General features: G+C 36.4%; 2 protein-coding genes across 2 annotated transcripts; both read left to right on the forward strand.

Moving 5' to 3' along the window:
• Positions 1-779: 779 nt before the first annotated feature.
• On the forward strand, positions 780-31,019 carry LOC121727893 (apyrase-like). Its single transcript, XM_042115937.1, has 11 exons — positions 780-932; positions 7,069-7,291; positions 9,172-9,369; positions 10,601-10,731; positions 24,373-24,523; positions 25,434-25,560; positions 26,690-26,847; positions 27,335-27,416; positions 28,925-29,083; positions 29,494-29,639; positions 30,893-31,019. Exons 1-11 carry the CDS (start codon positions 811-813, stop codon positions 31,016-31,018), a joined length of 1,623 nt encoding a protein of 540 aa, XP_041971871.1. The 5' UTR covers positions 780-810; the 3' UTR covers position 31,019.
• Positions 31,020-39,576: 8,557 nt separating this feature from the next.
• On the forward strand, positions 39,577-57,291 carry LOC121727894 (potassium channel subfamily K member 18-like). Its single transcript, XM_042115938.1, has 3 exons — positions 39,577-39,863; positions 54,909-55,560; positions 55,862-57,291. Exons 2-3 carry the CDS (start codon positions 54,972-54,974, stop codon positions 56,653-56,655), a joined length of 1,383 nt encoding a protein of 460 aa, XP_041971872.1. The 5' UTR covers positions 39,577-39,863; positions 54,909-54,971; the 3' UTR covers positions 56,656-57,291.
• The last annotated feature ends 14,798 nt before the right edge of the window (positions 57,292-72,089 follow it).

Raw genomic sequence — 72,089 nt, forward strand, 5'->3', positions numbered from 1 at the left:
ATTGGCGCAACGGAGTTGCGGGCGTGATCTAGTAAATTATAAAATAGAGCCTGTTTTTAATTGGGTTAAAAATTAAAATCAAAGGCCTAAATACTACGAATAATAAAAACTAAGGAAAAGTAACTCCGTCAAAAAACATGCTCCACAATTATACTTGTCAAAAAAGTGTACCTTAGGTACACATTTCAATACATTTGCAATATTTAGGTGACCTTGAGCGGTACTAGGCTGACGTTACATGACGTTACATGACATAATGACAGAGGAACCAAATTTAAAACGGTAATAGTATGGGAGTTACGATTCCTTAGTTTTTATTATTCGTAGCCTACATAGGAGATATCCTATGATAAATGATGCCTAAACTTATGACAAAATGTTTCTCCTTCTAGCAGATACTAGCTTTTTATTGCTTTACAAACTATCTTGTACAATAGAGGCAGGTATGCATTATGCTTTGTGCGACTTGTGCGAGTAACCGGTCCAGGCAAACTTACTACTAATTACTCTAGCGTACTTTCATTGTTATCCTTGACAAATTATCCTTATTTCGCATGCTTAAGCAGTTTCAACTGTGAATCAACGGGATAGAGTATAAAATCAGTTGCGCTACTAATCGTCAATGGTATAATGATTGTACAATGACTTTAGTCAGTGTCAAACGAGTAACAGTCTTGAGACGACGACACTCACTATTATTTATTTATTTATATTGTTAATAATAGTTACGTGTTTAATGTATTATGTAATTGTTAGAGAACAATAATATTCATTATTTAATAGTGCTGCAATCGTCAATACACCGTCAACATGTGTAATTTAAATATGAAGTGGATATTGTGCTTTGTGAATTTAGTTTTTGTGCACGCTGGTGTTATAAATAATGATTTGTTCAAGCTAGACATTATACATTATAATGATTTTCATGCTAGGTGAGTTTATTAATATTTTAAGGTTTTTATCATTAAAAAAAATGTTTATTGTGATAAGTATTCCCGTAACAAGATAACGTGACTTTTCACAGATTTGTCTGTAAGGATTTGAATCATAATAATTTTATTTTAGAATGAAATTATTATGATCTAATTTTTTTTATGAAATAAAGGGGCAAACGAGCAAACGGGTCACCTGATGGAAAGCAACTTCCGTCGCCCATGGACACTCGCAGCATCAGAAGAGCTGCAGGTGCGTTGCCGGCCTTTTAAGAGGGAATAGGGTAATAGGGGAGGGTAGGTAAGGGAATAGGGGAGGGTAGGGAAGAAATAGGAGAGGGTAGGGAAGGGAAAAGGGTAGGGGATTGGGCCTCCGGTAAACTCACTCGGCGAAACACAGAGCAAGCGCTGTTTCACGCCGGTTTTCTGTGAGCCCGTGGTATTTCTCCGGTCGAGCCGGCCAATTCGTGCCGAAGCATGGTTCTCCCACGTCAGAAGTTATCTAATTATTAAAAAAATATTTATGTTTTTCAATTACTGTAAGTTGTTACATGGTTGTAACGTTACGACTTACGTGATACGAATGTTTGTTTTTGTTATAAAATTTAATGATTCTGTACGATATAAAGTAGATTTATAGAAATCTTAATTTAACTGCAAATAAATGTTGTAATAGATATTTAAGTATATTAAATTCTGTACATCAAGAAGTATAATTTTTCTGAACATTAATAATATACAAAAACTATCCTATTATATCCTAAGTTTCATATTATAACCAAATTTCGTCAAAATCGGTTCAGCGGTTTAAGCGTAAAGAGGTAACAGACAGACAGACATACTTTCGCGTAAGTAATATTAGCATGGATATTATCTTAAACATTATTGCACGGTTTATGATTATAACAATGTATACGAATTAACACGCTCTGGGTCATCGCGCCCGATAAAACATGTCACTCGTAAAATCGGGTCAGCTGTTTAGGGTTAATTGTATATTAGACGAGCTTTTGCCCGCGGCTTCGCTCGCGTTAGCAAGTATAATTATATACAAAATTTCATCCCCTATTTTGACCCCTTGGGGGTAGAATTGATCAAAATCCTTTCTTAGCGGATGCCTACGTCATAACATCTACCTGCATGCCAAATTTCAGCCCGATCCGTCCAGTGGTTTTGGCTGTGCGTTGATAGATCACCATGTCAGTCAGTCACCTTTGAGTTTTATATACATATACAGATTATACTCATTTTTAGGGTTCCGTGCCCAAAGGGTAAAAAAGGGTGTGTATTACTAAGGGGTAATAACTAAACTCCACGTCGTATTTAAATGTGTATGTTTGATTTTTAATTTGATCTAGATGCTACTAAAGCGATTTTGAGTGTAACAGTAGTTTCAGCTTTAGTTTCAGTTTTCAGTTAGCAGCAGCAACGGTATGTACCCTTTATTAATGCGAGTTGGCTACGTTGTAAGTTATCTTTAGTAGGTAAGTACCTACTAATTGTTCACAAAAATTACATTCGAAATATTTAGATTCGTTTGATGAACAAAAGTGAATCTAAATCTCTATATATATATATATATATATATATATATATATATATATATATATATATATATATATATATATATATATATATATATATATATATATATATATATATAAAATATATATAATATTAATACGTGAGCCAAAAACTTTGTGACCCTTTTGATGAAAAATGGGGAAACGTAGGAGAATGAAATTTTGCACAGTTATAGTTTTTATGGTGAAGGAGTGCATCCAGCTAATATTATTTTGAAATTATGCTTTTATCATAATTATTTTTAACAAATAAAACATTACACACACTACGACACACACACACACAAGGAAAAATGACAGATTTTTAAGTGACATGCCCATACATACTCTTTTATTTATGGTTGAAGTCTGTTGACAACAAGGTGACAAATTGAAAATGGGTTATAGTTTTTTTTATTGAATTTTAGATACTATTAGACAATGCTTACACAGCCAGTCTAAGATCAGCTGAGTCCCAGAGACAAGAGTTGAAAAAAATATGATACTGCCGATCCACACTCGCGCGCGCATCGCGCCGCGGATCGCGCCGCGGATCGCGCATTCTGCCAAATTTACTGATCCACACTCGCAAAGTTCGCGACATGTTCGCAATGTTGCCACTTTTTAATTTCTTCACTTTCTTGACGCACTATAGTTTGCGCCCTTGAGCCAAATTTATCTTACGTGGGACATCTAGTTTATAATATAAAATTATAAACTAGATGTCCCACGCGGCTTCGCTCCCGTAAATTATTAGGAATTTTACGGAAATCGTACATTTTTTCGCAACAAAATAGCTTATCTCTCTTCACGTAGTCTACTCTATATCTGTGCCAAATAACATACAAAATTGCTTTAGTAGTTCGTGAGATAAACCCTTGCTAATAATTTTCCGTTTTAACCACATTTCCTCTGTTTCTTCGGTCCTATTAGTTTGCGTGATAAAATAGCCTATAGCCTTCTTTGATAAATGAGCTATCTAACACTAAAATATTTTTTTATCGGACCAATAGTTCCTATGATTAACGTGTTCAATCAAACAAATAAATATTTTTTAAATCGCTTGACAAAATCGAATCTTGATCTAAATGATTATGAAAAGTACCAATGGGTCATAATAGGCTCATAATCATGGGATGCATACTCGTATAACTTTATAAGGTATAATATGGTAGTGATGATGAATGTAATTTGCATAGTAGCATATGCTTTCCGGTCTTAAAGCAGCAAAAAGATGACACTCTGTACGCCAAAAGAAAATTTTTGAAAATCGGTTCACAAACGGCGGAGTAATCGTTGAATATAAAAAACGAACATAACACCTCCCCCATTTTGAAAGTCAGTTAAAATTGTAGCCTATGTGTTATTCTGATGTATAAGCTATATTATTGTAAAGTTTCATTAGGATACATTCAGTAGTTTTTGCGTGAAAGAGTAACAAACATCCATACATCCATACATCCAAACAAACTTTCGCCTTTATAATATTATAAAGTAAATTAAGTATATAAAGTATAAAGTAATAAAGTAATAAAGTATAAAGTAGGATTAATTATATTCTGTTCACTAAACAATGCTGGCATGTCTTGTATGGCAAAAGCCCTTATTAAAATAAAGATTAAAAAAAAAAATCTCTTTGTCGCGGGACAGAAAACCGACAACAATCGGGGAACGGGCCGCGAAGTGCGAAACATATGCGAATCGGATCTCTCACTCATGCTTCGCTGGAATTTCGCGGCGTCGCGCGTCGCGGCGTCGCGCACGGTTCGCGCGCGAGTGGGGATGCGGTCGGGGAACCAGCTGCGAAGTGCGAAAAATATGCGAACCGGATCCACACTCACGTTTCGCGGAAATTCCGCGGCGTCGCGCGCAGTTCGCGCGCGAGTGGGGATGGGGCCAAAAAGACAATATTTTTTTACAAAATATAGGTAGTCCTAATGTCGTTGAGACTAAGGTCGAATTTCGACCATTGGGCGATCTCTAGTATTATTTATTACATATAATAGTCATATATCTTTAAATAATCCACACTTTTACCATCTTTTAAAAAAACATATTAAATTATTCCATACCAAAATGTACGCTGAAAGTTACGTAATTGGAGCTTGTAAATTGAATTTACTGGGGAGTTACGTGCAGTTTTATTGTAGTCATGCAGTTGGGCGTACAACCTTCATAAAGTTGCCCTGCGACTGCGGGTCTGGTGATATAGCGTCATGTAGAAGTCTGGAAAACGTCTGTTATACGGTCTTTCCACAATGGTCCGTGATGGACAAATAATTTGGTCAAATACGAGCATGTGCTAGTTGGATTTGTACGTCTATTGTTGATGGCGAACCTATTCTGAAGAAATCTTTCTGAAGAAGTCATAAATGTGGCATTCAATTTTTTTGATTCGGTGCGTATATTTGCTCAATTTGGTGCTTACTATGCTGAGATGGATCGATAATCTTCATTTTTGTTAAAATAATTATTTTGATAGGTACTAGTTTTGTGAACAGTAGCGTGCTCCTATGTCACGTGCCACTGGTAGCACGCGTGCCATTGGTTCGCCATCCCTGGTCTAGGTGATTACGAACTTGCAAAGAGGGATACTTTCTCACCTTCACCTCCCTAGCGGTCTGCTCTCACTCCGTCTTGCGAATTTTCGATCAGAGGGGTTAGTGCGAGTTTTATTCGATCCGACGCATCGAGAACGTTAACGTGAATTTATATGGGATCAAAGCAGTATCCACGTTAGCCAGTAGATGGCGCTGCTTGTTTCCATATAAATTCGCGTTAACGTGCTCGATGCGTATGATCGAATAAAACTCGCACTAACCCCTCTGGTCGCGTGTCTTAGACAACGGTTACGCAGTCGGTCTGACCATGTAGCTACTCTATAATAGCTTCATGGGTCTGACATCAGTTCAGTTTATCAATTTGGTCAGAATGACGGTCATCGTCTAAAGTAACCGGTTGATTGACGGACTGATAATTCCTTTATATTTTTGTACTTTTCAGATATCATTCTGGCGTCAGTCCCAGATTGATGGACTGAACTGCGGGGCTAAAATGGTCGCTTTGAAGAATCATGATATGAATCATAATATGATTCATTTTTCTAAAATCGCAAAATGAAATTCTGCTTGCAATTCATTTTTGTATTATTGTACTGATTTAACATTTGTCAGTTTTGACAATTCATTTGCTGAATTGATTGAGAGGAATTGCTAAATGTGACCATTTTAGCCCCGCTGATGCCAGACTCAGCGTGTAACTGTTGCGCGTTGTCTTACGAACTCCTGAGTATGACTATTTTATAACTATCCCAAAAAATTTAACGAAATTGCTAAAGAAGTTTCATTTCAATAATGTTGTGTAATAATATAGGACATAGGTGTTGTGTATACTTTCACAGTTAAGGCCATCCCCTGAGCAAACGACCTTGACCATACAATTGCCGCGTTGCCGAGATCGCGCAAAAATCCTATTTTAGTTCAAAATTGACTTAAAAAAATTCAAACGTCCAGTATATAGTATCGATTTATTGTGTGTGTTGTTGTGTGTCAAATAACCGTAATTTGTAATTACTAGGAGATACTGAATGTATGCTTGAATTTAAATAAATTGGTATTACTTTGGAAGCTGATATCATGAGTATAAAAAACAAAAATAGGAAATCTATATCTATATCTATACTAATATTATAAATGCGAAAGTATCTCTGTCTGTCTGTCTGTCTATCTCGCTTTCACGCCAAAACTACCGAACCGATTGTAATGAAATTTTGTATACAGATAGTCTAAAGCCTGAGAAAGGACATAGGCTACTTTTTTACTGGAAAAAAGGGTTGTAAGGGGGAGAAAATGCGTAAATTTGTTCAAATTAAGTTAGTTCCAAAAATTCATAATAGATGGCGCCGTGCGTCTCCTACATCGCGCTAACGCTTGCTCAGACCTCTTTCTATAAGAGGTGGTATCATCTTACGTTCGACTTTCGAATGTTCTTTTTACGTTATTATATAACTCAGTACTTTATCTACCTATCCAGTGACGTAACCTTAAACCTATCAATGATGAATAGTTTATATGTAAAGTTGTGTAATTGGGGGGCTAAATAAGCTTTAAAATATGGCATAAAATATAAAGTTTAATTTAAAAAAAAGCCTTAAGTTCAGAGTTAGATCATAAGTCATAACCAGTCAAGCCAGTTCGAGTGAAGTCTAGACATTGATAAATAAAAACTTGACCGCAAAATGCTTGTAAGACTTACAGAGTGTTGATTTTAGCTCACTGTGCTAATAAATTCTACATTCTACACTGTGTGCTTACAGACGTCACAGTTACACAATTTTGCTTAAGTTAGGGGGGGAATCATAATACAAATTTTTTAATATTATAAATGTGAAAGTCTGTCTGTCTGTTAAATTCTGAACCGATTTTGCTGAAATTTGGAATGAAGGTAATTTGAGTCCCGGAAAAGGACATAGGATACTTTTTGTCCCAGTAAAATCTACAGTTTCCGCGCCATAAACGAGTTTTGGCGCAACGGAGTTGCGGGCGTCATCTAGTTAACAAAAAATTTTTTTTCAGGTTCGTAGAAACCTCAGTTACGTATCCGGTATGTACGGCCAACGATTCGTCATGCCTGGGCGGCATCGCCAGGCTGTACCAGGAAATCCAAACCCTGCTTAAGGAGAAGCCGGGAGCCCTGGTCCTCAACGCCGGAGACACCTTCCAAGGCACCTTCTGGTATACGCTGCTCAAATGGAACGTAACACAACAATTCATAAACCTGCTGCCAAATGACGCGCATGTTAGTATCATTCACTTCGTTAGGATTAACAAGATTTTAGATTTAAGTATAGAAATTTTTTATTTTGATAGATTTTAAACTTTTTGATTTTAGATCGAAAAATAGGCCGGCCTCAGATCAGTCCTACCGAATTCGACCGGCTTCCCCGTATATAAGCTAACCACACATGAGCCGTCCTATCCAAGTAACGTGTGCGCAGTCAAAATCGTTTAATGAATAGGTCATTGCTGGATTTTTTTGTGGGATGATATATTTAACCTGAGTTTCACAATAAGCATTTGTGTATCATCCCACAAAAAATTACGTATTGACTATTGAGTTATGAATGCAGTCAACATTCATATTAATTCAACAAAAAAAGTTGTGGGTTAATACACAGCGACCATACAATACAACTTTTCATATTATGTGCCTGGAGTTAAGCCATAATCTATACTAATATTATAAAGCGGAAGAGTTTGCTTGTTTGTTTGTTTGTTTGTTTGAACGCGCTAACCTCAGGAACTACTGGTCGGATTTGAAAAATTCTTTCAGTGTTAGAAAGCCCATTTATCGAGGAAGGCTATAGGCTATATTTTATCACGCTAAGGGATTTATCACGCTATTAATAGGAGCGAAGAAATAGAGGAAAATGTGGAAAAAACGGGGGAAATTATTTGGAATTGCTTATTATCTAAAGAACTACTGGAGCAACTTTTTATGTTATTTGTCACACATGAAGAAACGTAAAAGGACATAGGCTATTTTGTGCGGAAAAAACGGTTTCCGTGAAATTCCTAAATTACGCGGACGAGCCGCGCGGAACATCTAGTATCATATAAACAGCTCGTGTATGTCCATCTTTACCCAAACTACTTGGTTTTATAAAACTACGGTGTATATTATTATTACAAACGATTTGCATTGAGTAAAATTACAGTCGAACGATCAAAGCACCCCGTTATACTGGATATTGGTTTCGAATGCTGCGATGAAAAAATAGGTAAAAATTTATCGATAACGTTGGGTTATCGGTAATATAAATTCCTCTTTGTAAGCCGCCGATACATCTTTACGTGTAAAAAATGTGAAAAAGAAAGGTTTTATGTGTTTAATGTTTTACCTAAAAGGCGTCCAGAAATTACGCGAGTCGTCTTAAAAGATTTTTGGACCGGAACTTTTAAAAGGTCATATTGATGCTTAGTAAATATTATTAGTTTGCCTTGTTTTTTTTTTATCAAACATGGATAAATTCAATTCTTATAAAAACATTTTCATAGCTTGAGTAGAATATTCTTACGAAATAAGTGCCTACAGAGGTAAAAGTAACAGGAGGTAGTTAGTAGAGTAGAAAGAAAGTTGGGTATGATTGCTTTCCTACCGCGCTGAAGGTCTACTTACTCTCCATCTTACGATGGTCACAGGTCTCGAGCCTTCGTGGCTAGGGTATGTTATTCGAATAATTATAACGCCTTCTTGGTCCAGTGGTTAGGTTAGATTCCCGCGTTGGAAGCAATTACATGTTATTTCCAAGATTGGTTAGGACAATGCAGGTTGCAGATCACCTGATTGTCTGACAAGTAAGATGATCCATGCGTCGGATCATGTAAAAAGTCAGTCCTGCGCCTGATCTCTCGCCAGTCGTGTCGGTCGTCCGACCCACTAGGATAAGAGAGTAAAGGAATAGAGAGTGCTCTTGTGTACTGCGCACACACCTGGGCTCTATAAAATTACTCTTGCGTACCTGGCCTGCTTTCAATGAAACCGGCCACCGTCACCGACATCGGTGTGGTTATTCGTGGCCAAAAAAAATAAAAGTCTTTTTTGGCCATCCTAAAATTGCACAACGAAGTTTAGGAAGTTTTCACGTCAATAATATTTAATTGAAAGCGTTCTTTCAGGCAATAGGAAACCATGAGTTTGATGATGGAGTGTCAGGGCTGGCGCCGTACTTAGCCGCGATGAAGGCGCCCGTGGTGGCCGCCAATCTAAACACGACCTTAGAGCCGACACTGGAGGGGTTGTACAAACCGCACGTTATTCTAGAGAAGAAAGGGAGGAGAATTGGCATTATTGGGCTCGTCACTACAGAAACAAAGGTAAAGACCATCGAAGAAGATTCATAAGCAGATGCCGCACCAACCTCATTTGGTCGGAATAATAAGAATAGAAATACTTTTATTTCCAGCATCATGCGATACATCATAATAATTAAAAAGTCGTGATCTGTCGGCTGGGTTTGATAAAACGCAACCAAATTTTGTAGATCCGTCATCTGCCAATGACTCAACTTCTCTGATAGTAGAATCCTTACTTCTATATCTTCTTATGTACTTATAATATCATTAATGAGAATTTGAGTGCCGCATAGGATATATTGAGATAATTTTTATTGCGGAAAAACTTTCGGTATTCCAGATAAATAAAGTATCTTACACGGTTGTCAACTACCAGTATTTTAGCGTAGGCAATGTTATCTGGAAAATAATTTCCTTCTATACCTAACGGCTGTAACCAGTCTTGACAGTTGGTCGCTGAAATTACACAGCATAGTAGCATAAATATAATAATATATAAATATGATATAAGTAATAATATTATATATATATATATATATATATATATATATATATTTTTTAATGAAATAAGGAGGCAAACGAGCAAACGGGTCACCTGATGGAAAGCAACTTCCGTCGCCCATGGACACTCGCAGCATCAGAAGAGCTGCAGGTGCGTTGCCGGCATTTTAAAAGGGAATAGGGTAATAGGGGAGGGTAGGGATGGGAAGGGAAGGGAATAGGGGAGGGTAGGGAAGGGAATAGGGTAGGGGATTGGGCCTCCGGTAAACTCACTCACTCGGCGAAACACAGCGCAAGCTGTTTCACGCCGGTTTTCTGTGAGAACGTGGTATTTCTCCGGTCGAGCCGGCCCATTTGTGCCGAAGCATAGCTCTCCCACGTATACTTATATTAAAATATTATTTATCTCACACCAACTTTCGTGTCCTGTCTATGAACTTAACATAAGGCTCTATCATCCAATAGGATAAAAAAATCCATAATATAATTATATAATAATATTATAAATGCGAAATTGTGTCTGTCCGTCTGTTACCTCTTCACGCCCATACCGCTGAGCCGATTTTGCAAAATTTTGGCATGGACATATTTTGAGTCCCGGGAAAGGACACAGGCTACTTTTCATCCTGAAAAAATGTACGGTTTCCACGCGATAAACGATTTTTGGCGCCACGGAGTTGCTTGCATCATCTAGTTATTTATAAATAGTTTTGTAGCGCATTTCTTTATATTAAATTAAACTAATTTTCAGATGTCTTCCAATTCTGGGAATGCGATATTCAACGATCCAATAGAAGCGGCAGAGAGGGAGGCTCAGATACTGACTGAGAAGGGCGTTGATATAATCATTGTGTTATCGCACTGCGGAATTGAGGTGGACAAGTAAGTGGTTACGGATTTTCTTACCATTAGACATGGGGGAGCCATGCTTCGGCACGAATGGGCCTGCTCGACAGGAGAAATACCTCGCATTTAATATTATATTTTTATTTTACAATTTTGGATAATGATGGAGGATCGACTCACGGCGCGGCGCCCCTCATGCCTTTCCACGGCGCAACAGGGCGCCGCGGCGCACAGTTTGGGAACCCCTGCGGGGCTAAAATGGTCTCTTTGAAGAATCATGATATGAATCACAATATGATTCATTTTTCTAAAATCGCAAAATGCAACTCTGCTTGCAATTCATTTCTGTATTTTTGTACTGATTTGACATTTGTCTGTTTGACAGTTTTGACAATTCATTTGCTGAATTGATTGAGAGGAATTGCTAAATGTGACCATTTTAGCCCCGCTGGTCTAAATATGAGAATACAAGAAATACAAGAACCGATAGATGGCCAGACATAATAAAAATATTAAGTATCTTAGATGTAACGAGTCCTAAATACAAAACAAACCTTCAAGCAGTTTTTTAGCAAAATAAAAAAGCAGTCATAATAATTTTTCACACGAAATAAAAAAATAATTTATCACAGTTGTTAACGAAAAGGGTTGGAATTGTAATGAATGTTAATGCGTAAAGTTTGAGACTTGTAAAGAATCCCGTCGGTAAAGTCTACCGTAAAACAGTACGATCCTTCGTGTTTTAGCCTGTTATATTTGCATAAGAATCGTAAGATTGTAATTTTACGATGCTAACTAAAATATACATACAAAATGCGCAGAAAGTGCCATGTGAAACTAGAAAAATATATAGGGTACGGGCACCAGTAGTCAGCCTTTTAGTGGAAAGCGCAAGTTTAAATGTGGATAGAAAATTGTTTAAAATAGTAATCAAAAACTTTTTGTACTCATTCACTTAATCATTTATTAAACTTTGTTATGAAATTAACATATAAGATAATTTTTCTTAATAAGTATTGAAAATAAAGTATTTTTCAAAATAAGGCACATTTCCCCAGTACTCAGCCGTCACAACCAAGTTCTCGGCCAAATAGCTACCAGTAGTCAGCCTCTCCTTAGATGGGCCTCGAAATGGACCTATGGAACTAATATGGAACTGAAACAAATAAACAATGCCAAAAAACTAAGAAATTACTTGGTAGGTAGGTGCTTCATAAATAAATGAATAAATTAAGCAGCGTAAGTTACTGATGGCTGAACACTGGGTATACTGGTGAGGTATACCATATACCTCACCAGTACTCAGCCGTGGTTCCACCGTATTTAGTTAGGCGGCCGACTACTGGTTTTTATATGGAATTATGTATGACCAGTACTCTGCCGGGGGTGGCCGAACACTAGATAATGTATAAGAAATGCATACCCGGTAGTCAGCCACCTCATTATTTAAATAATTCTAAAGAAACTGTTACATAACTGATTTGATTTAGACGTAAATAAAATTAAATTAAGAAATTTAAAAAACCCCCCGCCAAAACAACTTTAAAAAGTAATGAAATAATCTTAGATGAATGATTGGTCTCGCGCGTGCGCTACGACCGCGCGCGCGAGACCAATCATTTATCTAAGGAAATAATATTTACTGCCTTTAAGTTCAAATGATTCCTAACTTGTGTAAAGTCATATTTTAGTCCATAATTGTTGTCACGGTGTGTCGGGGGACCGCCAAGTAAACTACAATCTACAACCGCCAAGTCGCTGATTACCTATCTCGATTCAGATCGCTGTGAATTGATCCTTAAACTTGTTGTGCGAAATCAAACATCTACATTAGCGGTTCCCCGACACACCTTGACAACAATTATGGACTAAAATATTACTTTACACAAGTTAGGAATTATTTGAACTTAAAGGCAGTAAATATTATTTCCTTAGATAAATGATTGGTCCTATTGATTAAAATGATATCCTATTGATTACCAGGTGATGCTGCAGCACCAGGTCAACTTTCCATTATTATGTGTATACGTATATGGTATATTCACAAATGTCACAAACTAGAATGAAATATAAAACCCATCAAACGACTACAAGTTGCTAACGGCCTTTCATGAACCAGATAAACCCTGATTGTCCAGCACTGAGCAGGCTGATGATGATGAACTATAGCTAAGAACACTCTCGATCATGTCAGCTTTTAAACAAAAAAAACTAGATCAAAATCGGTCCACCCGTTTGGATGCTACGATGCCACGGACAGATACACACACAGACAAACAGACAGACAGACAGACACGTCAAACTTATAACACCCCTCCTTTTTGTCGGGGGTTAAAAATGTAATAACAATATATTTTAATAAAACATGACACAAAAGTTAATAAGAAATCACAATAACTCACCTTTTTGTCGGGCACTTCCCACTAAGAAAATTTTGGCGCGCACGCCGCATCTTGGCTTGACTAGTGACAACGTCGAATTGGAATCAGATTACCATTTCTTGCAGCCACTTAGCGTCTTTGTGATGTTCTGAACTGACCAATAAGAAGGCCAAGCTTTTTTTAAAAGTAACTTGATTGGTTAATTTGCAATATAACGCTATTTCTATAGGTTTTTAGCTGGAAAAGGCTGACTATTGGTGTGGGGCTGACTACTGGCAGCCTTACCCTACTTACAGCCGAATAACGAACCTTCGCCTTTTTTGAAAGTCGGTTAAAAATCAAAAAACTTAAAGCGGGCTAGAGAGCCCGCTTTAAGTTTTTTGATTTGATAATCGCTTTTGTTGGTCCATTTGCCAATGTAGAGACATTGGCAAATGGACCAACAAAAGCGATAATTGCCCATAATCGAAGTCGATCTCGGAAGCAATCGTTACGCAATCGTGGTGACAATCATGTTTTCTATAATATGTTTTCTTATGGCGGCTCTCGACATAGGCGAACGCGTTGGCCAACGCGTCTGCAGACGCGTTGGCCCAATGTGTAGAACGGGCGTTCGCGCGTTGGCTAACGTCTAAATACCTACGGCCAACGCGCGAACGCCCGTTCTACACATTGGGCCAACGCGTCTGCAGACGCGTTGGCCAACGCGTTCGCCTATGTCGAGAGCCGCCATTAGATGAATGATTGGTCTCGCGCGTGCGGTACGACTAGATACCGTCGGAGTACTTGAAAAATGCGGCAACAAATCATACGCCACATCGGGCGTAACCGCGCCAGTCGCGCCGCAAGCTTCGGGTGAGGTAGATGTGTCGATAATTTTAGAAATTTTAAGTTACGTCCGTAGCAAAATGCCCTTTTGCGTAGTAAGACTTAACACTACAAGAAACAATAAAGATACTGGCATAACATACCATCAGTAAATATTATATAAATCGTCATAAGCACAGAAAAGTAATATAAACCTGAAAATTCGGATCGGAGTACCGCTTGATGTTCAGTGTTGCCAATTACCATAAACTAAAAATTCCCAAATTTTTCTGAGATTGTGATTTTTATTTATTTATTTATTATATCTTATTTTTTTATATATACATAGTGGCTGAGTGGATGAGCGCATTGAAATCTCTAGCTAGGGTAGCTGGTTCAAATTCCGCCAACGGAACAAAAAGTTTTCAAAGTTCCTGGATCATGAATGTGTATTAATAAATATGAATTATGAGTATCATATTATAATAAAAATCTTAAATACAGTTTATATTTTATGTACACAATACAGTAACAAATGAGAAAACAAATTTAACATTTGCTTTTTAGGGTTCCGTAGCCAAATGGCAAAAAACGGAACCCTTATAGATTCGACATGTCTGTCTGTCTGTCTGTCTATCTGTCCGTCCGTCCGTATGTCACAGCCACTTTTCTCCGAAACTATACTATTGAAACTTGGTAAGTAGATGTAGTCTGTGAACCTCATTAAGATTTTGATACAAAAATGGAAAAATTATTAAAAATTTTAGGGGTCCCCATAGGTACAACTGAAACAAAAAATTTTTTTCATCTAAGCTATGCGTGTGGGGTATATATGGATAGGTCTTGAAAAATCATATTGAGGTTTCTTATATAATTTTTTTCTAACCTGAATAGTTTGCGAGAGAGACTCTTCCAAAGTGGTAAAATGTGTGTCCCCCCCCTCTAATTTCATGATAAGTCTAAAAAAAATATGATGTACATTACTATAAAAACTACCAACGAAAATTGATTTGAACGAAATCTAGCAAGTAGTTTTTTTATACGTCATAAATGGTAAACCTTAAACCAACAAAAAAAAATATTTTCATCTAACCTATGCGTGTGGGGTATCTATGAATAGGTCTTCAAAAATCATATTGAAGTTTCAAATATAATTTTTTTCTAACCTGAATAGTTTGCGAGAGAGACTCTTCCAAAGTGGTAAAATTTGTGTCCCCCCCCTCTAATTTCTAAAGTAGGGGCATGATAAGTCTAGAAAAAACATATAATGTACATTACTATTAAAACTACCAACGAAAATTGGTTTGAACGAAATCTAGCAATTAGTTTTTTTTATACGTCATAGATGGTAAACCTTAAATTAACTTTCATTAAATCAACTGAAACATAAAAATAAATCAAAAACCTTTTAATTTCATAAAACATAAACCTTATTGTTGCTGCGGAACTCTTCATGGGCGAGTCCAACTCGCACTTGGCCGGTTCTTAATGACTCATTCTTAACTTTCGTTAAACTTCCTACCATTGTTTTTGTATTGTTTTCTCATCAATATTGTACCCATTATATTTCGTTGACCTAAACAACGTTGTTATTTTATCGCATTCTTTTTGAATGGACTTTATTCCAATGGTAAAGTCTATCTGGTGATTGAAAAATCAGCACTTACTATACAATAATAATAAATTACAAGCCCACAGCAACTAATTTTTCCCCATTGATTGGGCACCAGTCACGTATCTGGCAACCCGATTATCTACGCACACAACAATATTTGTGCATTGTTTTACACACACTACAATATTGAGGCACCGGCACTTGCCGCATTCAGAAATCTGTTTTTTCTATATAGCGCGGTATCTAGTCGAGCGCGCGCGCGAGACCAATCATTTATCTAAGTATGTTTTTATACGTGGGAGAGCCATGCTTCAGCACGAATGGGCCGGCTCAACCGGAGAAATACCACGTTCTCACAGAAAACAGGCGTGAAACAGCAATTGCGCTGTGTTTCGCCGAGTGAGTGAGTTTACCGGAGGCCCAATCCCCTACCCTAATCCCTTCCCTACCCTCCCCTATTCCCTTCCCTTCCCATCCCTACCCTCCCCTATTACCCTATTCCCTCTTAAAAGGCCGGCAACGTACCTGCAGCTCTTCTGATGCTGCGAGTGTTCATGGGCGACGGAAGTTCCTTTCCATCAGGTGACCCGTTTGCTCGTTTGCCCCCGTATTTCATAAAAAATAATAATTGTAGTTAGTACTTAGTAGCCACTAGCCCAACATGGACAGTGGCGGGCGAAAACGGGCCTAAATGTATTTTAAGTGTGTAAAATATTATAACTGAAATATTATGATGGTAGATTGTGCCCGTGACTTCATTAAGCTCATACCTTAATCCGAGATTAGGTTATTAAATCTTAATTCTTATACGTGGTCCGCCTAAAGTCTAAACCATATTATGCCGTCAAGGTTATGTTTATATTAATAACTCCCACGCCGGTTTCGGTGACGGTGGCCGGTTTAATTGAAACCAGGCCTGTTACGCAGGAGTAATTTTATAGTGCCCAAGTGTGTGCGCAGTACAAAAGAGCACTCTCTATTTATTCATTAACACAACCCAGTGGGACGGACGACCGACACGACCGGCGAGAGATCAGGCGCAGGACCGACTTTTTACATACCCATCCGACGTTTGGATCATCTTACTTGTCAGACAATCAGGTGATCAGCCTGCATTGTCCTACCCAAACTTGGAAATACACTTGTTTCCAATGCGAGAATCGAACCCACGACCTCCGAGTCAAGAGCTGCGCTTTAAACCACTGGACCACAGAGTCGTAATCCTAATGTATATCTAGATAGTAGATAATCACTTTATTGCTCACATATAAATGGGTATACAAACAGACTTAAAATACTTAAAAATTTATAAATTAATGTGGGCAAGGGTGGTCTTATCGCTATAAGTGATCTCTTCCAAGCAACCCTGCCAGAACCCAGACACAATAGATTTTGTTATAATACAGGGTGTAACAAAAATAAGTGATAATACTTTAGGGTGTGTACGTGTTCCTTGTAGAGAGTTCACTGTGAAAGTATTTTTTTTTTACTTTTGTATGGGGAAACTCGTGACGCTCGGGCCCTTGCCCATACAAAAGTGAAAAAATTTTTTCGTCTTTCATAGCTGCTACTTTCACAGTGAACTTTCTACAAGAAACACGTACACACCCTTAAGTATTATCACTTATTTTTGTTACACACTGTATATTCTGTCAATTCAGTACAAATTTAGAAATGCATCTGCGCGTCGCGTTGCGGTCTGATTTAACCCTAAAAGGGTAGGTCATATAAATAGAACACAGGCAAGTTTCCTACAAGGATAATAATGTTCAAGGGGAATTCCCACGCGCGTAATACATTTTTAACGTGGGAGAGCCATGCTTCGGCACGAATGGGCCGGCTCGACCGGATAAATACCACGTTCTCACAGAAAACCGGCGTGAAACAGCGCTTGCGCTGTGTTTCGCTGAGTGAGTGAGTTTACCGGAGGCCCAATCCCCTAACCCCTACCCTATTTCCTTCCCTACCCTCAACTATTCCCTTTCCTACCCTCCCCTATTACCCTATTCCCTCTTAAAAGGCCGGCAACGCACTTGCAGCTCTTCTGATGCTGCGAGTGTCCATGGGCGACGGAAGTTGCTTTCCATCAGGTGACCCGTTAGCTCGTTTGTGAACAGTCAAAAAAAACATGTCTTTGTGTAGAGCCAGGTTGATATCAAAGACACGGCCGTGTGACTACTGTGTGACATTTGTATTGCGAGCACCATAGCCCATTTGTTTTAAATCCAATATCAAACTATCTTATCCTCTCGGTTGATTTACAAGCAATTTAAATGCAAAGAAAGCGCTTTAATCTCATATTTTCCAATAAATCCACTTTATGGGTAATGGAGCGTTACTACTTTATTTGTAATATTACTGTCCCTAGTTTAAACTTTAAAGCTTCAAGTTTAAAGCTTTAAAGCTTTAAAACAGGGGCCGCAGCATTACAAACTTTAAACAAAGCCTAATTGAAGTAGTTAATAATTGAACTTGATTTTGTTGTAACTTGAAATATAATCCATTATAATAAAATACCTACTCTTATATTATAAATGCGAAAGTTTGTGTGTTTGTCCGTTATGTCTCATACTTAAACCGCTGAACAGACTTTGATCAAATTCTGGTATTGAGGAATTTAGAAACTCAGGAGGATAAAGAATGAATTTGGTCCGTGAAATTATCTTTGATAATTAAATTAAGAAATTTAAAAAAAAAACCCCGCCAAAACAACTTTAAAAAGTAATGAAATAATATTTACTGCCTTTAATTTCAAATAATTCCTAACTTGTGTAAAGCAATATTTTAGTCCATAATTGTTGTCACGGTGTGTCGGGGGACCGCCAAGTAAACTACAACCTACAACCGCCAAGTCGCTGATTACCTATCTCGATTCAGATCGCTGTTAATTGATCCTTAAACTTGTTAAGTGAAATTAAACATCTACATTAGCGGTCCCCCGACACACCTTGACAACAATTATGGACTAAAATATTACTTTACACAAGTTAGGAATTATTTGAACTTAAAGGCAGTAAATATTATTTCATTACTTTTTAAAGTAGTTTTGGCGGGGGTTTTTTTAAATTTCTTAATTTTATTTTATTTCATACTTTTTAAACTTGTGTTGGTTATAGTGCAGAATAATTCCTATTAACAGAATCATATTCTCATGATTACCATCTATCAATGTCCTTTTCGATGACGCCGTTAAAATGAGCCCAAACATGAAACCTCCACTTTGGGTTCATACGAAGCTCGGTTCCTATAGAATCCAGGTGATGCTGCAGCAGCAGCATGTAAATATTTACTGTTTATACTTTATCTACTTCTTACTGGTTGTCGCAATTAAAATGAGCCCAAACACGAAACCTCTGCTCTTAGTTGGTGAGGAGTTGGATATCCTATTGATTACCAGGTGATGCTGCAGCACCAGGTCAACTTTCCATTATTATGTGTATACGTATATTGTATATTCATAAATATCTCGAACTAGAATGAAATATAAAACCCATCAAACGACTACAAGTTGCTAACGGCCTTTCATGAACCAAATAAACCCTGATTGTCCAGGACTGAGCAGGCTGATGATGATGAATTATAGCTAAGAACACTCTCGATCATGTCAGCTTTCAAACAAAAAAAAACTAGATCAAAATCGGTCCACCCGTTTGGATGCTACGATGCCACGGACAGATACACACACAGACAAACAGACAGACAGACAGACAGACACGTCAAACTTATAACACCCCTCTTTTTTGTCGGGGGTTAAAAATAATTCTATACTAATATTATAAATGTGGGTCTATCTATCTGTCTGTTACGTCTACACGCACGCCCAAACCGTTGAACTGATTTTGCTGAAATTTGGTGTAGAAATAATTTAAGTCCCGGGAAAGGACATAATATTATGTCCTTTCCCTCATATTATGAGGAGCTGGCGAACAAAGTCCAGACAAGTCCACCAGAGTGCAAAAGTATATTTTATTTTTAATCGTCTTCTCCAAGACCCATCTGCGTCAATTCCTGTTAATTATTTCAATCAAAACCGGTTCAAAAGGCTATAAAAATCCATTTTCAAACAAAACTGGATAAGTTTAGTAGTAGTAGTAGTTGATACTAGTTTTTTAGTCACTGTGTGATTTTTTTCTCGCGGACTAATACGGTTTTTTTCGCCAGCTCCTCATATGATACTTTTTATCCCGCAAAAATGTACGGCTCGATATACGAATTTTGGCACAACGGAGCGGTATCATCAGTAGGTATATTTTTATCCCGTAAAGTTAAAGGATTCTATACGAAAAATGAATTTTAGTCGCAACAAAGCTGGTGGTCCGGGTTCCCTTGAACATTTTTTTTTATTAAGTACTACCTAATTTTTTGTGAGTAGCTTCATTTTGATAAGACGAACAACATTTTTATTTGCGAAAAATCTCCAAAGTGGTAGCTAACAGAGATAAAAAAGGATTTTATACTTTGATTTAGGGTTCTGTAATCAACAAAACTTGGTTGACTACGGAAGCCTAAAACGGAACCATAACCAGCTGATTTTTTGTATATTGATAGGTTAATAGTTATATTACTTAAATGTTATATTGTCCTACAAATAAAACAATCCATATTTTAGGACCATCAAATCAAAGTATGAAATCCTTTCTATCTCTGTTAGCTACTACCACTTTCGAGATTTTTCACAAATAAAAGTGTTGTTCGTCTTATTAAAATGAAGCTATTCACAAAAAATTAGATTGATACTAATAAAAAAAAAATATTCTAGGGAACCCGTACTATGGCAATATCTATTTCAAAAAAATATTATGAATATAATAACAATTGAAATTAAAAGCGCACTATAAATAATATTAATAATTGGTGGTGCTATGATAAATCACTCTCCAATAGTGAAATAAATTTCGTCCGTCCATTTTATGAATTCGAACAACTTCTGCAAGGAAAACAAATTTCCTAATTTATTCTTAACATTCTGTGCAAGTGCGAACTTTGTTCCGTATTGAATAGACTTCCAACTTTCTTACACGAGAGAAAACGTTGTCTGTCTGTCCAAAATAACAATAATATAATTAGTGGAAATTGTAAGAAAGAAACAAAGAAAAAAATATTTTTTAAATACACAAGACACAATAATATCAACAACACGGAACAAACAAAGTAACATTTAACAAATTGTGCCTTAATGTGACCAAAAAGTCCAGTTCGTCTACGGCCTGTCCACATCTCCACGTCACGTCGTCGTCAACGTGGAACGGTGCGGTAACGTGGCACGTTTCGTTGTCGCGACGACGTGCAAATTTACGTCAACGTAACGTTAAAATGCACGTCACGACGACGCAACGTTGCACGTCGCCGTGCCTTGTAAAATTCTACATATTGTGCATTAACTAAGGTATATGTTATTCGAATAGCAAAAGTGTACGGTACGGCAACCTTACCGTAAAACTGCACGTCACGTCGGCCGACATGGCTCGATCCATTGCGCTTGCTCAGTTAATACTTACTTAAAGCGACGACGCCTTGATAATTTGGCTGAAGCGATAAGCGAAAGCTACTCAGAGACAATGTAAAGGAATGTGATGTCAATTTTAAGTTTAGAGAAATTAACCCCAGAGATATTATTGATACCTTTAAATTGTTGAGTATTAAAAATACTGCTGATCTCTGGGGCATGTCCACAAAAATTATTAGATCAATAATTGACATCGTAGCTCCTCATTTAGCAATGATTTTCAATGACTGTATAAAAAATGGTGTTTTTCTTGACTTAATGAAGCATAGCAAGATTGTTCCTTTATTCAAAGCCGGAACTAAATCGGATCCCACGAATTTCAGGCCTATATCAATTCTACCGACCTTTAGTAAAATATTTGAAAAAATTATTTTAAAACAATTACTAGTACATTTTAATTCAAATAATTTACTACATGATAATCAATACGGATTTACTAAGGGTCGATCCACAACGGATGCTGGTATAGGACTTCTTTGCAGTATTTTTGAGGCATGGGAGGAGTCGCAGGATGCCTTAGGTGTGTTTTGCGATCTCTCCAAAGCCTTCGATTGTGTTGAGCATGCTACATTGATCAGGAAATTGCGCCACTACGGAATTAAAGACTCTGCTCTCAGCCTTTTGACTTCTTACCTTAAAAATAGGACTCAAAGGGTTGAGGTAAATAGTAAAAGGTCCAAAGGAACCAAAATAGAATTAGGTGTCCCACAGGGATCTATATTAGGCCCATTTCTTTTTCTCATCTATATAAATGACTTACCTTATCTAGTTAAGGGTAATAATAATGAGATAGTGCTTTTTGCTGATGACACTTCACTTATTTTTAAAGTGAAGCGGCAACAGTCGAACTACGACGAGGTAAACAGTGCTCTCTCAAAAATAGTACATTGGTTTAATGTTAATAACTTACTTTTAAATTCTAGTAAAACTAAATGTATAAAGTTTACTTTGCCCAATGTTAGGCAAGTCCAAACCAATGTGCTATTAAATGATGAGAAGATGAATTTAGTAGACAACACTGTATTCTTAGGTATTACACTTGATAGTAAATTACAGTGGGGTCCTCACATTGTTAATCTTGCAGGTAGGCTCAGTTCTGCAGCATATGCAGTCAGAAAAATTAGGGAAATTCCTCACGAAGACACGGCACGATTAGTATATTTTAGTTATTTTCATAGTAGGATGTCGTATGGAATCCTTTTATGGGGAAACGCTGCCGACATTAATACAATATTTGTGCTGCAGAAGCGAGCCATACGTTCTATTTATAAAATGTCTGCTTTAGAATCTCTGAGAGATAAATTTAAAGAAATTGGTATTCTAACTGTTGCTTCTCAATACATTTTGGATAATGTCATATATGTTAGAAAAAATATAAGTAAATTTAAAGTTAAAAGTGACATTCACTCTAGGAATACTAGAAATAAGCACAAGCTAGATATGCCGGTGATCAGACTTAGTAAAGTCAGTAAATCTTTTAAAGGTCAATGTATACGCCTTTACAACAAAATCCCAGAAAACGTTCAAAATCTTTCCATTAATAAATTTAAAAAAGTAGTTAAAGAACGTTTGTGTGCCAAAGCCTATTATAAGGTCAATGATTTCATAAACGATGGCACACCTTGGGAGTAGGATGGCTTCTTGCAAGGCTACTTCTTCATTATTATAGGACTTACAATTATGTATGTGGATATTGTATATAATATTTAGTTACAAAATTGTAAACTTTATTTTAAAAGATTAATTTTTTTCTCACTTTTTTTGGTAAAAAAGTGGGCCCCGTGCGAGTTTCTTACGCCGGTTCTTCTCGCCGGGTTAGTTCCCGAACCGGTGCAGTGGTAGGCATCATGTAGGACATTCTGAAAACATTTATTTTAAATTTATTCAGAAATAAAACAATTTTGATTTGATTTTGATTTTGATATCGATTTTTCTCAGCAATGACTAAAGCTAAGAAATTAAAGTTCATTGTCAGTATTCATCATGTCTTTGTCTTTGAATTACCCATAGCATAACACGATGACCAATCGTGTTATGCTATGGGTAATTCAAAGACTTTTATAACACAGAATAAGCCATCAAAAATACCTCTGTAAAAAAGGGATTCCAATTTTGCCAACAGAGAAGAGTGATTAAAGCTTCCAAAATTTGTACATAAATTGGTTCAAGCATACACTTTAATTTGCCCATAGCTTATATGAAATGTATTTATGGTTTTTAAATTACGTGACAAAAACCATTTTGTCGCTTACGCCCTTTCCATTTTCTGCTGTTCCACTGCTTGTTACTGCTTGTTTGCTGAAAACAATGTAAAACATAATATCCAACACGGTTTTTTACTTTAACGCGGCGTCACCCTAATGCACAATTATAGGTAGTTCATCTGGCTTACGAATTTTAAATCACTTCGCGCGTTGTTTAATTTTTTTTAAAACTTAGAACGTTGCTAAATAGGTTTTCACTCTGCAAAAATCCGAAAAAAATACGGTTTTTCAATGACAATAAAAACTTTTTTTACATTGATTTGTTGAATAGAATTGTACCAATCCTTGTGTTGTCTAACTCGTATCTCTATTCTCTACGTGTCTAGAACAAATTAGTTTTTGTGCGAAATCCCTCAACGAACCGACACCAATTACAACTTCTGACGAAAATTAGCCTCGCTATTTCCAACTTTTGTTTAGACCAGTGTTTTTCAACCTGAAGGTCGCGAGTCGCGACCCCGGCCTTCTGTAGGAGGTCGCCAGAGGTCGAGGGAACTATTTCATTAAAAAAACTATTAAGATTTACAAGATATACTAAATATTGGTTTAAAATTATATGGTCGCGAAATATTTTGTTTCATACCAGGGGGTCGCGTCAAAAAAGGTTGAAAAACACTGGTATAGACTAACAAAAGATTATACATAATCTTTTGAATTGTTTGTTGCTGCTAATTAAGTGAAAGAAGATACATATTTGAGTTATTATTATAAATTATTTGTATAAAATATATGATTTATATGAAAAAATAGCAGAATAGTGTTCGGTAGCGTCACAGTCCACAGATTAATAAATAGTTACTACGTAAATAAATGTTCTATCTAGTTCTAGGTCTGTGCCTTTTCAGATTTGGTCTTAGTACTTTCAGAGCTATGTAAAAATTCAGTTAAAAAATAAAAGCTTTTAAAATAAATAAAATTATTTACTCTTTAATCGCTGCTACTTTCACACTGACCTATTCACAGTTTACAGTAATGACATACACACCCTTAACTAATATCATGTTGTTTTGTTACACTCTGTATATTTTTTTATATTTTTTTTCTTTGTTATACTCTCCAACCCAAAAAGGTGGTTCTATGCTCAGCTATTTAACCTTCTTTTAGGAAGATGGCCCGTACGGTCGGTGAGAACATCGACATCATAGTCGGAGGGCACTCCCATAGCCTCCTGTGGAACGGCACGGCGCCGAGCGGGGAGCACGTGTCAGGCCCATACCCCATACTCGTCGAGACTGAACACAATACTGAGCATAAGGTAATTGTAAAAAATAAACAACGGGATAAAAATAAATAAAAAATATATTTCTGAATAGATTTATTTATTTATTTCGCAACACGACGCGTATAGACCGCCAGTGATAGATTTGAATCAAATACTCTAACGTCCTACATGTTGCCTGCCATCGGTTCGAAAGAACCCGGCGAGAAAAACCGCCACGCCCGCGCCGGTTCTTCTCGGCAGATTCTTCTCGTGCGAGTTTCTTACGCCCGCGCCGCGGCGTAAGAAACTTGCACCCGGGGATGAATTTTTCCCACTTTTTTACCAATAAAGTGAGAAAAATTCCTCTTATAAAAATAAAATTTACAATGCGCAAAAAATACATATTATACTTAATTGTAATTTGTAAGTCATATCATGATATAATAATGTGGAAATAGCCTTGCAAGCAGTCATCCTACTCCGAAGATGTGCCATCGTCTGGCAGAAGTGAAAACTTCAACATAATTTTCGCCGCGCGATAGAAGACGTCCATATATATATTATTATTACTCTACTTAACTACTCTGTCTTACAATTTTTAAAAAGGTCACGTGACATAACGTGATTTTTAATTTTTTTCAATAATTTTTGTAAATAAAGCGTACAACTTAGACGCTTTTATTTAAAAAAATAACTACAGACCTAGCTTAACTTCTTACGAATTCGTAATCGCAGTGCCAGGCGTGTACCGGGTGTGGTTTTTAAATTTTAAGTTAAAACAAAGTTTTTTTACCCAACAACAATAAAGCAAAAAGAAGAATAAAAATGTTGGTTGTCTGACGTACACGTATGTTTGTTATATTCTATTTTAATTAATTATTTTAAAGAGTTCCGTAGTCACGTTAGTTTTTTTTACTTTAGATTTTTCATTAACAGTTTAAATCAGACTATTAATTATTTTCAGGTACTTATAGTAACGGCAGCTTGTTTTTCCAAGTATTTGGGAAATATAACGACTTATTTCGACAGGGAAGGCAATTTGAAAGGTTTCGACGGGCAACCCGTGTTTCTCAACAGATCTATACCTGAAGGTAATAATCACTTTATAAGTATTTTAAACGAAATATCAAAGACTTCATTCCTTTTTATTTGTTATCCATTGTAGTATTGTAAATGCGAGAATAACTATGTTTGAAATCTCATCACACTGAAACCGTAGGCCGATTTAGATAAAATTTAGTATTAATGTAAGTCCTGCAAAAATATATAGGATAATCAAAATAATTTAAAAAAAAATTCAACTGTGAAGAATATACGATAAACGCACATTGCCGCAACGCAATGGGCATTGTCCAAAAAAAATCACATGTACTTTTTATTTTTTTTTTCGTTAAAATAGTGTATTTTAAGAATATGAATTAAATAATTTTGAAATTAGTTGGCTAGTTTTTTCTCAATAAATTTTTAAAGTTTCGCTCTGACGTCATCATCGGCCGCAATTGACCTCTGCAGTATGTTTTAAATTTCCTTTTAATCTTATTTATAATGGCTGGTTCGTCAAATGCAAGGTCTCATTATGTGAAAGCTGATACGAGAAACTTACCAAAAGTTCGAAACGTAATGTTGGTCGAATTTATTGCTAATTTAACGCCATTGAAGGTCAAACAAAGGTTAAACATATTTGTTCAAAAATATAAGTATCTAATAGGTATTTTTTTCGTTTATATACAGAAAAACAATCACTGACCTTATTCCTCGAAATGATTTTGTAATGAGCAAAATTTAAAAAAAAATGGACAATCCCCATTGCTGAAAACATAATTATTTTGTTTTGTGTAATTTTAAGTTTTATCATCTTATGCGGGCTCTACACTCGGGGCGCGAATTGCGGCCGCGATTCACGGATGCTACGCGCCGTGAACACGATGCGTACAAATACGAAGCCGCGAAACGCGAAGCCGCGAAACGCTCCATACTCGCGGTTCGCGGCCTTCGCGGGCTTTTGCGCCGCGAGTGTAGAGCCCGCATTAGGGTCAATTACCGCAACGCGACGCGACGCGTAGATGCGATTTCTAAAGTATGGATTTGACAGATTTGCAAGACGTCGCACGCAATTGAAATCTGTCAATTCAGTATAAATTTAGAAATGGATCTCTTACGAAGAAGAGTTTTAAAAAGTCTATGAGAAAAATAATTCTGCAAGTATCAAATTTATTTTAGATCCGGAAGTGAAGGCTCTGCTACAGCCGTACGCTGACAAGCTCTATAGCCTACTGAACGAGGAAGTTGGGTACACCACCAGAGACCTCATAGCAGATACTTGTGCGTCGAAGGAGTGCGCCATTGGTGATATGATAGCTGATGCATTTGTTGATGCGGTGAGTATTTGGACAACTTCCAATCAAACATGCAGTTCTAATCAATCAATTATTTATTTGCTTTAAAAGTGGTTCAGTACATGTTAACATATCAAGTTCATTGCTCAGGTTTTACACTCATAAGTCATAATATGCAAATATTTTAAAAGTCTATCAACATAAAAATATTGCTCTGTAATAAAATTTAACTACTTAATATACAAGGAAGATATTAAAAATAAATATTTGACTCAATTAAACTAAAATCTTCAATATGTAGAGCGTAAAGAACATTACCTCTAAAATAACTTCACGAACTGTAAGATTCTAAACATAGCTTTTAAAAAATTATATTATTCTTATTCAAAGTAATAATAGGAAAATAAATGCATATTCAACTTAATTGTTTAATTTTAATGCAGTTTAATCCTATTTGCGTATGAAGAAAACTTACTATTAGTACTCACCTCGTATACTTCTGACCTCAATGCATTTTCTGATATTCCAGACTAAACAAATGAACGTCTCGAGCTTGCCTCATACTTCGTTCTTATTAAGAAACATGATCCGCGGCTCCATACCACAGGGAGGTAAGAATTGCATTATGCATACACCTAGAACAGGGACGGTGAACCTTTTCGTATCAACGTGCCCTTTTCTGAAAAAAACCTTCTAAAGAAGTCATAAACGTGTCACTCTAATTTTTTTGTGATTCGGTGCGTATATTAAAGTTTGCCTAAAGTGCTTACCATACGGAGGTTGATGGCAGAGGTGCTATTAGAACGTTCATTATACTTAGATAAATAAATTAAAAGTGAGTGTGGCAAAGTGCAAAGCCCCGGCTATAATTCCATACTGTTGATTGGAAACAATCAACAGTTACACCTATATGGCGCACTTGCCGGGGTGGCGCGCTTTCTCACACAATACTATAATTCGATACTAGTTTTGTGACCAGAAGCGTGCTCCAAATGTTATGACACCATAATATTATATATTAGACGCCATAGGTTGGCCATCCCTGGCCTAGAATATTGTAGGACGAGCTCTTAGTAATAATTGTAACAATACAAAATAATTGACGTACCTACTACTCCATAGTCTTTATTTTTAAATCTGTTCCGTATTAAATGAAGTTAATTGTTTGACTTTGGCTTTCTGTACCTATTAGATACAAGTTACAACCAAACATAATTATACGTGGGAGAGCCATGCTTCGGCACGAATGGGCCGGCTCGACCGGAGAAATACCACGTTCTCACAGAAAACCGGCGTGAAACAGCGCTAGCGCTGTGTTTCGCCGAGTGAGTGAGTTTACCGGAGGCCCAATCCCCTACCCTATTCCCTTCCCTACCCTCCCAAATTCCCTTCCCATCCCTACCCTCCCCTATTACCCTATTCCCTCTTAAAAGGCCGGCAACGCACTTGCAGCTCTTCTGATGCTGCGAGTGTCCATGGGCGACGGAAGTTGCTTTCCATCAGGTGACCCGTTTGCTCGTTTGCCCTCTTATTTCATAGAAAAAAAAAAAAAAAAATATATATATATATATATATATATATATATATATATATATATATATATAATCTTTCCTCTTATGCACTTGCATCGGGCATTAACACCTGACACCTCCATCGTGGGTATCGCAGACACAATATATTTTCAAATGTTATGCAGCAGCCGGCTGCCGCTTGGGGATTGATCAGATTACGAAAAGCTTACGTATTAAGGATCAGCATAATATTATAAACTAAACTGTTAGCTCTACAGAGATTTCTTGGACTCCTATCATGATGATCTTTTTTAAGCCGAGTGTAGACTTCTTTACCGTAGACTTTCATTTTCCCCCTTAGTCTTACTAATAAACGTTGTATAAGCTCTGAATAGTTATACGGTGTTTTGTTCCTGTCACACAAGTGACATTTTTAATTGGATTGAAGAAGACAAAACACTGTATAACTATTCAAAGCTTATACAGCGTTTATTAGTAAGGGGGTATAAAATTAATAATTCAAGGATAGAACTAAAGTATTGTACTTCCATCGACTCGATGTTCCAAAATTCTAACCTCGATATTAAAATTCTCTCATCTCATTTCAGTAATAAGGAAAAGCGATTTAATAAATACAATGCCATTTACGAATAACGTGACAACCTTCTCCCTACCCGGTAAATACTTGATTGAGGCGTTTAAACTTTGCACGACCAATTTTTGGGTATGGAAGCCATTCCAGGGACCGTGGGTGCCGCAAGTTTCTGGTAAGTATTTCAAGCCTTACAGATTTTTTTTTGAACTAGTTATTTTTATACCCACCGGGAGTACTGTACTTTTTCAGCTTAAAAATGTAGTAGGTAATCCAGAACCTAAATAAATAGATCAAAATTTGTTTTGATAAGTTTTTAATTTGAAAATTCTTCAAGCAAAAACTATTAGTTTTTAATTATAAGCTTAAATGCAGTGTAATGACTAATGATTTATACAAACTAACCCCTTATCATTAAAAATAATCTATTAAGTACTACATAAACTCCCTTCATTTCTAAATACTTACTATGCTCTATTACCGGAGGAAGGAAACGAAACAAAAAATAAACAAGTTAAAATTTGTCTCTTGAATTATCTCGGCAACTCAGTTAAGCCTGCAGTCAATTTGTTCTTCTGCTTTAAGGATTACGTCTGACACTGAATCTTACTGATGACCCTACGGTGGAAGTATTAATAAAGGACGGGGATGAGTTTCATAACTTAGATCCTAATAAGGAGTACCAAGTTACGACGATCAACTTCATAGCGAGAGGAGGGAACAAGTTCGATGTAAGTTAACTTTTTGATGTATGAAAATATTTTGGTTTCTTAATTTTGGATCCCACTTATGGGACTTAATAAATTTGGCGGTTGAAACCGATGTATTTGATTCGACCCAAGTCCCAACGCGTCGTCAAGTGACGAAAAAAGATAATTAGTTCAAAACACAAATTATACTTAACTAATTAGTATTATTTGTTTTTTATTAAAACAATAATTTTCATTAAAAATTACGCAATGCGTCGTTACTTTCAATTGCATATTACATTGTTACAATCATATAAATGCAATAGAGATAACAATAATACGCAGACCTTTCACCTTTCTACTTATAATTGCAACGAATGTTACACAACAAGTTGAAAATTATACAGATAAAATGCTCGTTTGCTAAATCCAAACATTGGTCAAGCTTAATTACTTTGTAAGTCATACTTTCACGCCAAAATGGAATTTAAAAATCCAGGCTGCAGTCCCATAGGAGGCGTGTATTTTTGACGAGCCGCTGTAGCGACGCCCGGGGGTAACATTTAGAGATGTTAATATTACACCTACCACAAAACCGACCGGACAAATTAATATTTTAATGTTTTTTGTGATAGCCCGGTGCTATCCGAAAGTAGGATACATGGTCACTGTATTCATCTATTTCCTGGTTGTGATAACCTTTCTTTGTGTTCGTGTAATCTCTTCGTTCGAGGTTTTTGATCGTTTTAACTACAAGCGAGTCAAAACATCCGGAGACCTAGGTCAATAACATCACGCCGAGATTACATGATAGTTATGAGCAGCCATGGATTTAAAGATAGGCCGTGTAGGCCGCGACAGCGTCTTAGGGAGGCGGCATTTCGTACATGGGCGGCGGTAATAAAGTGGCCTACGCCATAAACTCGTACCCCTTTACTAATAAACGTTGTATAAGCTTTGAATAGTTATACAGTGTTTTGTTCCTGTCACACAAGTGACATTTTTAATTGGATTGAAGAAGACAAAACACTGTATAACTATTCAAAGCTACAGCGTTTATTAGTAAGGGGGTAAGATTATAATATAAATCGGGCACTGGTTCTGATCGAGTGTAAACTTGTAACCTGAGGGTGTAAATCCGAGTGGCCCTAACAATTTCATTAGTGACTTAATAATATGTTCTAAGACTTTGCAAAATTAAAATGAAGTTTTAAAATTGTTCCTTACTTGCTCACGGTATCTTTAATGTCTTTTATCTATATTATTTAATATTTATTTAGTATTTTAAATTCCAGATGCTCCACAAATATGGTAAAAACAAAGTATTCGTTGGAAAAGACACGGAGATCTTGGAGAAATACATGAAACGACTATCCCCGATCACGCCCGTGGTGGACAACAGACTTACAATTATAAATTAGTGTAAATATAATTTGTTACTTAATAACTCTTTTAATTACTTAAATCTTAAGCTATCAAAAGGAAAAAAAAATACGAATACCACTATTGGTATTCGTCAATTTTTTTCCTTATTGATAGCTTAAGATTGACTATTCAATATCTAATGTGCACCACTAATATCTCGCTTTTAGAAACTAATTCCTGCCTTCGAGTGACCAATGAGCTAATACCAATGATAATAATATTATAATACTATACAGTATTATAATAATAATATTATAATACTAGTTTTACTCGATCGAGCAAAACCCGCGGCTCGGGATTTCGTCCACACATTCAGCGTTGCTCGATAGTTTTATTCTAAATCGATATTATGCTAAGTACTCACATACGGTTTTGCTCGATAGCAATAACCACCATGTGGACCGCAAAACTGACAGTTAGTTTTACTCCAAATCGAGTATTAATTACTGTGTGGACCGCAAAACTGACAGCTCGAAGGCTCGCTTCGAGCCGGTTCAATGGAATTAAATATTATGTCAAATATGTCATTTCTTTCGATTCGGAGTAAAACCATCGAGCAAAACCTTATGTGAGTACTTAGTATTATTTAGTTCCATCAAGCCGGCTCGATGCGAGCCTTCGAGCTGTCAGTTTTGCGGTCCACACAGTAATTAATACTCGATTTGGAGTAAAACTATCGACCCAAACCGCATGCTCTTAGTGTAACTGTTAGTTATTCGTAGGTTCATCTAAGAGTACTAGTCATACACAACTTGAAATTTATTATCATGCAAAGTTTAATTCTTGTTAAATAAATGCTTAATAAAGTAATTCTTCCTTTGAAATATAATTACGTTCTAAGCATATTATATAAAGGTTTCGGTCTTTAATCATAAGACTAAAGTCTTTAATAATAAAATCGTCACCACAGAAGCCGGTCCATAGACGAGCAATCATGTCAATATCACGCTTAAATTTTTTTGAACAGTTTCTTTGACAATTAGATTGATGCACGATGTTCAATATCAACCCTAGGCGGTCAATAATATTACGCAATACGTGATATATTTAAAGAATAAAGACCGAAACCTAATGTAACACAAGCGACAAGTCGCCACATAGTTTCTATAGCTCCTCAACTTTCTGTCCTACGCATTTCGCTTAGAGGCTAACTTATTCTATACTTCATAATTAAATAAGTACGATGACTCAAATAGAAAATAACGTCTTCGCATTAATTCGGAAGGTTAATTGTTATCCTTTGTATAATTTTCCTTTAAAACTTTATCTCCGGTTCTCGTTGGATAAATAATTAATTTTAATCTATGATAATGAGCGGGGACAATTTCTGAAAATTAGATGAGCATCACCTGTCAGTTTGTGAATTGGAGTTGTCCAAATTTTGAAGTGAGGGTAGACGGAATTGTTTTACTGGCCACGAGGAGCTAGATTACAGTTTTCGGCCTTTTGAGTTTTGATTTGATGGAAATTGGAGTTGGATATTTGAGGAATATAATCCATAATATAATAAATGCGAAAGTGTGTCTGTCTGTCTGCTACCTCTGAACCGATTTTGCTAAAATTGGTTATGGAGATACTTTGAGTCCCGGGAAAGGACAAGAGGATACTTTTTATCTCGGAAATTTTTCCGGCTGCCGCGCGATAAACTTATTTTGTCACAACGGAGTTGCAGGCGTCATCTAGTAAGTTATCTTTATATTCCTCAAATATTTAACAAGTACACTGATTCTACTTTAAGGGTGGATTGCACCAGAGGCGTGGTTAAAGTTAAAGTAATGGTCAAAGTTATGGCTATAGTTAAGGATAATAGTTTAACTTTAACCTTAACTTTGACCACAGAATTTGACAGATGTAATATTATATGTATTTGAAAACTGGGCAGTTCTGGAAATATTACATACATACAGGTCTTATCAATAACCTCCTTTTTTGAAGTCGGTTAAAAATATAGAGCTTCACAAATCCATCATCGCGATTCGCGGTATCAATCTATCAAACGTTTTGTACAATAAAGTTATTAAAAGCGTTAGGTTTGAAATTAAAAAAATTGGATATCGTTCGGTCGAATTTAATTTTACATGATTGCTGGGTTTGTAGAGATAAAATTGTAAACTGAGGTTATTCAAAGGATAATTTAAATAACAAATCCACACCGGTTTCGGTCACGGTGGACGGTTTCATTGAAATCAGGCCACACACAGGAATAAATTTTTATAGTGCTAAAGTGTGTGCAGTACGCAAGAGCACTCTCTTTTCTTTACTCTCATAACCCAGTGGAACGGAAGACCGACACGACTGGCGAGAGAGGCGAGAGATCAGGCACAGGACCGACTTTTTACATGCCCATCCGACGCATGGATCATCTTACTTGTCAGAAAATCAGGTGATTTGTTCATTTTCCTAGATATTTCTCGCAACTTGGTTGACGCCCATGCGTTGATTTTTCCAGGACAAAACGTCATAATATTATTACTCCTGGTGGGTTCACCACTTGGTTGATGATGATCCAAGCGATTCGACTATGATTGCCTGTGACCGATGTCGAGCTGAGCTTCGCAATCATGGGTATCTATCGTGGCTAAACCGAAAGAGCCACGCATTCACATTAATTTATTGCCCTCTAAAAACTATACAAGCGAATTCGCAAATAGGGGTATTATTTTTGAACGAAACTATTCTTGCTGCGGTCCCACATGTTTGGTGGACAGTTTCTCAAAGTTCTGATTTTAAACCTTCGGGGAAGCCACGTACATTCAGTTTGTAAACCGCATAAATGTTTAAGTAACCCTTATTTACTGTCCCGTGCCACATTAATAGTAATGAAATTTGGTAGATTATGTAGGGACTTGTCTCATAAATTACCGTCCTAGTGGGTTAAATTCTCAAAGAAAGGAAATACTATAAGTTTTATTAGGTAAATGTGGTTTTGAAATGGTGCTCGATTACTAATTAGGTACTTGTTACTAGTAGATAATATATATATTTGACTAGCTTTTGCCTGCGGCTTCGCTCGCGTTAAGAAGTATTATTATTAATTAGGTATCAAAGTCTCAGCCCAATCAGTTTAAAATTGACAAAATTTCATACAAACTTTCACACTTTCATCCCGTATTTTATCATAACATCTACCTGCATGCCAAATTTCAGCCCGATCCGTCCAGTGGTTTGGGTTGTGCGTTGATAGACTCGATAGATCACTATGTCAGTCAGTCTTCTATTAATATTAATTATTAGATATTATATTGTTACTTTTATTCCCGCTTCTTTGCATACTTCGTTTTCGTCTAAATGGATTTTACTTTTTTACGTCCATGATTTTAACATAAATGAACCATTGTATTTTTCACTTCCACGGTTTATAGCAGCCCGTTTCCATTTAGATCAAAATGAATGGAAATGTTATACATTAATTGCGGAAATCTAATCTACAAAGTAATCAAATCTATGTAAACAAACATTCAATAACTTTGCGATGACATTGCAATATCGCAAAATATTCAGTCGAACGTCGCTCGCACATAAATCGCTTTACGGTCGCAAAAAAGCAAAAACATTATCTCCCGCTGAAGCAACAAATTTCGATTTAAAACTTCGCATTAATCAACAAACAACAAAAATGTTTGTCGCCTTGTACGACTTCATCTCAGTGTAATTTAACGTTGAAAGTTTAAACGAAAAAAGCTCGTTATTTTTGTAAACATTTGAGGAATGCTTAATTTAAAAAAAACCGGGCAAGCGCGAGTCGCACTCGCTCACGAAGGTTTCCACCAACGAACGAAGGGTTTCTTGTATAAAAATTACCCTATCATCAAATACCCTACCATCGAAGAAAATTGCTTTATTGGCACTTGAGTCTTGACCATAATGTTAATATACCTAGCGGAATAGAGAAACAAAGGCCTGAGCAAGCGAGATGTTACTAGCAGTAACACTGCGTGGTAAAACGAGACGTTTGATACATGACAGCAGAACTCTTTTTTTCACGTCCAGTCGGCACTTATCGGCACATTGACAATTTAATCTCATAGAATTCATGTTCAATCATACGTACACATATTTTTACACACAGATGTAAACCAATTTCGGTTTCGTTTGACAGCCCGAGATTGTTGCTCTATTCCGCTAGGTATATTAACTTTATGGTCTTGACGGACCTAATGTAGATATTGTGATGTGTCTGAAGCACTGACCTCATAAAGGTCGGAAGGGTTTGAAATATCGCGACGAAATTACGTAGGTCCGCCTTCTGCCTATGAATCAACTTCTCTGATAGTAGTATCAAGTATGGTCCCGTTTTTATCCTTTGAATACGGAACCCTAGAAACGGGGACGTCACATAACCACGAGTTTGGCGCCCGAATGTTTCACCAACTCCGTTCTGAGTTGGTGACGAGCGTGGAAGTTATCTTCACATCATCTTTTTGTTGGCTTAATTTGAGGGAGCAGTTTTGAGAGAAGATGTATCGTCACTGATATTATGACAAAAATATCTCTTAGACTCTACTGTATAGTATAGTAGATAGGTAAGTGATGACTGATGAGTACTTAATGTACTATGAGAGGATTAGATTCGTAGGCAGATGGGGGACCCAGTAGTTTTGGTCGCGTTACGTCAAACCCAGCCGACAGATCACAATAAACATTAAATTGACATGATCCGACCAAATGTTGTAGGTCTGTCAACTGCCTATGAATCAATTCCTTCGATGGTACTATTATGGAAATTCAGATGGCTTGAATTGAGAACCGCCGTTTTTCGTACCACTTTCCGAAACAAAGATTGTCCAAAGCCATTAGCAAATTGATTTAACAACATAAAAATCTAGATATTTTGCTAATCCATACTCGCGGCAGTGTGTCTGTCTATCTGTTACCCTTTCACGCCCAAGCCACTGAACAGATTTTGCTGAAACCTGGTATGGATATGGCGCAAGTGAGTAGCGGGCGTCATCTATATAATTATATAAAACTCAAAGGTGACTGACTGACATGGTGATCTATCAACGCATAGCCTAAACCACTAGACCGATCGGGCTGAAATTTGGCATGCAGGTAGATGTTATGACGTAGGCATCCGCTAAGAAAGGATTTTGATCAATTCCACCCCTAGTTATTCCACCCCCGGGGTTAAAATAGGGGATGAAAGTTTGTATATAATAATACTTCTTAACGCGAGCGAAGCCGCGGGCAAAAGCTCGTGTCAAATAAAGGGTTTTCCAATAGGGACTTGACAATTTTGAATTTAGTTTGTGAACGCACCCTTTCACTTAACATCGAACTGTCCCTGTCAGTTTATTCAGTAGACATAACATTTTTATCATCGTGAAGTACACGAACGAACAACGTCTGCTAATCTTAAAAATTTACTTCAGAAATTCGAAGTCGGTGGCTGCTGCTTTATGAGCGTTAACTTCGATTATCGATCGTAATTCTCGCCCTTGTAGACAGGCAGATTGGCAATGATTGTGGGTTATTTTTGGCCCGGATTGGAAGATATGGACTTGGGCAGCATGAGGTTTCAATAGAACGGCGCCACAAGCCACACAGCACAAGTTACAATTGATTTATTGAAGAGCAAGTTTGATGAGCGTGTTATCTCAAAAAATGGACCAGTCGATTATCCGCCTCTTTCGTACGATTTAACGCCTCTTGGTTTTATTCTTTGAGGCCTCGTCATGTCGTTGGATAAGCCAACGACGTTGAAAGAGCTCAGAGCCAAAATTTAACCGAAATGTGTAGCCGAGCCATAGAAAATTGGGTTCAACGAATCACCGCTGCAAACGTTACTGCGGTGGCCGTATGAGCGAAGTCGAGTTCCATTCAAAAATGTTTTCATTGTACTTTAACCCGATACTAAAATTTTTGAAATATCTCAAATAGTTTTAATTTTATTTTGAAAAAAAGTTGTCAAGTCCTTATTGGAAAACCCCTTATTTATTATCAATATAGTAAACTTTGATGACACATCATAATAATAATTATTGATAATGATATTTGACATTAACTATCACCAAACAGCCCAATAGCAATTCATTAACCATTATCTTATTCTGAAGTTGAACTGCCGCCAGCTAGTGACGTTTGTTAAACTGTTCAGTTAAACACTTCTGAATAAGTAATTTAATTTCTAACTTAATATTCTACTACACTCATCCTTTTAGCACGACAAAAATTAAGTAAATGCATTTAAATATCAGCCAATAAACAATTATGGTATTAATGATAATTAACAATATAATATTTATATTCTATTGTTAATTATCAGGAAGTATTGATAATATTATTCCATAATGATTACCAATATTAATGCGTAAAATGTGAAAGCGTGTGTGTCTCTTAAGTTTTCGCACTTAAGGCGACGCCTTGATAATTTGGCTGTAGTGATATCGATTTTTCTCAACAATGACTTAAAGCTAAGAAATTAAAGGTCATTGTCAGTATTCATAATGTCTTTATCTTTGAATTACCCATAGCATAACACGATTGGTCAACTTTTATAACACAGAATAATTAATCAAAAACACCTCTGTAAAAACAGGGATTCTAATTTTCCCAACAGAGGAGAGTGATTTTTAAGCTTCCAAAAAATTTGTACATAGATTAGTTCAAGCATACACTATAATTTGCCCATAGCTTTAATGTGAATTAATATATTTATGGTTTTTAAATTATGCGACGAAAACCGTTTTGTCGCTTACGCCCTTTCCATTTCTTGCTGTTCCATTTCTTGTTTCCGGCCCGGCCTCTCATAGAAAACAAGCGATCTTAAATATATCCAAAACGATTTCTTACTTTAACGCGGCGTCACCTTAAGTAGTCACCTGACTCATCGTTGGGCTCAGGCAATTGAGTCGAAGGGAGAGGCATTGGCTGTTAGTTTGGACATTGCGAAGGCCTTTGATCGGGTTTGGCATAAAGCGCTGCTATCAAAGCTTCCATCATACAGGCTGCCCGAGAAATTATGTAAGTGGGTCACTAGTTTCTTAGCAGACAGAAGCATAAAGGTCGTAGTTGACGGCGAATGCTCGGAAACTCAGTCTGTTAATGCTGGTGTCCCTCAGGGCTGTGTGCTATCGCCTACTCTATTCATACTGCATATCAATGACATGTTACAAACCAACGGCATTCATTGCTATGCGGATGATAGTGCAGGTGATGCTGTATATACCGGCTCCCCTAATATTTCTCGGCAAAATATCACTGAGAGTCGAAACGAACTTGTGTCTAAGGTGGAGAATTCATTGGAGAAGGTATCTGAATGGGGTAGACGTAACTTAGTCCAATTCAACCCCACCAAGACACAAGTCTGCGCGTTCACCACTAAAAAGTCACCAATGGTCGTTTATCCTCGTTTCGAGGGCACATCTTTAACCATCTCCCCTAGCATTGAGATACTTGGCGTCAACATATCGAGCGAAGTCCAGTTCCGATATCATCTTGAGGGTAAGGCCAAATTAGCCTCGAAGAAGCTTGGTGTTCTTAACAGAGCGAGACAGTACTTCAGCCCGGACCAACGCCTACAACTCTACAAGGCGCAGGTTCGGCCTCATATGGAATATTGTTCTCATCTCTGGGCAGGGGCGCCAAAATACCAACTGCTCCCTCTGGATCGTATCCAACGAAGGGCTGCTCGAATTGTTGACTGCCATAGTGTTTCAAACAGCTTGGACCCCCTGGAATTACGCCGAGATGTAGCTTCACTCTGCATCCTCTATCGGTTGTATCACGGGGAGTGCTCTGAGGAATTGTTCGGAATCATACCACCTGCAACTTTTCGCTATCCCACGCGAAAAACATACCATCCTCATCACCTTGATGAGTGGCAGTCTTCCACAGTGCGTTTTTCGCGTAACTTTCTGCCGCGCACTGTAAAACTCTGGAATGAACTTTTGCCCCCTTATTTAATAAAAAAAAAAAAAAAAGTCGCTGAACTAGCTAATCGCCGAGCTATGTGAGGGCTCGCGTAGTTTTTCTGCGTGGTAGTAATCATTAAGGCAGTTTTTTAAATATTTTACCTTGACTGACCGATAATAACACATCTACATATAAATAAAAATTACTATGTTACAGCACAAATCAATAGGCGTGATAGTTTTTCCGTAAAATGTACCACAAAAGTTTTCAGGTTGTGAGATGTACAAACTACAAAGGCTCCCTTCGCTCGCCCTGATAAATATAATATAATTACAGATGAAATTTGGTATGAATAGCCCTTGTATCTAGGAGAGGACATATTATAGATTTTATTGCGGAATATTTTGGTCATCGCACTATAAACAAATTTTACGTAAATAAAGTTACCAGCAACATGTAGACTAAAATATACTATAGCTGCATTACTGCGATTATGCAGCCACTCCGGATAGTACTTTAACAGAATTAAACAAGCGGATAATGACAAAGCAAGCAGACAAAGTCGAGGACAAGGAACTTTTACGATAACCTCTAACCCTTAAAAAGTATGGGATGCCCAGCTGTGGGATGGTGTTAAAACAACAATATATCATCGACTGTTAACGAGAAGCACCACGCAGGCGTGAAACGGTGATGCGAGCATGCGCTTTGGATTTTCTAAAATGGCGGATTGGGCCTGGTCAGAGCGCACTTAATGTTTTGTTAGTAATTTTAAAGGAATACATTATTATATTCTATATTAAAGCACTTGTACTATGTTAAAATTAATATAAGATTCCATTAAGACGTTATACGGCTGTTTTGTTTAGTGAAAATGAGTGATTTCAGCATTTTCTTCGAGACGGTAGATGCTGTCGTGACCAGTCTGTAATATTTTTGTGTGATTCCTACGAAACTGCAATAGATACTGGATTTTGAATCGCAACTGTGAGTATTTACACTAATATTTTAGATTTTATTTCACGCTTATTAATAATAAGTTTATATAATAATAAGTTTATATATAAATTTGCCTAATGAATAAGTTTATATAGTAATAATTTATATATAGTATTTATTTAAGTCTATTTCTCCGTATTTCTCTATTTTCCAACTTAATAACAGTAATATTAACTATAAATATAATAATAACTAGCAGTAACCCGCTAGTTCGTACACGTAAAATATTATGAATTATATCTCTGGAATCCTTGCATTTTCATATTTATCTTTGGTGTACTCTATATAATAATATGCGACTAATTTCATCAAAATGGTCCACTCGTTCACAAGTATGTTATAACCGAGGCAAAAAAAGGAGTATTTTATTAAATATTAAAAGACATAAGCATTAAAAACATATAATACTTAAATAAGTAAGAGTATATAGGTATAAGGTAGTTGAGAGTTGATGCATTAAATACAATTTACTGTATGCGTGTTATTAATTAGCAAGCAGTTTTTTTTACTTTTTGTAGTTTCATCATCATTCATTTATTAATTTTATTCATCTAAGTACTTTTCTTTGGTGTTGCTAGTACAAGGACTTAACTTTTACCATATTTTACTAAATTCTTCGTAACTTTTACTACAACACTCCAATTAATTATGATTTATGCCTATTTTGTCTCGTTACTCACACATGGTCAAAGCCTCAATGCAATACTTTGCCGTTAAGTCGTGGGAAAAAGTTAGATTTATTATAATACTAGCTGCCCGGTGAACTTCGTGTCACTTTATAACATTCCCTGGACTTCTACAAATATTTTAAGACTAAAATTAGCTCAATCCGTTCAGCCGTTTTCGAGTTTTGGCGTTACTAACACAATTGAAAATCCATTTTTATATACATTTGTTTTTGTTTTTGTACATGTTTGTTTTTGTGTTTGTACAATACAGATTTTATTTTATTACTAGATGATGCCCGCAACTCCATCGTATCAAAGTCGTTTATTGCGCGGGACCGGGAATTCGTTTACCGTACGTTTTTCCGAAATAAAAAGTATCTATGTCCTTACATGGGACTCAAAGTATCTCCACCAAACGGCAAAATCGGTTAAGCAGTTTGGGCGTGAACAGACAGACAGACAGGGCACACTTTTGCATTAATAATATTAGTATTTTTTATGAAATAAGGGGGCAAACGAGCAAACGGGTCGAACGAAACGGGGAAGGGGATGTAGGGTAGGGAATAGGGGAAAGTAGGGAAGGAAATATGGGAGGGTAGGGAAGGGAAAAGGGTAGGGGTTTGGGCCTCCGGTAAACTCACTCACTCGGCGAAACACAGGGCAAGCGTTGTTTCACGCCGGTTTTCTGTGAGCCTGTGGTATTTCTCCGGTCGAGCCGGCCTATTCGTGCCGAAGCATGGCTCTCCCACATCCTAGTATGGATTATATCTCTAACACACATTCAGTGTTCACGTACACCATATAGTGAATATAAATATCTCAAAGAAAATCAACGACATGAGCATTGAGCACGCCTTAAGGGGGAGACAAACCCAAAATTGTCGATTTCATAATATTCATTTTTATACTTGAAAATAAGCCCCGAATTGTTTCATTTTTTAAATATAGATACTACATTATATTTCCGAGAATCCGACCCAGCGGAAATACGATATCCTAAAATTTTCTCGATAGAAAAAAATCACAAAGAGGCATCTAATTTTCACGAATTTTTCATATACTGCCATAAGTCATAACCGTGCATTACACTATTATGTTAATATTTTAATACATTGTATAAAATTTTATCATTGAGAAATTGACCTAGCGGATTTTTAAAATGTTGTATATTTATCGAGTTATTAAGAAAAAAATTAACTTGGCGATGATTCCGCGTCGTCCTTTTTCACCTGGCATATGAAAGACCGGCATGAGTGTGAAAAAAGAAGGACGATGTTTGATATTTTGCGTTAGTCGCCCTCTTAAGTGTCTAGTGAGCGCAGTCCCGTCAGCAAAGTAAAGGCTTGTTCATATTGCGAGTGTTCCACAAGCTATTAACAATCTAATGAGCACTCAACCCACTAAACGTCTTTTGTTCTTTACACGTATTTAGAAGGACAGTCAGCTGCAGCACTCAGCTAGTGTCTACTTATTATAGTTTTGTTGCAAGTCTTCTTTGGAAAAATACTTTTTTGTAATAAGGGTTTTTTAGTTTGTGACATAATATGACATCTGTTTGACACGACAATTGCCACGAGAGACTAGTGCTATGGACAAGTGCTACAGATGTATCATATATCATTAAACGAGCAATTCTTGTATGTATATATATATATTTATAATTGGAATCTCGGAATCGGCTCCAACGATTTTCATGAAATTTAGTATACAGTGTGTAACAAAAATAAGTGATAATACTTTAGGGTGTGTATGTGTTCCTTGTAGAGAGTTCACTGTGAAAGTTGCAGCGCTGTAAGACGAAATTTATTTTTAACTTTTGTATGGGCAAGGGCCCGAGCGTCACGAGTTTCCCCATACAAAAGTGAAAAAAATTTTTGGTCTTTCCGCGCTGCTACTTTCACAGTGAACTCTCTACAAGGAACACGTACACACCCTAAAGTATTATCACTTATTTTTGTTACACCCTGTATAGGGGGTTTCGGGGGCGATAAATCGATCTAGCTAGGAATCATTTTTAGAAAATGTCATTTTATTCGTGTTTTATCGAAAGCAAAGCTCGGTCAAACAGCTAGTATTATTATATACATCCATAGCACTTGTCCAGCCATATAATATGCACTTGTCCATCCATAGCTCTGTCCGGAGATATAATGTGGTACTTGGTAGGTAGGAAAGTGTAAAAGTATAGCGCGAGAGTCTGCCCTATAGCAGCGAATGAAATATTAATACTAATAATAATTTTATTCTCAGATTAACATCCATAGAGTTTTTAAGATATTTTAACTGATTACACCACTGATTCGAAATACTTGATATAGGGTAGAGTTATAGATTAAACTAGAAGGAAAGGCACTTTTATCGCTGCAACATAAAAGGGTTTTGCATGCTTTTGATCTAAATATATAAAATAATATATAAATAATATAACAGCTACCAATACTAATGTGTGAATTTCTTATACTTACCACGGTTTAAAAATCGGCCAATTCCGAGTCGGACTCGCGCACGAAGGGTTCCGTACCATTGTAGAGCGAAATTTTATTATTTTTATTAATTAACTAGCTGTTGCCCGCGACTTCGTCCGCGTTACCATAGTAGTTCACATCCAAAGTATTATTTATTGTACAAAAATATTCAATATACAGAATTGACTTTCCTACGATTTTATTATATATAGATGTTCCGCGTGGCTTCGCTTGCGTAATTTAGGAATTTCACGCAACCGTACATTTTGCAGCAAAAAATTGCCTATGTCCCTTCACGTGGTCTATTCTTCATGTTTGCCAAATAACATAAAAATTGCTTCAGTAGTTCATAATATAATAAGCAATTCCATATAATTTCCCCCGTTTTTTCCACATTTTCATCTATTTCTTCGCTCCTATAAGTCTTAGCGTGATAAAATATAGCCTATAGCCTACCTCGATGAATGGGCTATCTAAAATTGAAAGAATTTTTCAAATCGGATAAGCATATCCTGAGATTAGCGCGTTCAAATAGGCCCTTTCATATAATTTCCCCGTTTTTTCCACATTTTCCTCTATTTCTTCGCTTTTAATAGTCTTAGCGTGATAAAATATAGCTTATAACCTTTTTCGATCAATGAGATATCTAACACTGAAAGAATTTTTCAAATCGGACCAGTAGTTCCTGAGATTAGCGCGTTCCAATAAGCCCTTTCAAATATTTTTCCCCCGTTTCTTCCACATTTTCCTCTATTTCTTAGCTCCTATTATGCTTAGCGTGATAAAATATAGCCTACAGCCTTCCTCGATAAATGGGCTATCCAACAGTAAAATAATTTTTCAAATCGGACCAGTACTTCCTGAGATTAGCGCGTTCAAACAAACAAACAAACTCTTCCCAATTATAATATTATAATATAATATTAGTATAGATAAATAACAAATATAGTCAAGGACTTTGTGAAAATGTCAAGAGCCTACCTATTACCATTATTGATATTGAGCAAAAAAGGCCAAAAAATCACGTTTGTTCCATAATATTAATAATAAATATTAATTTTATTTTGTTTTTAGTATTTGCTGTTACAGCGGTAACAGAAAAACACAATCTGTGAAAATTTCTGAGTTCCAGCTATAGCGGTTCTTGATATACAGCCTGGAGACAGATAGACGGACAGACGTACAGACAAAGAAGTCTTAGTAATAGGGTTCCGCTTTTACCCTTTGGGTACGGAACCGTAAAAAAGGCCAGTATGTTTATTTACTCACTGTGAAAACATAATATTTTATGATTTCTCTATGATATAAGTAATAGTTAAAATAAATCAAAGGAAGTGTTAACTCGAGTCTCCGTATTTGTATCCAATAATGGTGTGAGTATAGAAGGTTGCTGCAAAATAAGCTCACCCACAAAACAAAAGATCAAGAAAACACACTCAAAGAGACACAACACAAATAAACATAATATGAAAAACGTTTTTCCCTTTTCTATTATAATAATTAATACTAGCTGTCCCGGCAAACGTTTCTTTGCCATATAAAGTAGGTATTTCGCCCCTATTATTTTATTGAAGTGACTAAATAAGTATGTCACCATGGCAACGTCGATCGCTATCCCGTCGCACAAACAATGGTCGCCGTCAGTCTCGAGTTGTAATAATTTACTATTATTTATTCAACAAAATATGCACTTATCAATATAAAAAAGTACCCAGTAGCCGATTCTCAGACCCACTGAATATGCATATAAAATTTGGTTACAATAAGTAAAGCCGTTTCGGAGGAGTACGCGGCCTATCATTGTGACACGAGAATTTTATATAAGTATAAGATATATTATGTGCAACATAGTGTATATTATATAGGTCACTGCTCACTAGTCAACATAATACCAAGCTCGTGCTAAAACCATTGCACTTTAGAGTTTTACGTTAAGCTAAGCTGCAGTAGTAACCATTTAAGCTTATTTTAAACGCTTACTGTGTTTGGAGCACATTAAAGTTTTATAGGTCGCATAAAAATTGTATTAGCAAGCAATCACTCTTTGTTCTCATTGGTTTTAGTAGAAGTATAGTTGTAGAACTTTTAGTTCTTTTAATTTTACTATTTTAATCCATACTAATATTATAAATGCGAAACTGTCTGCTACCTCTTTACGGCCAAGTCGCTGAAACGATTTTGCTGGGTATGGAGATACTTTGATCCATGAAAAAAGGTACCGTTCCCGCGCCATAAACGAATTTTGTCTAGTGCAACATAAATGAAGCTTCGTTCTTTGTTCAATTCAGTGCCATTCGATTCGATTCATTGCCTACTAAACAGCTAAATAGTAGGTATTATTGTGAAACGAACGTGAACGTGAGTTTTGAGCAATCAGAATAATATGATGAATGATATTTCGTAATACTATTTTGTTGTTTGATAGAGAAGTTATTTGTACCTGGACAAACTTTTACAAAAATGAACATAGTGAATAATGAATTATTGACCTCCAGTTTTGACAAAATAATACTGCTTCTGCTTCTTAAGAGGAGTCCACACTGCCGTTTTTCCATACACTTACATTGTCCCCTGTTTCCTCCCTGGATAATGCCGGTAGAGTTATGATTTTTTTCCTGAATATCTATGGCCACTATTAGCATGTCCCTAAGTTTTCTTTTTTTTCATAATTTTATTATTAAAAAAGATAAGAACGTCCAAAAACCCAAAAAATGGCCAGATTTTCCTCTGTGTTCAAACACCCAGAAAAATGTACAAAAAAAATAAAACATAGGAACACAGCTCAGCCTTGCTTTAATTCTTAATAAAAAAGTACTTAAATCGGTTAATTTTTGGAAAAGGAATCAGCGGACAATGAATCGAAGATTTTCTGTTCTTTTATTAGAACTTTTGTCGTGTTGTCTCTATCGCACTGTGCGGTAGGAGACTTGAGATTGGTGAGACAGCAATACATTTCCAAATACCTATTTTCAATTTTTCTCGCCCCTGGTGTATCCTCTTAACGATAGCAGAAGCAGAATATGTAATTGTGCGGTATAAGTAGTGAAGAATGTAGCAGTTTTACAAGGCATCGTGACGTACAATGTTGCTACATCGTAACGTGCATTTTAACGTTACGTTGACGTAAACTTTCACGTCACGACAACCTAACGGCTGCACTCAGAGACAAAATAAAGACTCAACTTCAAGTTATTGAAGAGTTTGATAATAAATTAAGTATTACAAAGCTTATGTCCAAATTTCCGTTACATTAAGGTAATCATTAAATCTTTTTGATTGTCGCCGTAAATGAAGTAATTAAATACAAGTTTTGGACGTTTGCATCTAATATCTATCATGTCTTATCCATTTCATCCACTTTGCATAATATGATGTCCCTTTCGGGTGTCACCTTACTCAGCACTTGTATCATTGATCAACGAATCACTAAATTGAATATTACGCATTTCGTATATTATTATTCACATATTCAAGTGAAAATAGCAAAAATAATAACGTAAAAGTCTAAGAAAAATTACAGCGATACCATTTTCTCCTTCAACTGTCTTTGCGCCTACACGAAAATATTATTTGAGTAATGTATTATAGATATTAATTTTTTTGTCTTTATATTTTTCTTTAGTTCTCTATAATTATAGTACTATCATAATGCACGTTGAGTGACAACCAAATAACTACGTTAAGGCCTGTCCACATGTCCACGTTACGACGGAACATGGAACGGTGCGGTAACGTGGCACGGTACATTGACGTGACGTGAAAATTGACGTCACGGTGTAGGAAAATTTTACGTATTTTTTTTTCTTTAATCTCTCTCTCCGTCTTCATATCGATAGCAGAAGCGGAATACGTAATTGTGCGGTATAAGTAGTGAAGAATTTTTTACGTTACGTTGACGTAAATTTTCACGCCACGACAACGTACCGTGCCACGTTACCGCACCGTTCCACGTTGACGACGTCGTAACGTGGACATGTGGACAGGCCGTAATGTTGTAGACATATTAATTAAGGCGAAGCTACATCACTCGATGCTCATAAAGAGAACGTCTGATAACTATTCAGGAATAGTTACGATAGACGGAATCTATGGATATAAAATCAGAATCGGCGCTAAGCGAGTGAGCCATAAAAGTGTCCACTCAAAGGGCCCGATTGTGGGGAAATTTTATGAGGTTATAAAATTGACATAAAGTCTATTCATGGTTTATTTGTCAAGGCGATTTATTATCTGTGACATTGACAAATCGTCTTATTTTGGATAAAAGCTTTTGGGAGTGCCGTTCATTTTTTGGCTTAAAAATACATATATTATAAGCAAAAAACTTTTTGAGAAAAGCTTTTATTTCAATAGTCTAAAAAGAAGAAAATAAACCCCTTAAAAATTCTAACTATTAAGTTATAACCTCAATATATTACACAATTTGCATGATAATAAAAGCTTGTCGCGAGACTTAATAATCTGTCAATATTTAATTACTGTAATAAAATAAAAAATATAATATCAGTTTACTCAGTTAAATTGGCACTTACTAGCTTTATTATTAACAAATCACGCGACAAGCATTTATTATCATGCAAATTGTATAATTTATTGAGGTTATAACTTAATACTTAGAATTTTAAAGGGTTTATTTTCTTCTCTTTAGACTATTGAAATAAAAGCTTTTTTAAGTTTTTTGCTTATAATTTATGTATTTTTAAGCCAAAAAATGAATGGCACTCCCAAAAGCTTGTTTTTTAGTTAAATCTCTGACTAGATTTCTTAAGTCTGCTTGATTGTAGCTTGTTTTGTTTCAAGAATTTGTTAAAATGTGATTAACTTAATTTAAGTCTTTAAGGAATCGTACTTAATTTTGCGACTAAAAAATTATCACTTAACAAAAATGACCGGATTCACCCAGGCACGACACGACACGACACGACACGACACGACACGACACGTCACGTCATGTTACGATACAACACGATACGACACGACACGGCACGACAGGACACGATATTACTTTTCAATTTACTCTCAATAAGCCTTTTTCTTTGATACCCATTACCTATATTGCAGAAGTGCTTTAAAAATAACTATATTCCTCCATCTGAGATGAGCCGCCATATTGGATGTAGAATGACATTAAATTCGTTTCCGAGTTACTCTCAATGAGCCCTTTAATTTGATACCCATATTTCAGAAGTGCATACCCCCCCTACCTTGAATGAGACGCCATATTGGATGTAGAATGACATTACATTCGTTCCCAAGTTACTCTCAATGAGCCCTTTCATATTGCAGAAGTGCATTAAAAATAACTTATACCTCTATCTTGGATGAGCCGCCATATTGGATGTAGTATGACATTACATTCATTTTCGAGTTACTCTCAAAAAGCCCTTTCATTTAATATCCATATTGTAGAACTGCATGGAAAATAACTATTTCGCCATCTTGTATGGTCGGCCATATTGGATTTAGAGCGATGTCACATACAATATCATGTATTGTCATCCAAACTAAACGTGCCTGCAAAATTTCAGCTTGATCGGTTAAATATATCTACTCCTAAATTGAGTTCCAAGATTTCACCCGAACATACATACTTACATACATACAGAGCAAGTGAAATAAAAGCTTTTAAAATAATAAATCTTGTAACTTCATCATCTTTAGTGTTCAAATTCAAACAAAGTCAGTTCTATATTCTGTAATACTACTATTATATATTTTTCATTTTTACTTCGCAATTATTTGCTTTTTTAATATTAATTATTTACTCCGTACAATAGAGTTGAGTGCTTTGAAATATTTTACTGTTCTTTTATTTATAAAATATTGTTAACATTTAATTTTGTAAGTTGCGCAGTCTCGTAGACTAAGTGTCAAGCATATTATAATATGTCTGCTAAAGTGTAGGCTAAAGTTAATTATTGTCGATTTACCATCGAGTAATTTCCCTATTTTTTATCAAATAGAAATTAAACAAGCCAGTAACGTTTTTATTATTCGTAGCCAGCAACACTTAAAAAGGGTCAGTAATATTCAGACTAAGAGCCTGTTTCACCACTTCCTGATAAAGTGCCGGATAGGCTATCCAAAACTTTTTTGACAGATTCTTCATACTCTATCTGTCAAGTTAAGTGGTGGATAGCCTATCCGGCACTTTATCAGGAAGCGGTGAAACAGGCTCTAAATCTGCATTCTCTTAATTCCCAGATTCTAGACTGGGATAAAAGCTCATCTCATAATAATATTATGACAGTTTGGTTTAATTTGCACTTTATGTATTAAATCCGCAACTGTTCAGCGGTGTTAAATCCACCTGTCCAAACTTTAACTGGGAGCTAAACGTCCCAAAATGTGCCTGTATCACTTCACCGACTCCTGTTGCCCGATTAAAACGTTCATACATGCCACTTTTCCAACACTTTTCAGTTCCAATTTCGGCGTGCTCAACTATTTCGAGTGGTGTCTAACTCTGTTCAATTAAATTGGTCCCTGTACTCCAATGGCGGACATGTCGGACAAGTGGCGCTGGATTGTTTCAGCGGCGTCGCCTTAATATTACATCGAAAAATCTGTTTTACTTCTTCTATAGAGAGAGTCATAAAATTTCATTTGCTAATAATCACTAGACGTTCCGCGCGGCTACGCCCGCGTAAATTAGATATTTCACAGACATATTAGTCCACAAAAAATTGCCTATTGTGGGATATGTGTGGTGGCCAAAGGAAGATCTTCCGACCGAGCGAGTTGTTGTGCTCGGTCAGGCCGAAGCCCACGTGATACATGTCAGCTGTCGTATATATACTGACGCGCTCAGAAAACTTCGATAGCGCGATGCAGGAATGTTAGGCGAATTGTGGGTACCGCCACACTATGATCCTTCACGTAGTCTACTTCTTATCTGTTTTGCTCTAGTAGTTCGCGAGATAAGCCTTTTGAAATAATTTCCCCCGTTTTTAGGGTTCCGCACCCAAACGGTAAAAACGGGACCCTATTACTAAGACTTCGTTGGCAGTCCGCTGTCCATCTGTCTGTCTGTCTGTCTGTCTGTCTGTCTGTCTGTCTGTCTGTCCGTATCCAGGCTGTAACTCAAGAACGGTAATAGCTAGAGAGATGAAATTTTCACAGATTATGTATATCTGTTGCCGCTATAACAACAAATACTTAAATCAAAATAAATTTAAAATTTAAGCGGGACTCCCATACAACAAACGTGAACTTTTTGCTCTATAATATATAAATATATTTTTTTAATGAAATAAGGGGGCAAACGAGCAAACGGGTCATCTGATGGAAAGCAACTTCCGTCGCCCATGGACACTCGCAGCATCAGAAGAGCTGCAGGTGCGTTGCCGGCCTTCTAAGGGGTAATAGGGGAGGGTAGGGAATAGAATAGGGGAGGGTACGCAAGGCAATAGGGGAGGGTAGGGAAAAGAAAAGGGTAGGGGATTGGGCCTCCGGTAAACTCACTTACTCGGCGAAACACAGCGGAAGCGCTGTTTCACACCGGTTTTCTGTGAGGACGTGGTATTTCTCCGGTCGAGCCGGCCCATTCGTGCCGAAGCATGGCTCTCCCACGTTATATCAATAATGACAACAGGTAGGTGCTTGAATTTTTCTCATAGTCCTTAGTTATATGTGTACTTTAATATTTAATAAATTTTAAAATAAAAAAAATTAAAGGGGGGCTCCCATACCAAAAATACAAATTTTGGCCTAATTTTGCTCTATTATGGTACGGACCCTTCGTCGCGCACGAAGGGTCCGTACATTGTCCTCTATTTCTTCGCTCCTATTAGTCTTAGCATGATAAAATATAGCCTATAGCCCTCCTCGATAAATGGGATATCTAACACTGAAATAATTTTTTAAATCCCACCAGTAGTTCCTGAGATTAGTGCGTTGAAACAAACAAACTTTTCCGATTTATAATATTAGTATAGATTTGTATGTTAATGATTCGTTTAATAATAAAAAATGTAGTACTTTGGCCGTGATTCATAAACGGATCAGATGAATCTTTACTTTGAATTGGAATAACAAACTTTGAACTTGTTCCAAACAATCAAATCTAATTACTAATTACCCCCAATGAAACAGCTTACTGTTTGTAGTTGCTTTAACATAAAATATACGTGGGATAGCCATGCTTCGGCACGAATGGGCCGGTTCGACCGGAGAAATACCGCCGAGTGAGTGAGTTTACCGGAGGCCCAATCCCCTACATTATTCCCTTCCTTACCCTCCCCTATTTCCTTCACTTCCCATCCCTACCCTCCCCTATTATCCTATTCCCTCTTAAAAGGCCGGCAACGCACCTGCAGCTCTTCTGATGCTGCGAGTGTCCATGGGCGACGGTAGTTGTTTTCCATCAGGTGACCCGTTTGCTCGTTTGCCCCCTTTTTTCATTAAAAAAAAAAATTCTTTAAACTATTTAATAGATCTGTTTCTTCTGAATTTTATACAAAGTAGATTTTTAATAATAAAAACATTGTATTCTCATTAAATTGAGATAAGTAGACATCATTTTGGTGGGCATCACATTATTCATCCCAAATTAATAAATCCTTTTCGGGTTGATAAGAAATATTAAGATTTATATCGTAGCTATAATTTCCTTTTTCCACGGACCCTTATTTTTCAGGTCCACTCTTTGCCGGTAATGTAACACCAAAATCCAATTTCAGGTGAAGCCGTCGATAAAGATTTTGCATAAATCAGTGGCATAATCCAATATTACCATCGTTTTAGCCTCCAGGCGCCTAATGTCCCCATTGAAATCTCTATTTCAATTTAAATGAGTTACGCGTACGGATTCGACTTAAGATTTCGGGCGTAAATTCCAAAATTGATTATAAAATGTTAGTGGGTTGCCATTAGCGGGATTGTGGGAAGGTCCCCGTAATTTGGCACGAGTTTGCGAAGGTACCAATTACGCCAATTATTATTATTATTGTGATCTGTTAGTCTGTTACACGTGTTAGGTAACTAGTACGTACTATTACATAATATTTTGTGCTAGTATATGATGCACGATAAACGAGTAAGGAATAATTCATAATGAGTGTGGCGAATGCAAATCGGTATTCGCCAATTACATACTTTCATATGCGACAACATTTTTATTTGGCGACAATTATAATTAATTATTTTATAATTGAAATATATACGCACTTTTCAATAACCGCGCAAAACCTTAGACTAAAGATTGGTCTCCACTCTCCGCGCGCTACGACGGTGCGCGTCGTAGCGACCAATCATTATTCTTAGGGTCAATTCAGACCGCAACGTGACGTGTAGATGCATTTCTAAATTAGTATGGATTTGACAGATTCGCAAGACGTCTGACGTAATTGAAATCTGTCAAATCCATACAAATTTAGAAATGCATCGTATAGGTATATACCGTTGTCCATAATTCAATAGATTATGCCGGACAGTCTCAGCTGTCCGTTCTAATTGAGCTCTGAGTGCTCCGCATTGATCATGACTCCAAGCACTATGCTTAATATAATTCTCCTTTGTTTCCGCATACGTTTGCCTTACATAGGCTGTGTCAATAGGCGCACTCCTAATCTCGAATAACAATAGACTATGTTATCCAAGACCGGTGAAGCAAAGATTCCTGTGATACTCTACTAGAGTGCTACGTGTTCACATATACAAATAGAATTAGGATTGTTCGTATACTAACATCGATTACACGAAACTATTAGAATCATTTTGATTATTGGCGCTAACATACAGTAGCGTAGTAGAAAAAGGAAGGCTACTTTTAGTCGCTTGGACATCTTTGGTTTCCGCGTAGGCAGAACACTCACGCGAGCAGTCCTCTGGCACAAAGATGTAACTAACGAATTTTGTCGTCATAACACCAGAAAAATTATAAATGCGAATGTGTGTCTGTCTGACTGTTACCCAAACCACTAAACTGATTTTGCTGAAAGGTATGCAGATACTTTGAGCCCCAGGAAAGGATATTTATTTTATTTTAAGCTTTTTATATTTCCTTATTAGGTACACGTTTTGTTTTCCATTTATTTACTTTTCTTCTATTGTATTTAACTATATATAATATAAGAACCGCCTTTGGCGGTAAAAGCCTCCTCCAAATTTTGCCATTTTTTCCTGTCTCGAGCCAGTCTCGTCCATAGGACTCCAGCTACTCCAATGATGTCGTCTTTCCACCTTTTGGCTGGCCTACCACGCCTTCTGGTTTTGTATATAGGGTTCCAGTTAGTCACAATCTGTGTCCATCTCTCATCTGTCGTTCTTTGAATATGGCCTGCCCATTTTTTCAATGACCTGGTTTGACTTCCATATGTTAAGCAAGGTGTTAGGCAGATGTTCATGGCTTTGGCTTTAAGTTTTATTGGTTTTTTTCCTTTGAACAGTTCCTTCATTGACCAGTATTTATTCCAAGTATCTTTATTCTCCGTTCAGGAAAGGACATAGGATACTTTTATTCCCGGACAAATGTATCCCGCGGATAAACGAGTTGCGAATGTCATATAGTAACATCTAAAATTATAAATCAACAACATTCCTTGCTACAATTCGATATCAAGACGTAATATCTAAGTTTGTAACATATATCTAGAGGCACACCGCAAGAAATCACTTCATGAAGATACAACTTGTAACCCATTCCGAGTTTATGGAATCTGCAGAAGTTCCCGATTAGTTCCCCGACAGTGGAGGAAAAACATAGACATATGTTACAAAAGTTGCTCCAGCATTGTAACCAGATAACAGTTTGTAATGAAACTTGTCTGGCATTAAAATTCACTGCCTCATAATACCACTTCGCTGTGCATACTAATGCCGCTTTAGTTAGAATGTTATGCGTTTGTGCGATAGAATTAGGGATAGAAATTAAATGTAAGTTTTGAACCTAAGATATCGGTTGGCTGTTTTTATGCATAGAAATGTAGATAGTAATATATTCGGCCATCACTACCTTGTCTCTTTCCTTTAAAGTTTAGACGAAATTATTGCGATTGCATTTTTATCACAATATGATTAACAGTGGAAAGAAATTATTATCTTTCTACTAAATATTTATAAGGAAATATTTAAAAAAATCGAATTAAATTAGCTAATTGTATTTGCATGGCAATAACACCATGTATGGGGTTTTTTAAACATTTCCAATTAAATATTATCATGCCAATAAGATATTATTCAAGTAATATTCATAAGAAAATAATTAGTTACTTTTCATTGCCAAACTGCTGAAAAACTCGAGAGTTTAAAAAATTAAGGCATTTTAAAGAGGTATATTATGTATGTACTATGTATGAACATTTCATAATTAGAATTTAAAGTATTTATGTCATAATTCAGGAGCATGTAATTAATACGGGCATACGTGACTCATTGCATACTAATTAAGGTTAGATTAATCTCCGTCGCAACTCCGATAATACTCTGGAGGTGGAGTTGAGAATCGATATAACATCTGAAACTAATGTAGCGGCTGAATTTGTGCAATGTATAACTAATGTTCGTAAGTACCATTACTTCCAACTACGTAGAACAAACTCCTACTGCGCTCCAGATAATTTTCAAGAAATTTCACTTCAAAAGTCTCAGTCTTAGATATATTAGTCTTGGAACTTACGTACATAATGCGATTACTAATTATCATTAGATACGTCGGTCGTCTTCACTCGTATTGTTTTTACAAACCAATTTTATATTTTACTAGCTGTCCCGGCAAACGATGTTTTGTCATATAAATAATTTTTGGTATGAAAATAGATGTTGGCCGATTCTCAGACCTACTCAATATGTTCACAAAATTTCATGAGAATCGGTCAAGCCGTTTCGGAGGAGTACGGGAACGAAGATTGTGACACGAGAATTTTATATATAAGATGTATTAAATACCATTTTTGTTTTAGCGACTCTTCGAAACGATGTCGATACCGAGCGGACAATGAAAGCAGGATCGAATTGAGGCTAACATGGACAAAAACAAAAAACATGCCGTGCACGGGAAACACAAGAAAAATGGCAAAACAGAAAACTACGATGAAGTTATCACGACCTGTTGCCTCTGCGTTAAAACAAAGAAGAGCAAAAAGAAGAGCCTGATCGCCGGCTGTGTAACCAACGCGGGAATTTTCATAATTCTCATAATTTACACGTCCGTCGGGGCGTTTATATTCCTGGCTATAGAGGGAAGCGCGGCTAAGGTGCACCAGAAAACGTTAGCGACGACATCATATCAAGCTAATCTTAGCAAGAAGCCCATAACGCCGAAAGCTAACAGCACCATCGCGCAGGCCACTGCGGAATTGAGGTCGCAAACCGTCGAGAGCATATGGGAAATAACGGTCTCGTTAAACATTCTTTACAAAGAGAATTGGACGAGGCTCGCCGCGCACGAAATATCAAAATTTCAGGAGAAACTGGTGGCGAGAGTCACGGCCGATCTGTCCGAACAGCACGGTGACGTCAGAGCGCTGGAGTCGTCCTCGGGCTTACAGGACGAATATGAGTGGAATTTCGCAAAAGCTTTTCTGTACTCGCTCACAGTTTTGACGACTATAGGTAAGTAGTACTCGATATTTTTAACTTATTAGCTAATGGCCATACAAATGACTGAAAATATAATTTTGCTGATTTTTAACAATGCTTGGAAATGTTATTACGAAATATTATTACTTTGTGAGGTACTCCGCTAAGTGATTGCCGTTTCAGGGAAACGTTCACCGAGTTGTTAAAAATAACAATTCGATTTTATTACTTTCCCGGAATGAGGTATAGACAAAGAGTCGGGGATTTATTGTTCTCAGGAATCGAAAGCTGCTCGCTCATCATTTTCGTTATTAAATGAACAATATTATTTCAGGTTACGGCAGCGTGGCACCGAAGACGGCACTAGGGAAGGCGGTCACAATTGGTTACGCAGTGATCGGTATACCCCTGACCCTGCTCTACTTGTCTGTCGTCGGAGCCCTGCTGTCGAGGCTCGCTCGCGGCGCCTTCAGCAGAGCGGTCTGCTGCTGTCTCTGCGTCAAATGCGGGTACTGCTGCTTAGACGAGTCGATCATATTGAAGGATAGGAAGGAGGAGAAAAATAGACGACCCGACGAGTACAAGTCCCACGCTCTACATCTCCAGGAGCCGTACTACGTCCGGTCCCCGTCTGGCACGATAATATCCGCGTCGCAAGCGAATAGCTACACCAACTCCTACAAAGATAAAACTCAGGGACTCAACTTTCTACGTGACTGCGATTCGATGAGTTGCGCGGACACAGATTCCAAAGTTTCTCTAAGTGGATTTTCAATTCTAGCACCCATCTGCTTGTGTCTGGCCTCGATTTTCACGTACATATTTTTCGGTGCGCTCGTATTGTATCACTTGGAAGGTTGGAGTCTGATCGACGGAATTTACTTTTGCTTCATGAGTTTGAGCACCATAGGTTTCGGGCACCTGGCCCCCGGCCTGACTTACAAGAACGCCGCCTCGACCGGAACGGTTTGGTTTTGCTCGATTTACATCATAACCGGGCTAGCGCTCACGGCGATGTGCTTCAACGTCCTCCACGACGAGATCGTTCACCGGCTGAAGCACCACGAAAAGATTTTAAAAGGGAACACTCAAAAGGTATTAACGGCTGAATTTCTTCAAAGATCTTGACGAGATGAAAGTAGAGATTTAACCGAGGAGACGATTATAAATTCTGAAGGGGAGACCCTGCCCGATGTTTTCCATCACGTGCCGAATTGCCGACAAGAGGGAGGCGCGGTGCGCCGATGTGTGTTTACCCCGGCCAAAGATAGGGAGCCCGACAGAGTTTAAGGTCTTTGACGGCTTTCCTTTTGAAGCATCTTTTTATTCTACCGCACTAAATAGAATTAAATACGTTTGTATTTAGTAAATTAAAGATGACTGATCGAATAGTATGCATAACGTTATGTTCTAATTGGGTACTCGATCGTGTGCCAAGTCGTAGTATTTTTTATAATTTGTATGAATCTTACTAGATAAAAAATAGGAAATGGAATTACACGAAATAATGGAATTGTTATGGAATTTACGTATGACAGTGGATTAAAGTAGGTAGGCAAAGTGAGACAGATGAAAATCGTAAAGGTATTTGCAAATAAAGGAATTAGAAATACATATTATGTACATAATTTAATAGTAATGGCATGACATGTTTGTATATTGAAACTAAACGGAAAGAAACTAAGTAGTTACAAAATGTAGTGTGGCACAAGACTATAAATAAAATGTCTTACTTAGTTATAAGAATTGTTATTAGACAATTGAAACGTTAATTATGAATTATTTGTGTCATTTAGTTTGATTATAATTATCATGATGATATAATAATACTTTTTAATAAGCAGGTATTAAGTGAAACTATTAAGTAACTATATTATCCAATAAGTTTACAGTTTTAATTTTAATGAAAAATAGGCATATTATAATTTGAATGTCTACATTTAATACTTAGAAAGAACTATTTAAGGCCTTTAAAATTAAAAATGTAAAAAATTATAATGTGCCAATTAATTGTAATAATTAATACTAAAAGTAATATTGGTTCATATTCTACATCACCTCTAGCATTGGTGAGAGTTTTAAAAATAAATTAACTTTATGATACCAGGAATTTGTTCTTTTTTTAACCCACTTCCAAAAAGGAGGAGGTTATATTATGTTCGGCTGTGGATATTTTTTTTGTATGTTCAACGATAACTCCGCCGTTTGTAAACCGATTTTGAAAATTTTTGTTTTGTTGTATTAGGTTTCACTCCAATTTGGTCCCATGTTCATAAAAATGGTGATCTGATGATGGGATCCATGAGTAGTTGGCCTTTCACATTGGAAGTTCTTATTTTGTCTGTGGCTAGTTTTAGCATCGGAAAATCACGGAATCATAATATTGTTACTCGCACAAATTCATAAACCAAATGAAAATATCGTGGGTACCTTTTGTACTGCATTTTCCGAGACTAAAATTAGTCACAGACAAGTCGTGACCATAGACTATATTCATTTATAACTCAATATTATGATCATGAAGTTTTTCATCTATTTTTATTGGGACACCATCAAAATTGCTGACGACCTCTGTGGCTCAGTGGTGAGCGCGTTGGTAGCTCAAGCCGGGGGTCGCGGTTTCGCCGCGACGCAACAAAGAGTTTCAAAAGTTCCTGGGTCATGGATGTGTATTAAATATGTGTAGATATCATAATATATAGAAAATCTGAAATATATGTATAGTATAAAAGTATATAATTATAATATTTCCGTTGTCTAGTACCTGTAAGTCCTGTAACACAAGTCCTTCATCGTCCATAGAATATATTATTATTATATTATTAATCCAGACAATCAAATATTATTATTGAATAATAATATTGAATGTGGGAAACGTGGGAGAGCCATGCTTCGGCACGAATGGGCCGGCTCGACCGGAGAAATACCACGTTCTCACAGAAAACCGGCGTGAAACAGCGCTTGCGCTGTGTTTCACCGAGTGAGTGAGTTTACCGGAGGCCCAATTCCCTACCCTATTCCCTTCCCTGTCCTCCCCTATTCCCTTCCCTTCCCTCTCCTATTACCCTATTCCCTCTTAAAAGGCCGGCAACGCACTTGCAGCTTTTCTGATGCTGCGAGCGTCCATGGGCGACGGATGTTGCTTTCCATCAGGTGACCCGTTTGCTCGTTTGCCCCCTTTGGGCGCTTTTCACGAGGATTTGGGATAAGATAAGGTAAGTAAGAGTATACATTTTTATTTAAAATGAAACATACTATCTTCTCTATATTATATTATATCAAAGTCACTGTCATCAAAATGTAAATAATAATAACTGACAAATATAAAAATAAAAATACTGACAAAATAATATTATGCGATGTATCTTTTCATTTTGCATAATTTAATAAATTACTATTAAATCTTTGTTTATATACATAATATCACATAATACTATATTACACTAGATTACGCCCGCGACTCCGTTGCGCCAAAACTCGTTTATCGCTCGAAACATGTTTCCGGGATGAAAAGTATCCTATGTCCCTTCAGACTGCCTGAGAGTCAAATTATCTCGATAGCAAATTTCAGCAAAATCGGTTCTGGGGTTTTGGCGTGAAGAGGTAACAGACAGACAGACACACTTTCGCAATTATAATATTAGTATTAATTCAGATCAAAATTAATTTAAAAATGCAGTATACAGGTAACCTAAGTGATCTTAATTGTAATACCATTGTTCTATAGATAAAAATCATAGTCTTCAGAGGAACGAAACAGGAACTAGGAAGTTTATGTCCGACTTGGCCCAGTGGTTGAGCGCCTGGTAGCTATAAAGCCGGGGATCGCGGGTTCGAATCCCGATGACGGAACAAAAAAGTTCTCAATTGTTCCTGGCCCCTGAGTCATGGACGCATCATAATTTTGTATTAAAAAATCAATAAATATATAAATAACATATTAAATATATTTCCGTTTTCTGGTGCCCTTAACGCAAGTCCATCAGGTACTTACCACGGGACCAGACTTACATGGTGTGAAGCGTCGAAAGACATTGTTGATACTTATAGATATTATCTTATATCTTTAAACGAGCAATTCTTGTATATAAGTATATATAATTTTATATACCGAGCAAAGCTCGGTCAAATAGCTAGTTATTATTATATTATGTCATCATACCGACTCGTCAAAGCTTTTGCTTTACTGGCTTCACTTCACCGGAAGAAAATCATACAATTTTTGATATTCTCACAATCCTATGCAGTGGTAGCTGCTATATCGCTACCAATATCAAAGAGAAATTCGTCTTAGCTCTACTCCTCGTAAAATAAAATTCTCCGTTCATTTATTTTCTCTCCTCTTTTTAAAATTGAATCCAATCCACGTCATTCGATAGCTGGAACGTAATATTATTTATTCCTGCGAAATGCTCAGGAATTTGTATTTAGGGAAATGTTGACAATTCTCTGACGTCGGGGGCGGTTAAAAAGGAAAACATTTTAAGGGAATCAGCGAAATCTCGGGATAAACTGAAAAGAAATGTCTTAAAAGATATTTATCGGTGAATTATTCCACCGACAAAACAATGTCTGGGTGGAGACTGGAGAAATCATAAAGAGAGAATAAATGCTCTCACTCGATAATCTGAGGTCCCGTTCCACGTAATGAGCTGGGTTTGTTAAGTTTAAGTGTTTTACCAAAAGGTATTGATAAAAAATCTTTTTTCTAGCTGACAATTAAATTAACAATCGGCCAAGTGCGAGTCGGACCGCGCACGAAGGGTTCCGTACTGTTATAGAGCAAAAATAGACCAAAAATGGTGTTTTTTGTATGGGATCCCTTTAAATTTTTATTTTATTTTAATATTATTATTAATTATTGAAGTAAACATAATATAATAAGGGCTTTTGTGAAAATACCAAGTACCTATCTGTTGCCATTATTGATATCGAGCAAAAAAGGCCAAAAAGTCACGTTAGTTGTATGGGACATAACAGTTTCGCAGAGGGTATAAGCTACTGCCTCCCAATAAGTAGTAAGGTTCAATCCAAGGACGGCGCAAAACTCAGCCCGTTGCTCAGCCCAAGCTGAGCGTTCAATAAGCGTATGCTGCGCTGTATCGTCTTCCTCAGGCTGTGGTGGCACCTAGGCGACGGTTTCCTCCTGTCCATATGGTCCAGATAATGGCCGAAGGTAAGGGCGCCCCTTGAATCGATATAAGGATCGCTTTCACAGTTCGGTGGCCGGAATTTGGGGACGCTATCTGGTCTTGCCAGGTGCGTATTGTAATGACATGCACCTGGTGGCACCATCAGGTTGCCAGGTCTGGTAGCACCCGCTCTCCTCGCTTTTTAAACTCGGCTGTGTGTTGATACAACCTCCGACAATACGCGAGCCTCCAGACCACTCGAAGGGGACTCTGTCAGCGCCAACGCCGCTTCGCCAGCTAACGGTTCGATAGCAGCGTAGTATCCGCAGCGCTAACGCATGCTGCGGGCTTCTGAGTGCTTATGTGTTCCGTCCAAACAGGACTGCATAAAGCCATCTGCAGGTGGGCCATGGACCACAGATTTTGGCAGAAGGCAATTCAGGGCCATTGCCATCTTCTTTAGTTTTAATGCCAATCGACGAAAATGAGGGTTATTAAAAATTCATTCAGAATCAACGACCAAACCCAAGCACGGCATTTCAGCGCCGATCGGCACACTCTCCTCCACATCTTAGCGACGCGCCCATAGAAAAACATGGCCTACGTCTTTTCGACTGTGACTAGTGGTCTGGTCTTCAAAAAAGTAAAAAGTATTAACTTTTTGGTAGTTGATGGGCTTAAGGCTCACCCATAAAGTTAATATACCTAGCGGAATATTAACTTTATGGGCTCACCTCATATTTATTCTGATTATAGACAGGTCTTAGATGGCATTAATTATAATCTCAATGCTAGAGATTTGAAATTCTCAAATTAATAGTTTTTTGCCTATCTTTGCTTTAACCCTTCGTGCGCGAGTCCAACACACGCTTGGCCGTTTGCCGATTGGCTGAACCAAAAGTGGCGCCCTTCTAGGGCGCCGCTTTTGGCTTTCGCACCAACTGAAAGTTTGACTGGGACCGGCACTGGTACCGATTTGATTTTGACCGCGCGCTTGCAAGGGGCGCTAGGGTAATATTTGCACACGGGCGCCACATGGGCTTGAGACGGCCCTGAAAGAAGAGGTAATAGACACACAGACAGGCAGATAGAGAGAAAGACACGATTTCGCATTGATAATATTAGTATGAATTACTAATTAGTATGTAAACCATAAAGTTAATATACCTAGCTAGGTATATTATCTTTATGATGTAAACATACATACCTACTATCTATTTATTACACTGTGCCTACATGTTGCTAACTAGTTATAAAATATTGTCATTTGTCACCCTACCTTCATGAATATTTTTGAAGCATAGATGCAACAGGTTCGATTTTATTTCATTTCATTTATATGTGGGTTATACCCACATTTAATACCCACTTAAAATATGAAAATTTAGAAATATTATATTTGCTTACTGAAATACATTTATTTTGTACTAGCTGTTACCCGCGACTTCGCCCGCGTCAATAAAATGTGATAACTTGATAACAAAGAATGAACATTATGAACATGGTATCTCATTTGGACCATATCTTATGCAACAACAAAAGAATTTTGAAAATCGGTCCACAAACGGCGGAGTAAAATACATAGGTAAAACATAAAAAAGTAAAAAATATCCTACTCCTTTTTGGAAATCGGATAAAAATTAGCCTAAGTTACTCCTTATTACATCAGCTATCTGCCAATAAAGGTACCGTCAAAATCGGTCCAGCCATTTCGGAGATTAGCCGGAACAAACAGACAGACATACAGACAGACAAAAATTCTAAAAATTGGTATTTTGGTGTATGTACCGTCTAAATATTCATATGCATGTAGTAAAAAACGGTTATTTCAATATTACAAACAGACACTCCAATTTTATTTATATGTATAGATTGTAACATGCTATTGTTAACAATCACAATACCACAGATAAAATTTGAATTGTCTGTTCAATTCATTTAAGAATAATCCAATAATAGCATTACGATTTGCGAATCCCATTTTGAGTAGTACTTAATTAAATATTATTAATATTGGTAATTTGGTAGCGATTAAATTGTTTCAAGCATCGACATTAACACTAATGTACAAAACAAAAATAATTAATGATATGCAAAATATTAATTGCAAATATTGTACCTATTTATCAAAACCATCACACGAAAATAGTTAAAATATTAGACATTTTGAATTGAAATTTGTGTCTAAAACCGACTGAGGTCGCGTTGCGCTCCGATGAATTGACCCTAGTAGGCAAAAGCTAAACACAGCAAAGTATCACCACAATAGATCTGGTATCACGTACACAAGGACTTACACTCCACACGACAAATTGTATCTAAGTAATAAAAGCTCCTATAACAACGTCTAGTATACCGCTAGCTAAGGACATAATATGGCCAGGTATGTCTGTTAGGCTGTTTTACACCAAAGAGGCACAATGTTATCCAAGTAAATATAGCATTGACAGCTACTTCGTATCCAAGCTCCGATAGTGTAATAGACGCGCCAAATCACTCTTGCCAATCTATAATAATATTATTAAGTATGTACTCAAGGAAATGGCACACAATTATACTGTACTCGGCGAAAAATGGCGGTAGCGGTCATTGACCTTTTTATTCTAGAGTAAAAAGGTCATCAAAAACGAGCATTTTTCATTTAGCGCCTAGGCGCTTTATTGACCTCTTATAAAGACACAGATTGTTATAGATTCATCGGAAAACCTCTTGGTGACTCTTAGAATGATAATCTCCAACTTTTTATGAGTTCGAAGTGATATGCTTCAAATTCAGTTCACATCGAGTACCTATGCAAAATACGATATCGCCCTTAGACTAGGAACATCTGACACTTCATTGTCAATCGCGGTTTATATTATAGAAAATGACAAGTTTTTTGACAGAGAGTCAATGACCGCTACTGTCTCGATTCCCCGACACCTTAGTAAGAGCTTATTCACTTAGGATTAAGATATATATCCTAATTTCAATACTGACCAGTGTACATTACGGCGGTACAATATTCAGTCCCTCAGAATCCGTTCAGCCGCAGATAATGGTCCCTGGTCGCAAATTTGCATTTGCAAGATGTCTGTAAAGGCCCGATAGTATTGGCATGTGTCCTGCCCCTAAATGCATATATGGCACATTCGATGGGAATCCAGCGATTTCGATCTGATCCTGAGGGATCCATAATAATTGGGAGTAGCGTAATAAATTATATAATTAAAAAATTTAGAGATGTGCCGACTATCCGGCCACTTTTGTAGTCGGCGACTAATTGGCGAATAGTCGGCAAAAAGCGCCGATTAATCGGCGTTTTTACTTTTTTGCTATTATTGAAATTATATTAAAGAAAAACTTTGATTATTATTTATAATGTGTTCAGATCACACTCAATCAGTGTTACATATTTTAAAATTAAATGAAGTATTCCTTAAATTACTAGTAAAATAAAATATTTTTGTAAATATAATTTTAACAACAAATTAAGTATGTGTATTAATATATAGTGATTTCATGTACATGAAATATTTAATGAAAACCATCAACTGTATCATAATAGCTAAACAAAATAAAGTAACGTACGTCCGAAGTAAACACACCGACACATTTGCAGGCGGCGTGTGCGACGCGAAACAGTGCTCAGTAAAAAAGCGTTACGGAAACTTCCGAAACCATGATCGGCTTGGCCGACTAGTCGGCCGATTAGTCGGCTTCTTTGCAGCCGACTAATCGGCTAATCGGCTAGTCATGATCGGCACATCTCTATTAATAATTGTAAGACAAATAAATAGCAAACGTTTTTTTATTCTTTTTAAGTGCAAACATTAAGTTGCATTGTCGGTGTGCCTTTTTTCGTGATAGCTACTCAATAGTCTTTTAGTTTGGTTATAGTCACTATTGCATTAAGTTATTAAGTTGTAACGATAGTACAGATACCATTATAAAAGAAAATATCTGCCTTAAAATCAGGTTTCCCTTTAAATTCATGAATTCTTTGGCAATTTTCAATTCATTGGTGTTTGTGGCAATAACTCACGGAGCTAAACCGTGCTCGATGTTTGATGAATATACCGCAGGACAATCAAATAAATTATCTATGATGAATCACAACCCCTTTGTCTGATTCAGATTTTTATCTCTAAATTATTACTAGATTGGTCACGTATTTTCAGATTTAATAATAAAATAGGTATAACATCATACATACATAATGCCTTTTATTATAAAAGAGGGCCTTTTAGAAAAACGAACGTTAAATATTTAAACAAAACGATATTAACACATATTCTTATTAAATCGGTTCTTTTGTACGATATAAAACCAACGTAGAAAAATTCAAAAGTGCGGCCTCTGATGTAAAATTTTTCGCTCGGACAATTTTATTTTAAAAAAATGTATAGCACTCAATTTTAGGGAACATAGTTTGCTAACAAAATGGCACAAAAGCTCCACAATGGCGCGTTGAAAGCTTTGGAAAAACAACGTACATATTCAACGCACATTTGTCAAATTAATATTATTTTACGATCGGCCTCAATTTTTTTCTATCGAAGTTCTAACCAAAATGTAAGTAAGTACATAGATTCTCTCTTATTATTAGGTATATCCAAAAAGTTTGAAGTATAAAATTCAAATAAAAATAATTAATTGATTCGAGAATTATATGTGATTCGAGAATTGATTCGGAGAATTATATGTGAATATAATCCCCCAATATTTTACTTGAACATTCGTCCAATGTTTTATTAAATGTTTGCGGCGCGTCTCTAAAGATTGATTTATACAGGATGAGGCCAGTCAGGTCGCATTTCGCGGTAAACCAACTTACGTTACGGCCGCACTGATTTTTCGCCCATATTGTTTATGTATGGAACATAATTTAACGTCCTTTTACGAGTTTTTGGAAAACAAGGTTTCCCAAAAGTAGAATATTAAATGGGTGCACTCAAGCTTATTGTTGTTTATATTTTTGGTATAAAAACATTAAAATCCATTTTATGTATTGCTTTAAGTACATTAAATTGATTTAGTTTTTAGATGCTGTTCTTAGCGACACATCACACAGGCCTACAAGCTACAAGCATGACGCGTGGTCGTCATTGCAGCGTTACCTTGTACTATTATCTATTCTGTGGCGTTACTAGGTGTGAAACAGCTGACACTCAACTCTCCAGCACGGACGTAAAAAAAGTACTTTTTTTACGTCCGTGCTCTCCAGCACAATAGACATAACTACTCTGTCTCCAGTGATACTTTCCAAGATGGCGGTTCTATTTGAAATTGGAACTATTTATTGCTTGTCATGCTCCAAAATATCCTTTGTAGGATTTGTACATAAAAGGTTCATTATAATGTAATAAGACATAATATAAGAAATCACACAGTACAAGATCCGTACACGATGTACAACAATTTACAATTCCTACCTTAAAGGACTAAATAAAAAACGCCGTTTTAATACCGGGTGGTCAATATTATACAAAAAGATTTAAGAGCCACGAGGAGTCCCACGGGTGGCGGAAATAAATCCTATACAAACCGATGCAAAGGCGTTCCGAAGGCCTTTATGCCTGTAATAACTGCGGGGAGGTTCAATTACATGAATTTACTAGACCCCTGGGCCGCGGGGCCCGGGCTGCGGTATTAAATTATATTTCTTTCACTCCATACTCATTTCCGATTTTCGGTACCGTGTGTTCATGAAGTGGTATAAGTGTTATACCGAAATCATGGTCACTCGGTGTTATACCGAAATCATGGTCATTATGTTCGGTAGGTATGCAGAGCCTTAAGGGCTGGTTTACATGTATTAAGTTGATAAGTAGTTAACTAAATTTTAAGTTATTTATTGCATTTAAACACAAAATTTAGTAGCAAGTAGCAAGTTAAAATTTAGTTAAGTATGCTATTTTCTATTATGGTGGCAGGCGGGGCCTGTCACTTGACACATTTCGGGCAGGCACTTCAAATCAAGTTAACATTTAGTTACTACTTATCTACTTAATACGTGTAAACCAGCCATAACAGCTGGAATTAAAATTAAAAAGTATAAGCCGCCAATCTATTAATTAACACTTTGGGAACTATACTGTACTCGGCGAAACATGGCGGTAGCGGTCATTGACTCCCTGTCAAAAACTTGTCATTTTCTATATAAACCGCGTATGACAATGAAATGTCAGATGTTGCCAATCGTGGTTTTGTATAAAAAATGACAAGTTTTTTTTCGTGATTACACGCCCTCATGATATTGTCATGACAATATCATCCAAATGCCATAAGGTCCTTGTGAAATAGTAGAAGGCTAGCGAATAGCCTTCTCCAATAGGGATTATTACGCAAAGATCGGAGCAGAGGGCGCTATTAGCATATATATACAGTATATAATAATCCGACTAAAATTCGACAAGTTTGTATATCACGTCACATCAAAATATTGTCAGAAACGTTGTCGAAAGTCGAACAAAACTTTTTACTGTGTGCGCTGGTACTTTCGTTGACTGCAACGAAAGTTTTGACAAAATATCCTATTAGTTGTTAACTACTGAGTTAACAAGTAATAGGATATTTTGTCAAAACCCGTATACTATTAAAATTGAATTCAAGAGTCCGGGTGCCATCGCAATTATTCTCATACAAACGTAATACCAAGATGATTTCCCATACGACAATATTTACCATATTTAAGTTATTATTCAGCTTAAGATAGTGTATGTAAATATTGTAATCGTTCATATTTTTGGTATGTTAATATTTTGCAGTGAATCTTTGTACAGGAACCTAGGTAATTAGTAATTACTATCTTAAGCTGAATAATAACTCAAATATGGTAAATATTCTCGTATGGGAAATTATCTTGGTATTACGTTTGTATGAGAACTGCGATGGCGCCCGGACTATTAATAATAAAATTAACAATATAACTTGTCTTAGAGCCCCGTGTTAGCGATTTGGGAATGTTACGAGTCACAAAAGAATTTCATTAATTTTATTCAGCGTTAAAAAATCAGAAGACGAAAAGAATAATCAACAAGCAGCCACTCCAGTTATAGCTAACTAAGAAACTAATTAAATATTTTAACTATGTATTCAAATTAAATCAAATAATTTATTCACATAATGTAGTTTATAAAGGTGATATGTCTAGTTTGTGCTTACATTATACCATTTAAATGGTGTGTGAAACTTAATATTTTAATATTAGTAATTAATTCAACATTAACTTATTAACATGCTTTCAAGTCTAAATATATAATAATAATTTAATAATAATAACAATTTGTCAGGTAAAATAAAGTGCAGAGTCAATCAAATAATCTTAAAATAAAGAACAATAAATAACAATTCATTAGAAAAGCAAGTCATAAAAAAACAATTCATAAAATAAAATAATAAAATATAATTAATAAAAAATAGTCATTGTGAGTATACATGTCAATTGATTAAAATTATTTACCTATAGATTTTGGTCACCGTAGTAATTATAACTAAAATTAATAGTATCAAAAAGTGTCATTTAGATATTCATCAATAGTTAGCATTTTTCTGTCAAGAGATTTTTAAGTTTTATTTTAAACAGGTTTACATTAAAATCTTTCAAATGCTTTGGAATCTTATTGTAAATTTTAGGTCCCATACAATAGACACTTTTTAGCATCATTTCTGTTTTGCACTTTTCTAGGCACAGTTTATCACCGTGACGCCTGTTTCTTATCACATTGTCTGATAGTCTAGAGAATAAATTATTATTACTTTTTACAAATAAGGCAACTTCAAGCACATATAAAGATGGGAGTGTTAGAATTTTATTTTGTTTAAATAACGGTCTACAACTGTCAGTAATTTTTATTCTAATGTAATAGCCCAGGCACCTTTTTTGTGTTCTAAATAGAATTTTATTTAAAGTTGAGTTACCCCAAAATATGATTCCAATATATGACACAATAGTACTTACAAATTTATCTCTTCTAACATCTGTTATTTTGTTTAATCATTCGTATTTAACTGATTATGTCTATTGATATTGTAGTAGATACTTAATTATTAAGGTGACGCCTTGATAATTTGGCTGCAGCGATATCGATTTTTCTCAACAATGACTAAAGCTAAGAAATTAAAGTTCATTGTCAGTATTCATCATGTCTTTGTCTTTGAATTACCCATAGCATAATACGGTTGGTCAACTTTTATAACACAGAATAATTAATCAAAAAGACCTCTATATAAACAGGGATTCTAATTTTGCTAACTGAGGAGAGTGATTTAAGCTTCCAAAATTTGTACATAGATTAATTCAAGCATACACTATAATTTGCCCATAGCTTATGGGCGATTCCATTATCGCGGGTGCAACATTTTGACGCACTTAAAGCGTCCTACTGACAAAATAAAACATATTTATTAATAAATTATCTTCTGAAGGGATACATTTTAACTAGTTTAATCATGATTTGTAAATGAAAACTATAATTAAATCTAAGAAAAGCCACAAAATATGTTTGAAGTACTATCGCGGGTGCAACCAAATCGGCCCTCCATTAACAACTCGGACGAGTTAATTTGAGAATACTGTTAATTGTGAAACTTTTAGTAATTTATTAACCCATATTTCAAAAGTGTATAAGACAAAGAAATGATTTAACTAGATACAATTAATTTAATTTATTAGTACTAGGAATTATTAACAATTTCCACGATCGCGGGTGCAACATCAGAGTATCGCGGGTGCAACAAGTCTAAAGAAATTGAATTTACTCATAAGTCTGCGACTAATTTCTACATTTTTGATATGCAATACATAATATTATTAGTAAGTTGTAATAATACTACTTAAAATTTTGTTATTTTTTAATTATCAGTCATTTATCGATCTGAGAAAATAAATCGTCTAAATCACTAAAACAATTTAATAATGTAAATTAGGCAAACGTTTTTCGATGTATTGCTATAAAACCGAACTACAGCAAATATTAAATTTAAAATTAATATCTATAATTTAAAAGAATATGGGAAAATGATAAGTAAAAATATTTTTTTCAAAGAAAAATATTAAATTATATGTTTTTTTTTTTGTCATTTGTAGCATGTCTTCTAAAATGTTTAAAAATAAAAAAAAATTTGAAACATCTGTTATGTAATACATGAAATATATCTAAAAATATAAAACACGATGTGACTCTATTGAATTTTTTATAAATCTTGTAATTACATGAAAAGTATTGATAACAAATATAATTTAACGTTATTGTTTACCTTAATAATATTAAATATGACGAAAATTACTATAAGAGTCAAAAAATAAATTGTTGCTTTTTCAATTATACTGCTTCGATCGCGGGTGCAACCACTTTTAAGGTACTGTTTTTTCATTAAAAACCATAAAATAGTTTATTCCAATGATTCATTCCTATTTCCCTCTCAATTCTTCTTACTTTTACAAAGTTTCAAATTATTAACAATTTATTTTAGCGAGAAAACTAAACTTTTGTACTTTTTTTATCGCGGGTGCAACAATTGCAACTTTTGTTTAGCAATGTTTGAAAACTAATTCAAAATTGTAGATTTTTTTTGCTCAGCAATATAAACTTATGTTATACACTCAATATTATGTAGTGAAATTCAACTTCGAGCTAGTGATTTGTAGTAAAAAATAATCATGTGTGGCATAAGCAGTTTTTCTCGCGCCGTTAGATGATATCACTTCAGAATGTTATAAATCATTCAAATTTAAATTTTTACTGATAAAAGTTCTTTTGCTAGTAAATATACATCTTTTTATTTATAATTCAATAAAAAAATGTAACAAATGCTGTAATTTAAAAATTCGTGTCAAGGGTCGTCTCTAGCGGAATCGCCCTTATATGAAATATATTTATGGTTTTTAAATTACGCGACAAAAACCATTTTGTCGCTTACGCCCTTTCCATTTCTTGCTGTTCCATTTCTTGTTTTGAAAACAAGCGATCTAAAACATAATTATATTATCCAAAACGATTTTTTACTTTAACGCGGTGTCACCTTAAGTGACAGATTACAGAACCTTACATTTTCACTTCAATGTAGCTACGTAACTATAATCATCAATCTAAGTCTTCCAAGTCTTTGAAAGTTTATTTTTACATACACTGTATAGTCATTAGCACAGACTATTTTCTTATGGCAAACCTTCTCCATAAGAGAAAGAACACAAGGGATCCGTAATACTGCTACGTCCAGACATTGAGTAATGACGCCACATTCGTAAGGTCGAACGCATATTGCGCGCATGGAGCAGAGGAAACTATGGGGCATTCTATACTGTGTTTTAATTCAGTTTGATGTTGTAAACTAAGTGTTAGAAAATGGCCCACTATATATTAAATGCCACTGTGAGGGATCTAGGTATTACGTTTGTATGAGAACTGCGTTGGCACCCGGACTCTTAAGCCCTAATGAAGGTTTTCGATATTTAATTTGCCACTAGGTAGACCTATGTAGCCGTAGGGCCTCTATCGTGTGAATCGTCGTGTCAAACAGCTAATTATGTCTATTACATACAAACACTTATGAATTTCCCCTGAATAGGTACTCTTTGAATTCGTAGCGCCTACATTCTACAAGAACAATCATCCATGATCCAACTTACCTTCTCTGTTACGATTGTATTGTAATTACGTTGTAGTATCAAATTAAATTAAAGGTATCAAATTAAATTTACGCACATATATATTTTTTTTACAAATAAATGTTGGAAGTTTTGCAAATAAATGTTGGAAACGCATTTTGTCAAAATGTAAATGTTGGAATACATTTTATTCTGTGGAATGGCTAATGCAGACACATTCGCGAAAGCTATAATCTATGTAGTCGTAAAATTCGTATGCAGTAATGGTCGAGCCACCGCAGTATGATTGGGCATTCAATCAGCTGGTGTTGGGCATGATTTTATGCCAATTTTGGCACGATTTGCTGGTTACATTCGGGAAATTTAGGTAATTTGAAAGGTGAATCTTTGGCTAGGATATATTTATACGTGGGAGAGCCACGCTTCGGCACGAATGGGCCGGCTCGACCGGAGAAATACCACGTTCTCACAGAACACCGGCGTGAAACAGCGCTTACGCTGTGTTTCGCCGAGTGAGTGAGTTTACCGGAGGCCCAATCCCCTACCCTATTCCCTTCCCTACCCTCCCCTATTCCCTTCCCTACCCTCCCCTATTCCCTTCCCTTCCCTTCCCATCTCTACCCTCCCCTATTACCCTATTCCCTCTTAAAAGGCCGGCAACGCACCTGCAGCTCTTCTGATGCTGCGAGTGTCCATGGGCGACGGAAGTTGCTTTCCATCAGGTGACTCGTTTGCTCGTTTGCACCCTTATTTCATAAAAAAAAAAGTAAAAATGCTATTCCTCCATCGGGATAATTTTCCGTTAAAAACATTTGTATGTTCTTTCCCGGGAAGTAAGT

The sequence above is a fragment of the Aricia agestis genome, chromosome 6, assembly GCF_905147365.1.
Source record: "Aricia agestis chromosome 6, ilAriAges1.1, whole genome shotgun sequence".
Lineage (NCBI taxonomy): Eukaryota > Metazoa > Arthropoda > Insecta > Lepidoptera > Lycaenidae > Aricia > Aricia agestis.

What these genes read in the sequence shown, in the direction of transcription:
- LOC121727893 (XM_042115937.1), top strand. Translation starts at nt 811, where the DNA reads ATGTGTAATTTAAATATGAAGTGGATATTGTGCTTTGTGAATTTAGTT. An exon ending in TATAATGATTTTCATGCTAG is followed by an intron (nt 933 to 7,068) that starts GTGAGTTTATTA and finishes ATTTTTTTTCAG; the next exon opens with GTTCGTAGAAACCTCAGTTA. An exon ending in CGGCTCCATACCACAGGGAG is followed by an intron (nt 27,417 to 28,924) that starts GTAAGAATTGCA and finishes ATCTCATTTCAG; the next exon opens with TAATAAGGAAAAGCGATTTA.
- LOC121727894 (XM_042115938.1), top strand. Translation starts at nt 54,972, where the DNA reads ATGGACAAAAACAAAAAACATGCCGTGCACGGGAAACACAAGAAAAAT. An exon ending in CACAGTTTTGACGACTATAG is followed by an intron (nt 55,561 to 55,861) that starts GTAAGTAGTACT and finishes ATATTATTTCAG; the next exon opens with GTTACGGCAGCGTGGCACCG.